This window comes from Mesoplodon densirostris, chromosome 2 (assembly GCF_025265405.1).
Source record: "Mesoplodon densirostris isolate mMesDen1 chromosome 2, mMesDen1 primary haplotype, whole genome shotgun sequence".
In the NCBI taxonomy this organism is placed as follows: Eukaryota; Metazoa; Chordata; class Mammalia; order Artiodactyla; family Ziphiidae; genus Mesoplodon; species Mesoplodon densirostris.
Window position 1 is genome coordinate 20,408,000 of NC_082662.1, and position 70,551 is coordinate 20,478,550.

At 54.9% G+C, this 70,551-nt stretch overlaps 1 protein-coding gene across 1 annotated transcript; it reads right to left on the reverse strand.

Annotated features, from left to right (window-relative positions):
* Nucleotides 1–3,465: 3,465 nt before the first annotated feature.
* On the reverse strand, nt 3,466–34,136 carry RUNX3 (RUNX family transcription factor 3). Its single transcript, XM_060080955.1, has 5 exons — nt 33,781–34,136; nt 31,741–31,897; nt 23,604–23,708; nt 11,579–11,737; nt 3,466–6,576 (listed from the first exon to the last, which is right to left on the reverse strand). Exons 1-5 carry the CDS (start codon nt 34,066–34,068, stop codon nt 6,032–6,034), a joined length of 1,254 nt encoding a protein of 417 aa, XP_059936938.1. The 5' UTR covers nt 34,069–34,136; the 3' UTR covers nt 3,466–6,031.
* Nucleotides 34,137–70,551: the final 36,415 nt, after the last annotated feature.

Consider the following 70,551-nt stretch of genomic DNA (forward strand, 5'->3'; position numbering starts at 1 on the left):
GGAACACTTAGCTCCTCCTCTGACCATTTTGCACAGGCTTCACCCTCCTTTGCCTGGACTATTGCAGTAGCCTGTGAGCAGGTCTTTTCTCTGCACCCCTATGCAGTTCATATTCCAGGCTGCCATGGCGACTCCCCCCCAACAGAGGCACAACCATCTGAACCTGCCCCCATTCCACAGTGCCTGCAGGACCAAATCCAAGCTTGACCTTCAGCCCCTGTGACCCCCTGGCCTGCTTGTCTCCCATATCCCCTTGCCATTCCTCCACCTTCCCCACTGTCCTCCCAGCTTAGACACACTCCTGTGCTCCAGGCCTCTGCACGTGTGGTTCCCTCCACCTAGAGGCCCTCCTGCTGCTTCTCTGAGTAGAAGTTCTGCTGGTGAACTTCTACTCATCGTTCCATCTTGTCTCATCCGCACTGTGTATCCCACGGGTTAGCCCTCCTGTCTTCCTGTCTGTCCTGTGAGCTCCCCGGGAGCACAGTGTGTCTTATTGGTCTTTTTTCTTGCTGTCTGGCACATGAGGGTGGATCGAGGCCTGGGTCTGTTTGGTGAATGAGTGAATGAACTCTGTCCAAGGCCTCGCAGACACCAGGCCCAAAGAGCAGAGTGGGGTATGTGGCCCAAACAGCTGCCACCCATTAGAACAACAACGAGGTCACAACTGTTTCCAGCAGTTGGCATGGGTACAAAGGAAGGGTGGCTCCAGAAGGCCAGCTCTGGGGCTGCTCCTCTCCCCTTCGCTCAAGGGCTTCCTCCGGGCTGGCTCAGGGCAGCCTCCCTCTGCGGGTGAGTATAAATATATAAAACAAACAGCGTGCCGTTAACTGCAAAACTAAAAATAGGAAGCCTGGAATCCGGCTCCCCGGGCTCCTCTAGCTGCTGGACCACATCGGTGTGGATGTGGGTGTTGGGGGGATGCGGCCCCTCACCCCCTCCCAGCTCCCCAGCCCTCGTGGGGAGGAACGGGGGGCACCCTGAGTTTCCACAAGGAACAGTTCATTCTTTCACTCTGGTGCCCCCCTGCCCCTGTCCTTTGGACAGCTGATTTCATTTACGGCCCCAGAATGAACCGACCCACTGAGGTGCATTCCCCTGTGGCCAAGCTGCGTGTCTGGTGCAGCTGAGGGCTGCCCCCAGGGCCATGCTGGGGGGTGCTGGCTGGCTGTGTTTGTGGGGTGCAGTCTGGGGAAAGGGGGGAGTAAGGCAGAGCTTCCCCAGAGCACCGGTGCTGGCCCTGCACCAGGCAGCCCCTCACCGCAGCCTCCTCCGGCCCTCACAGCTCTTCCCTTGGGCACACATCATCACCTGGGGCCCGTAGACCCCTGCTGGGACATCCACCTCTCACTACAAAAGCCAAAGCCATTCCCATGGCCAGAAGCCCAGCACTTTCAAGGCTGTCTGGGACCACTTTACCCCTCAGGAGGTGCCAAGATCAGTCCAGTGCCCAGGGAGACCACCCCTGGGAGTCCCAAGGCCTGGACCACCTCTCTCAGCCTCTGGCCAGGCCGGACACAGGCTGTGGCCTGACACGGCTGGTGAACCCGTAGGCACTGCTCAAACTGGACCAGCTCCTTGAGCCTCAAAATGGAATTCTAGAGTCCAGGGGCTCCCAGACTCTGGAACAAAATGGCCCCTTTACCCTTGACGGGAGGTGCAGGAGGTGGGGGGCTCGGGCCTGGGCTCCAGCAGGCTGGGGATGCTGGGCCAGGGATGTCAACCTTTCCTTCAAGCCGAGTAAACCCCTGTCCCAAAGCAGGGCCTTTGGGGATCATGGGACTTGATACTACCTACCTGGCATATGATACTTCTACTACATACCTGGCATACAGTAGGTGCTCGTGTAATATCTGAATAAAAAGGGAAGCTCAGAGAGGGACAGGGACCTCCCACAGGCACATAGCTAAAGAAGGAAAGAAAACCCTTCCTCCATATCAAGATATTTTCCAGGCCCTTCTGGGATGAACCTCCTGAGGTTAGGAATTTCTTTCCAACACCTAACCTGAATTCTGGCCATAACTAAGGCAAGTCCCTTTTCCCCCTTCTCTGGAGGGGCATGTTCACTCTCCCCACCTGCTGCCACCTGCAGGCTGATATGGTTACTGCAGCTCTTTCCCCAGCAGCCTGTGTGACCTCAGGCAAGTCCTGGACTTCTCTGGGCCTCAGTTTCCCTTTGGGAACCTGGGTGTGCTGGTCTGTGCTTGCTAGGGTTAAGGTGATGGAGCTTTGAGTCAGAGGCTCTGGAGGCCACACCTCCTCTTGTATTAGCTGTGGCACCAAAGTGTGGCCAGCAGGGAGGAGCTTAAACTGTGGCTCCCTCATAACCTCCATCATTCCCTACAAAGGGCCCCCAAATAAACACATATTATGGAAGCAGAGTGTTGACTTATAGATGCTGCTTCAGGATTATTCCTGCTCATCCGGGCAGATGGCACTCAGAGCACACCCACAGAGCAGTTCTGCAGCTCTGGCTGGGATTCTGCTCAGAGAAGACTCTGCTGGCCCTGGGGCAGAAGCCGTGCTTCAGCGCAGAGGGGTGGGGAGGGCAGGGTTTAGGCTGGGAAAAGGGGAACTTCCTGTCGGGTGTTGGGTTTCAGGCAGACCAACCTAACTGAACAGGGCAAAGTCTTGGGATTAGCTTTTGAAGTATTTTCACTCAAAAATAAGGTGTTTTATGAAATTTCCCCTCCGCAAGCCCCAGCTGGACAGGCACGGTGGGCCAGGCCTCCTTGCTAGCAGGCTTGGGGAGGCTGTCAAGCCGGGGGCCCACACCCTTACACCCGCCACCCTCACCATCAGCCACAAACTCCTCTGCGGAGCTGTGGGGCCAGGTGACACCCCCTCTTTGCACCTTAGTCGCCTCATCTGCAAAATGGGGGAGCTGACGTGGCTGATTGCTTTGCAGTTCTGATTGCTGCTAATTTATCAGTTTTGCAGCGAACAGTTCCCAGAGATGGGCTCTCACCAAGGCTGCTTCACGGTCCACCTGCCTATGCCCCCTTCCCAACTCAGAGCCTGGGGGATGAGCTGGAACAGGTGTTCTGCCTGTTCTGTTGACTTGTGAAAAGTCATGGGCCATGCGCGAAGGGACAAGGGATGGTGGCACCTTGAAGACCTGATATTGCTCTGGGGTTCCAGCCACACATGGGAGAGCCCTCGCCAGCTGCACTTACCCAGGGTGGTCTCTGTGGCCCTCCCAGATGGAGCCGGATGCAGGGAGGCCAAGGCGCTGGGGATCTCCAAAGCAGTGCGGTCAGTCCTGCTCCTGTCCCCAGGCCCTGCCCCATTCCTCCCTGGCCATGGTGGAAGGACTCCCATCCTCTCCCATCCCCATGCATACAGCTCTAGAAGTCTGGCATTGAGATCCTTCAACACATCTCAGAGTTATATTATTGTAACAAATCAGTCAAAATTCCATTTTACTGTTAAATAGTATAGAAGACAGTTTACTGTACACGGAAGTTGTGCATTAAAAACAAACACACTAAGCAAATTATAGTGCAAAGCAGTTTCCAACCCTCCCCACCTTCTTCCCAGCCCTGGGTCGGTTTTAGGGAAGATATGAGTATAGCAGGTATTAACTCCTCAGCATGACAATATGTCACAACGAACCCGTACCCACCACCAAGAGGCTTACAGTAATATGGTGCCCAAACCCTTTCATTTCCTTGTACTTTCTAAATCAGTGTGTTTGCCTAGTACAACTTCAAAGCAGCCTTGTAAATAAGGACCCATTTTTACCAGCCCAAGCTGTCTGTACCCACTATGGGCCTTAAAAAAGACTCAGCACGGCTGCCATCACTTTGAGTCAGGGAGTTGCGGGGAGGGGGTCAATTTATTTCCTGTCCCTGCCCCCACCGGGGCTTGGATGTCAGGAAGGGGTAGTAATCTGGGGAGGGGCTACAAAGTGCTGGGCACTGGGAACCCAAGGGTGCCTCCCACTGGGGCCTGGGGCCAGTCTACAACCAAAGAGAATAGGAGAGGAGGAGACACGAGGGCAATGGATTTGTAGCTGCTTCCTGAGAAGGGGTGGAGATATCCCCGCGCCCCTCCCCCCGCTGAAGGGAGTCAGCAGGATCCCCCCAGCAGCTATTGTGAACAGATAAAAGCAGGGGACTGCTTTTTCCAGTGAGGGCAGGACAAGAGAAGCTGTAGCAAGAGGGGTGTGAATAAGATCACCAGAAGGACCTCCTGACCTGTCTGAGTGTGCATCCCATGGGCTTATCTGGCAGTTGTTACAGGGTGCGGTGGCAGGCAGGTCACGTGCTATTACAGAGACAACCGCTAAGGAGCATTTTGTAGGGGAGATTTCCACATCCACAGAGGATGGGGCTGAAACAGTGGCTAAAAGCCACAGGCTGCCCAATGCTTTTAAGAGTTTTGTCTTTTTCCACTTACGCCTTTCGAGAACTAAAAAATTCAGACATGGGTTTTTTATGCCTTTCTAGAATGAAAAAAACTTGGACATGATTAAACACTTGGGCAAGGCCTGCTTTCCCATTTGTAGACTGTAATACTTCCCCTGTGAGCACAGCACCGGCTGAGCTGAGGCTGCCAAGCCCCTCACAGCTCTTGTGTTCTGCCATCATGCAGCCACCGTACTCCCTCACACCCCTCCCACCTCTACCGGGACACCCACACGTCCTCTCGGACAAATGCCCGAGAGCCACAGACTTGAGATTCCAGCATCTCACCAGTGCTCCCTTTGTTCTGCACCAGGCTGGCCTTTGGTGCAAGCTGGTGGGCTGCTGCTGAAGGACTGTGACCTCTTGAGGAGGTTTTGGGATCCTAACAATTCCACACTCTCAGAGGGGGAGGGATATCGTTAACTATCATGGGGGCTTTTCCTGTAAGAGATCGTGTGTCTGAAAATGTTTGACAAGCTTCTTTCTCTAAAATCAGCTTTAAAAACTGTTTTGTTTTTTTTTTTTCAAGACTGCTTTGGGAGCAGACTGGTTAAAGACGGAGAGTTGTGTGTCAGAGACTGGAAGGTTTGGCTGGGCCTTCCCACGAGGCTGCGGGTCCGGGGCACAGCTTGGCTGTGCACAGCTTGGCTGGACCTAGGTGGGCCAGGGATGCTGACATCTGACCCCATGACCCCTTACCCCAAGGGTTTCTGGTAGGACCTGTCTGGTCCTGGTGCTCTCTCCAAAAATGGCAATTTTGAGACCAGCCTAGCGGGAAAGGGACCCTTCCCAGCCCCCACTGAGAGAACAGAGGACGAATGCCTTGGACTGGTAAAGTGCATGGAAGACCTGTCCGCAGGTGTCTTCCCCAGTTTTAGGGGCCTGCTGCTGCAGGCCGGTCTGCTCTGGGGCCTGGGACCCACAGACGGCTGGGATGGGGTCGGGGCCCTTAGCTGCCCCCAGGAGTTGTAGGGAAACAGAGCTCGGGCCTGGGGGTATCCTCATTCCATCTCTGCTAGTGATTCCCTGGGGCCTCTGGAGGGGTTCCTTCCCCATCCAAACCACAAGTGAGCCCCTCTCAGGGCTGGGGGACCTTCCAGTTGTGACTCAATTTGTGTAGATGCAGAGGGAGGGCTGGGCCCACAGGGTGCGGGGTCTCTGAGGAAGGTAAGGGTGGGGAGGTCTTTCTAGGGTCCCGAGGATAAGAGGCCAAACCACGTGGGCAAATGCCGCCTCGCTCTAGAACAGAGATGGTCTCTGTCCCAGGAGGCCTGGGCCTTGTGACAGCAGTGGGCATAGCTGGGGACAGCCAGGTCATTCCAGAGGAGGTGGCAGGAGGAGGCTACTTCTCCCACAGAGACGTGGGATGAGATGAGTAGGATCTGGGCTGGGGGCGGGGTCCTGGGGGAGGTCCCGACCCCTCTGTACAAAGACGTGGCTGGACCAGATGCTCTCAGAGCCAGCTACCAGCTCTGGGCCCCAGGACCATGGACCCTGGGCCCACAGCTGCCGTGAAGCGTTAAGTCCCATGAGTGCCCTGAGCCTTGGAGCTGGGCCCGCCACTTGTCTGGAAGGTTCTTGGGGTCCCCGCCACCGGCGGGAGCAGTCCACTTGGACCCGGGCGGTCAGTAGGGCCGCCACACGGCCTCGTCCATGCGGCCGGGCGTGCTCAGGGCGGTAGGCGAGTTGCTGTGGCTGCCATCGGCCTCCACGCCGTCGCTCTGGCCACCCAGGCTGGGGTTCATGAGGTTGCCGGTGGCGACAGAGGCGGCGCTGCTGGGGCAGGAGGCCAGCATGCGGGTGGGCGAGCGGTCGCCAGCGCTGCTGCTGCCGGCCACCATGGAGAACTGGTAGGAGCTGGAGGATGCACCGTAGTATAGGTGGTAGGGGGAAGGGCTGGCCTGGAAGGGCCCGCTCTGGTTCTGCGGGGCCCCCGGGTAGGGCGGTGGGAGGTAGGTGTGGTGGAAGCGGCCGGTGGCCGGCATGCTGGCCACGCTGAGGCTGCTGATGCTCGTGCCCGAGGGTGTGGCGCTGTAGGGGAAGGCGGCCGACATGGCCCCTGGGTAATGCATCCGGGGGTCGGGGAAGCGGCTCTCCGGGAGGGTCGGCAGCGCTGCGAAGGAGCGGTCAAACTGGCGGGGGTCGGAGAAAGGGTTCAGGTCGGAGGTGCCTGGGGGACAGCAAGAAGGGTGGTCAGTCACTGCCCGACACCACCCCGGCAGCCTTTCTTCAAGAATGACCTCGGCTATGCGGCTGCTTCCCACTAACGAGGGAGGGAGACGCAAGAGGGAAGAGATATGGGAACATATGTATATGTATAACTGATTCACTTTGTTATAAAGCAGAAACTAACACACCATTGTAAAGCAATTATACTCCAATAAAGATGTATAAATAAATAAATGAATGAATGAATGAATGAATGAATGAATGAATAAAATAAAAAGAGAAAAACGAATGACCTCGGGCTCTGGTTTACAGGCCCATCCAGGGGGATCCCTGGTCCTACATGTGGCTCTGCTCCCACCGCCCTGAGCTGCTCGGGGGGCTGGAGCCTGTTGATTCCCAATCCGGCCCCACCTGGGAAGAAGGTGAGAGCAGGGGTCTGGGCTGTGGGTGGCCCCGGGCGCTGCCGGGGCAGGCAGAGGAGGGGGAGGGCTTTGCTCTCCTCCCGGCATCCTCTTCCCAGCCTAGCTGTGCAGAGGCCTGTCGAGGGGGCAGGTGGGCTCCCCGCTGGGCTGTGGGTTTGTGGGGAGCCAAGGGCGGGGCCAGCACAGGCCGCCCGGCAGGTTCGCCCTGTCTCTCTCGCTCTCCATAAAGAGGGTCCCCAACGGTCCCGTGAGGTTGAGGGTCAGGCCCTGCTCTCCCAGAGGAGGGACCAGGCAGAGAGAGAAAGATGGCTTCTCCTGAAGCTGCACAGAAAGGACTGGAACTCATCACGAGGCCTCTGCTTTCTGCTCCGGCTGGGGTGGACGTGTGCGTGCGCCTGCACCTCTCCTGCCCAGGTGGGGCTCAGTTAGGTTACGGGAGCTTCCGCCTGTGCTGTGGGAGCTGGGTCCACGGCAGCTCTGTCCATCCCCCCCCCACCCCCGCCTCAGCCTGAGCCTGTGTCTCCAGGGCTGCCCTGCAGGCTGGAGCTGACTGGTGGCCAGAGAAGGATCAGATGCCACCCTCACCTGCCTCCACAGCAAAGTGAGACAGATGGCAGCCAGAGGGGCTTGGTGGCCTGGACCCTGCCCTTGTCACAGAGAGACCCAGTGTCCAGCCCAGGCCCCACCCTGGCTCCCCCAGGAGTTGGCTCCAAGACAAAAGTATCCCAGCCTCTGCCCCGTACTTTTGTAATCATAGACCCCCCCAAACCTCAACACTCAAAGGGGCTTCAGGATTGAGTCTAAACCCCTTGGTAGGAAGACTGAGACTCAGAGAGGGTGGGGCACTTGCCTAAATGTCACACAGCACACTGGACCTACACAGAACCCTAGGACTCTCAGTCCTGAGTTCTGACACGTGCCTGAAGGGTAACTGTCCCATCTTTGAGGCAGCACAGACTGAAGGTGAACTGTGTGGTCTCTGAGGTTGGATACTTATCTTAGTTCTGACACTTACTAGCTGTGTGTCCTTGGGCAAGTCACTAAACCTCTCTGTGCATCAAGTTGTCCCACATGAAAAATGGAGACAATAACAGTTCCTAGAGATTAAATTAGTTAATACATGTAAAGTGCCTACACTGGGCACAGAGCAGGGGCCTGATGACGGCTTGTGCTGCCACTGCAGCTGTGACACCTCCTGTTCTGGGCACTCAGGAGAACCGGCTCATTCAGGGCCCTGCAAAGATGAGCCCCTGACCCTGGGCCTTCCTTGTACCCTGGCCAAAGGGGTGACTCTGGGCAGCAGTGGGGAGGTGGATGAGCCCCCAGCAGCAGTCTAAAGTCTGTCTGTCCCCAAGCCCTCTTTCCACCAAAGACTAGGGGCCAGAGAGGGCTCAGGAGGAGGCCAGCCTCTGCCCCTGGCCAGCTCCAGGTGTGCACTGCCTGCCGTGCCTGAGGTGTGGCTGAGGCTAGAGCTGCAGATGCCCTCAGGCCTCACTTCCCCAGATCTGCTTGAGGTGCTGTGTGACCTCAGATAAGACTTGTAACTTCTCTGGACTTTGGGGTCTTCCCAGCTCAGCTGGGGAGGTGTTTCCTCAGCAGCAGGCTCTGGTCCCGGATGCGGATGATACGGGATGAGGCTCCAGGCTCCAGGTGGGGAGATGTGGGGGCTAGGGGCTGGGAGACGGGGGCCTTCTGGCACATCTGGACCCTCCCTAACAGATCCCTTGGCTGGTCAGTGCGGCCCTGAAGCCTAGGGGGTCAGAGGACCCTGGCTCCTGCCCTCATCTCTGAACCCCAGGGGAGGAGCCTTGTTGGCAGTGCCTGGCACCCCAAGCACAGCCAAGCATGAGGCTAACACCTTGCTCTGAGCCCAGGGAAGCGAGCGCCGCCGCCTGACAGGAACCCCTTTTGCAAAACAAAGGGATCCCAAACAGGGAGCCCAGGATGCGATGGCAGGGCTGTAGCCCGGGGAAACAAGGCCATGCCAGGTGGGCCTGGGTGCGTGTGGCCCTCGGGGTCATGTGGGCTGCGGGCAGGCCTGCCCGGCCCTGCCACCGTCCTCACCTGCCTCCCTCCTGGGGTGGGGGCAGCGTCTGCCCCCAGCCCTGCCCCCTCCAGCCCAGTAGCCCAAAGAAACCCGAGCTGGCCAGGCCGCTGTCGAGCAGCCAATCCCAACACTGGAAGGAAATGTTTATTTTCTTCTCCAAATTGCCCCAGCTGCTGTATGGTGGCTGAATGAGGCCTTTGAGCTGTGAGAAGCCCCCATTGTGGGCAGTCACAGCCAGGGGGCGGGGGGCTGGGGGCTGGGGTACGGAGGGGTTGGGGCCTCGGCACTGCTTGCCAGTCACCAAAGCTGGGGGGTCAAAGCTATTAACAGGAACCAAGAGAAGTGGTGGTGGGGTATCCTTAGGGGGACCCCCAGGATGGAGTCTGAAAGTAGAGGCTTGTCCCACCAGGAGGGGAGGGCCAGTGAGAGGGACTCCCCAAGCCTGGCCCTGCCAACAGCCCTGTGACAGGTACCTCCTTCTTCCCACTTTACAGATGAGAAAACTGAGGCTCAGAGAGGTGAAGCGACTTGCCTAAGATCACACAGCCAGTGCCTGGCAGAGCCCGAATTCCTAGCCAGGTCCACCTGACTGCAAAGTTCATGTTCCTCCCTTGGTCTTGGTTGTCAAAGGCCCTTCCTCCCACTCCAAAGGGGACAGGCCTGAGGACGGGGAGGCCTGGCTGGTGTGAAGGGCCACAGAGGCTGCCTGAAGTTCAGTGCTGTGGGTGGCTAGCGAGGACCCTGCCTCAGGATACAGCAGAAGGGGAAGGACTGGGTCAGCCACTATCCCACACAGGCCCGACCTCCTCTCCTCCCAGTCTCGGGGGAGGCAGGGGCTCTGTCTGCTGCTGGGCTAGGCCTGGCCCTCTGGACAGAGGGTGGGTAGGCCGGCCTCAGGCTCCAGCAGGGGCTGATTCCCAAGCCATGTCCACACAAGTGGAAAGAGAGGTGGGTTCTCCTTCCACGGGAGCTGCTGGACAGGACGCCACTGTTAGCCCCCACCTGCTGGGTTCCAGGGCCCCCTGGCTGGGCCCCAGCACTGCCCATGTCAGGGAAAGGCCTGGAGTGTTAGACCACTGTACCTGCACAAAGGCTGGCCTGCCGGGAACGGGAGCGCGGACAGCTTCTGGGCAGGGGTGGGCATGGCCCAGAGGACCTCTTACTGCCTCTTGAGCTCAGACCCCTCCACCCTGCAGCCCCCCTGGCTCAAGAGTTGCTGAGTGTCTCAAACTTGACAGCTCGTGGCTAAGAGCCTGGACCTGGGGCCTCTCCCTACCTTGGGGGCTCAGCAGGGCCAAGGCCCAGCTTCCCAAGCCAGAAGGGAGGTACTGTCTCTTCACACCAGGGGGCTGCATCAAGTCCCCCTGTTATGGCATTGTGCCTGGCACACATGGCCAGGGCTGGGGGCAGGGCCTCCCTTAATGGAGAGACCCAGTAGGGACTCCCTTGCTTGTGCCCTCAGAAGTACAGGAAGTTCCTGGGGGCAGGTGCTGTGGACACTTTGAACCTGGTCATTGATGCGCTGTGTGACCCAAGAGTGGCCCTTAACCTCTTAAGCCTCAATTCACTCATCTGCCAAATGGGTTCTAACCAGGGCCTGGAGGACCAAGAAAGAACAGACACCCACGGTGCATGACAGCAGCAGCCAGCCCTCCCGGCCGCGTCCAGCACTGGTGACAAGCACTCTCCGTCCCTGCCTGGCCTGAGGGTCAGCTGTGCACTCAGCCTCCTGCATCCCAACCCACTGGCCAAGAGAACCCAGAGAGCAGGGTAGATATTCACCATCTGACCACCTACTGAGCACCTGCTACGTGCCAGGCCCTGTACACCTGGACGGCCTGCCCGAGACTTAGGCTCACACGTGCCTGCCGTGTCCCTCTGGCCAAGGGGTAAAGACTCCATCCTGGGCCCCTGCCCGGAGGCCTCCCTCCTCCCTCCTGTTTGGGAAGAGTCTCCGGGCAGGTGGGGACCTTTCTCAGGAGAGGCTCTGTCTCTCTCCAGGGACAAATTCACTTCACAGTTTACAAAGTTTGAGTGCAGTGATGTCATTTGAATGTCACCCGAGGCCCAGGCAGAGGCATCCACCACCACCCCGCTTTCAGATGAGAAAGCTGAGGCCTGGGGGGCTGTGGTGTCCTTGGCAGACATGTGTCTGTCTCAGGCTCCTTGGGCGAGGCCTGCCCAACTTTAACGGGTGCACTGGGGGACTCATACCCATTTCCCGCAGGGGACGGGGAGCTCCTGGAGGGTGGGGACTGTGCCTGTCTATTCATCCCTGGGGCCAGGCACCACGGCGGCACAGGGTGAGTGGCAATAAATGTTTGCTGAATGAATGAAGGAAGGGCTGAGCCCAGGACCGGGCGGAGCGGGCCCTCAGAGCAGGCCGCGTGTAGGAGCACTGGTGCTCCTTTATAACAAACACCAGGGTGGTGCAGCCAGCGACCCTGGGATGAGCTTTTGGTCTGGAGCAGAGAGACCACTTCCAGGCCCCCGTCCCCTTCTCCCACCGCAGCCCCCACCTCCCGGTGCCGTACCTTGGATGGGGGTCTGGGCCTGGCTGCTGAAGTGGCTGGTGGTGCTGAGCGAGCCTCGGGGGCTGGGCGTGCTCGGCGTCACCCGCATGCGCAGGCGCTCCAGGTCCCCGAAGCGGTCGGGGAACGCCTTGGTCTGGTCCTCCAGCTTCTGTCGATGCCCTGCAGAGCATGAGAGCCCGTGAGAAGCTGGTCCCCGAGAGTCTCTGGGGGGCAGAAATGCCTTGCTCTGCTGGGAAGTTCTCCCTGAGGTCTAAACTTACACCTCTGCAGGGAGAACCCACAGGCCACCACCGATGTCTCTTCTGAGACATGCTGCCCTGGGGCTGCCACCATCGCACTCCAACCTTCTTATGCCATAGGTGAAGCTCAAAGAGGTTCCAGGCCACAGAGCCAGTAAGTTGTGGAGTCAAGATTTGAACTCAGGGTTCAAATCAAAGCCTGCGACCTACACCTCTACGTTACGCTTTTTGGCAGAAGGGGAATCTGAGGCAACAGGCACGGGAAAGGGACTTAAGCAGGCTCCCATGGGAGGCAGGGAGAGAACCCAGGGATGCTGCCGCTGTCTGTCCCCCAGCATCCATCCTGCCTGCTATTTGCATCTGCAAGAGGAATGGGAGATGGCCCCGGAATGGGAATGCTGGCTCCTCCAGCCCAGAGCTACCCTGGGACCCCCAGCACATGCCTTCTCCCCTCTGGGGCTCAGACAGGAGGGGAAATTCACCACGATGCTGGGAAGTGGAGTGGGGCGCTGTGTGAGGGGCTGGACTCCCATCTCTGTCCTGAAGCTGGGGACAGGGGACCAGTGCACCTGGCTTGGCATCACACTTGGAGAAACTGCCAGCATTTCCCAGTATCCCTCTGCCAGGGTCCACACAGGAAGGACGCCAGCCTTGTCTCCGAGACCCTGGAGGAGCTGGCAAAGTCAAGATGGCCATGCCCCTGCCTTTAAGCAGCCAGCCGAGGCCACCCTCAAGGCTTCTTGAATGACATCAGGCTTGCAGGGACCACCACCTCTCTCTCTCTCTCTCTCTCTCTCACACACACACACACACACACACACCACTTTTTCAATGACTCATTTTACATTTCACAAGCAAAATATGAATAGCTACAAAAATAAAAGCATTACAGGTAAGGCTAATGGCCCCTCTGACCCACCCTAAATCCCTGCCCAGAAATCCCCACGTGATCCATTTGGAGGTCTTTCTTTCCAGCCTTTTTTTGGTTTCACGTGCATGCAAAACACAGAGCAAGTTTCTCACAGAACTTTCTTGAATGGTCTCAGCCTGGCTGTATCATTCTCTAACTTGCTCTTTCAGTAGCACACCTGGGGGGCCACCTCAGTTTCCTTATCTGATAGATGGAGAGAGTAACCCAGCCCCAGAGAAACAACAGCGTTCCCGCAAAACCTCGGGAGCCCACCCTGGGGTGCAGTGAGGGACAACAGGTGGGGGCAGGGCGGCCTCACTAAGCCTGTGGATGTCCCTCGTTCCAGCTCGTCACATCCCCTGGAGGCTGCAGTCCCCTCAGCTGTTCCTCTCAGATGGACACTTAGCTCGCTTCCAAATGATCCCCCTGCACGCAGGACTCCCAGGAATATCTCTGTTCACACACCTCCTTGTGTCGGGGGGTTTCTCCAGGGCAGACACTCTGTTATAACAGACTCCTCACAGAGAGGACCGGACATTCCTGATCAGCCTGTCAGCCGAGGTTGGCCCATTCGGCTCCACCTGACCCTGAGGGAGGAGGCCAGGCAGACAGGTGGGCCTGGTCCTCTTTTTACAGACAAGAGAACTGCACAGTTCAGAGAGGTAAAGAGGCTTGCCCGAGGTCACACAGCGAGGAAAGAGGGAGGATGTCTTAGACTTGGGATCCTTGGAAAAGAAGTGTGGCGGGGGAGAGGGTGGTGGCTAAGGGAGAGGGGAAGGCTTGCCTGAGTCCTGGGGTCTTCAGTGACACGAGGAATTTTCTAGATTGACAGAGAAAGAAGAAGGAGAGAGAGGTAGTGGGAGGTAAAACAAAACTCCCCACCATGCTTGCTGAGGCTTGGAAAATGGCGTCCTAGGGGCCTGGAAGGTGTGAGATGACTCTTCACTGCCACTGGGAGTGAGCGGACAGAGGTGGAGGCTTCAGAATGGGCCTGATTTTCAAAAGGGGGATGCAATGGATTCTGGTACCCACAGGCCCCTAGTCTCGCTACACACCCCTGTCACAAGCTCAAATAGGCATCTGAGAGCCCTTAGAAATGGAACAGGTTGTCCTGGGAGCCTCAATGGGCTCAGCAAGTCACCAAGAACCAGGGACCCACTTTCTCCTCCGAGAGGCCCCAGGCCCGAGCCCATGGGGCACTCAGCAGCCAAAATGAGACCACCTGGCTCCCAGCCGGGCCCCCCACTGCTGCCTCCCAGGACCCTTGGCAACAGGAAAAACGTGGGCTGGGGTTAGTTTGGCTGGAGCTGGGGCCACTAAGTTAGATGACTATGGGGGCTGGGCAAATCACATAAATGAGGCACATGGGATGGGTAGGGCCTGGGGCAGACTGGAGAGGGTGGGCCTTGTAGAAGGGGCAGTTGCCATCCAGTCCAGCTGACTGGTGCCCTGATGGGGGTGGACCCAGTGTTGCCAGAGCTCCAGTTTACCAGAAGCCATAAACCTGCTTTTATGTGAAACCTCCCATATTTTATGTGGTGGCAATTAATTCAAATACTGAAAACAACAACAAAATAACTCAACCACTTTGTAGAACATGTCCTGTTCAGGGGCTGCCAGTTTGCATCCTCCAAGTTTGGGATTTCATTTGCTGGTTGGTTGTCTAACCTTAGCCTTCAAGGACTGGCTAATGGATACCCCTCAGGACGTGGTCTCTAGGGAAGTGCCGGACGGCTTGGCCTCAGTCCTGATTGGCCTTGGAGGAAATGCTGTTGCCCTTGCTGCTGAGGCCACTGAAAATGGCAAGGTAATGTGGATGAGCTGGGGCATGAATGAAGTCAGAACAATCTCAACAGGCAGGAAGCCGGCTGGATAGATCTGGAGACCGCAGACTGACCTGACAGCAGCTCGGGTGCAAAGGATCATGTCTTAGTCAACCACAAGCTTGAAGTGAGCCAGTGGGGTTACACGAAAGCTGGTGCAAAACCTCAGGCCTTGTTGTTATCGCCACTGGCTAATAAAGTCCCGTTTCTGCGTCACACTGTGCACTAAGTGTCTAGAGCTACTCCTGTGGGCCAGTGGAAGGAGGGAGGGGTTTGCAGCCAGCCTGGGTCCGAGGATGGGCTCTGCCGCCTGGTAGCCTCAACCCCTTTCCCCCACCCACCCCAAGCCACGGTGTCTGCATCGTGGTGCCCTCGCAGGTCGTGGTGCTGGCCAAACAAGGTAACCGGATGCTCTCCACCCATCTGGGTCCCCACCACCTGCACGGTCACTTCTACCCCAGCCCGTGCCAAGAGACGCAGGATTATCATCCCCACATAGAGACCAGGACACGGAGGCCAGGATGGTAAGTCCTGTCCGGGACACAAAGCCAGGACAGCGGAGCTGGCGTCGGCACCCAGACCCCGACTCCAAGTCCAGTGCTCTTTCTCCTGACACTTCCCTTTTGGTCCCATTGTACAGATGGGGCCACTGAGGCTTCAAGGTGAGCCCTACACTAAGCGGTTGGTCTGGGATATAAATCAGGTAATGTGGTCCCAGAGCCCACACTCCCACCACATGCTGCTCTGCCTTCACGTAGGGCAGACTTCCTGGAGGAGGAGTTTTAACAGCACTTGGGGAACTGCTTCCTTGTTGCTGTGGAATGCCGGAGCCACGGCCCAAGAGGGGCAAAGGGGAGCTGAGGTGGCTCCACGTGGCCAGGGCGCCAGAGAGTCTCAGAGCCACGGGGCCTGGGCCTTCACACTGGGAACAGAACGGAACTCCCTGTGCCTGAGGAAAGAAGATGTGCCTTCAGAATAGACCTCTTTCATTCAGCTGCCCACAGTGAGAGCTGGGTGGGGAGCCCTGGCCCAGCTCACTAGGTCACCAGGGGCCCAGCCCTTTCACGCTGGGACTCAGTTTCCCATCTGCACACACTGCTCACTGAGGCCCCTCTAGCTTTGAAAGTCCCTGACTTAAGACTGCAAGACTCAGCCACTGGCCAGGATGAGGCCCCCAGAAGGAAGGGAGGCAGGGTTGCTTGCTCCCAGGGCCCCCCATCACCGCCTCCTGCTGCGGCTGCTGCTCCCAGGGTTTCTCTAGTATTTATTCTCTGCCTCTTCCAGGAAGCCCCCTTCTCCCAGCGCCTCTGCAGGCTAAGAGCAGTAGCTAGCAGGAACGGCAAGAAAAACAGCGGCTGACACTTAGTGCTTCCCCCACTCCCCTGTCTAATCAGTTGACACGCTCTGCCTTGTTTCACCTGCATTATCCCCATGAGGGGGTCTACCACTGTCCCTAGTTCACAGGTGAGAAAACTGAGGCTCAGTGAAGGTCAGGGACATGCTCGAGGTCACAAAGAGGCACCTGGCCACCTTGTCTTCCCAGAGCCCATCTTGCAGGAAAGGAGCCTGGGTTTGGAAAGTCAGGGGTTCCAAACAATGGGTGTTAGGGCCCAGCCCAGGCCCAGGGCCCAGAGCAGATGCAGGAGGACAGGCCTGGAAAGAGGAAGATGAGAGGGTCTCAGTGGACTCCACCAGGAGCCCTGCCCTGCTCGGAAGCTCAGCGCTGAGCGTCCAACCCTCTAATCACACCTGCTCTAACCCACCAAGTCCCCCTGCTCCTCTGGGCCTCAGTTTCCACAGCTGTCAAGTGGTTATCATAGTGTCTAACCCCTGAGTTGAGGATGAGCTGGAGGACAGGCCCCAAGTGTCTCAAGGTACAGCACTTTGTGCAGAGGAGGGGGACTGCCTGGGACGGCCCCACTTTGGCCCTCTGGATCTCGCTTGGGCTGCCTGTCCGCCTGCAGCACCTGGGCTCAACTCACTGACAGCCCGTCCGACGTCACCTTGATGAGTGCTCTGACCCTCATTTATGACCCTCCAGGGCCCAGTGGCCCAGGCCTGTCCCAGGCAGCTCTTACCCACTGGGCCACGGTTGTGTCACCTGTGAAGGAGAGCTGACACTCTAACTCCTGATGGTGTGGACAGGCCAGGAGAATTAAACAGCCCGCCTGGCCTTGGCGCTCAAGGAAGGCACTCTGGGTTCACAACCCCTCCTCAAGGGATCTGGACAGTGGGAGGGCCCAGCCTTGCAGGTGTGTGAGAAGGATCAAAGTTGGGGGAGGAACACTGGGGCCCAGCCAGGCGGGTGACTCACCCAGGGTCCAGCGGCAGGAGGCTGAGGATGAGGGCTGGATTCCAGGGGGGGCTCCCTTCCTTCCATTCCCGGGGCATCTCTCAGCACTGGGCCAGCACCGGGTCCCCACACCTGCCAGGTACCTGGTGCTTCAGGGGGAAACCCAGGGGCCATCAGGGCCATGCCCTTGCCTTCACACTGGCCCGACACAAGCCCCCGTGATGAGAGTGGCAACCGCTTGAGCAGACATTTACGACTTGCCAAGTACTGTGCCAGGCAGGCCACGCGTGTCGTCTACAAGGGCCACGATCCTCTGAGAGGCCGCTATCATCACAACCATTGTACAGATGGGAAAGTGGAGGCACGTGGTCAAGGTCAAACCTGGACTGGTCAGCATGTTGCATGGAGCTCAGCTGCTAAGGTCTTGACGTCCCAAGACCTCCAAGAGAGCAGAGCTGGCTCCAGAGCTGGCAGTGAGGCCCGACTGGCAGGAGGCCAGCTCAGTGTCCTGCCACAGTGGGGTGAGGGGGGCAGGAGGCCAACGGGAGCAGGGAGCGGGGAGAAGCAGAGCTGGGCGGGGCCCCAGGAGCAGCGTGGTCTGCAGGCAACAATGTGGGCCCCAGCCATGGGGCCCTTCTCCCATCTGAAGCCACTCGGCCACCTCCTCGGCTGCCCAACCTGGCCCTGGTGCGGCCACATCCCATACACAGCAGCCACTGTCTGTCCAGCCGTGGGGTGGGGCACCCGGGCCCAAGGCCTGCTCTGTGGCCTGTCAGATTTACCCCCGGTTCCTAACAGCCGAGCAGAGTCGCAGGCGGGGGCTGAGCCCCAGGTGGTCTGCTGTGAATCGGCCCCCTGTGAGCAGATGAAAGCCAGTCGGTGGCTGGGCAAGGAACCAGGCGGGTGGGGGGCCAGTGGCTCTCCCAGGGGCACAACTGGGGCTTCCAGTGGCCTGGGGTTGATTAGGGGAACGGGGGAGGTCCAAGGTTAACCCCTTCCCCCCTGCTGGGTGCATTCCCCCTGGGGGCGTGGGGTCCTGGGAGCTAGGGGCCGGGAGCAGTTGCCTCTCCTCACGCCGGGCATCCCCCCAATCCCACCTGGAGCTGAGAACAGAACTGTGGCAACTTTAGGACGGCCACAGTCCTAAAGTTGCAGGCTCAGGGTCACTTTTCCTGCCCACGTCGTCTCCTGCCCCCAGCAGCCCCAGTGGCTGTCTGCTCACCTCCTTCAGGCCTCTGCTCAAATGTCACCTCTTCATGAGGTCTCCCCTGTCCCCCTCCCGCTGTGGGTCCCAGCTCGGCACTCTCCACCACTCCTCCCCACCCCCAGCTTAGATTTTCTTTGCAGGACTTCTCACTACCTGAAATTAAACTAGCTAATCATCTGTTTACCTCGTTTATTCATTCAACAAACATTTACTGAGCACCTACTAAGTGCTCACGTCTGTGTTCCAGGGTCTACATCAGTGTCTGGCAAAGCAAAGAACCCCCACGCCATGGAGCATATATAGTAGTCAGGGGAGATGAAAAATACGTGAAATAAATGAGTGAACTATATAGCATCTTAGGAGGTGATAAGTAAAATGAAAGCCGGGAAGTGTAAGGGCGAGAGGGGGATGCCTGTGTGTTTGATTGAAACAGTGTGGTCAGGGGAGGGCTCACTGAGAAGTGTGAGTAAAGACTTCAAGGTGGGAAGCAGCGAGCCACACATCTAGGGTTGTTGGGGGAGTCGTGCCCCAGGTAGAGGGAACGGCAGTGCAAAGGCCCTGAGGCAGAGGTGTGAAGCTGCCCAGTTTGAAGACTAGTCAGGAGGCCAAGGTGGCCAGAGTTGGGTAAGTGAGGAGAAGGGTGTCAGAGAGGAAGGCGAGGGGTAATGGGCACAGATCAGTTTGGGCCTCGTGGGCCATGGTGACAACAGCACGGTTTACCATGTCTCCCCACCCCTAGTGTGTGAGACCCAAGAGGGCCAGAGCCAATTTGTTGGGTTCACTGCAGTGTCCCTAGCTTCTAGAATAGTGCCTGACACATGGTCGGTACCCCGAAAAATATTTGTTGAAATCATCCCATGTACACTTTGGGGAAGAAAGGGCCCCCATGCAAGATGTCAGAACCGCCCCCAGCCCATGGCCTCAGGCAGCATGGAGAACCTGCGTCCTGCCCTCTCAGCTACAGCACCTGCTAAGCCTGGGAGACAGGGTGAGCAGTTCCCAAACTGCAGTCTACCCCAGGCTTGCCAGGCGCTACACCGCCTGCTGCCCCGTATATTGGATCCTGCTCCACTGCTTCTTTACCAGCCCCCGGTGACTCTGAGGGACACCAGCACCGAGAACCTCAGAAACCAAGGCCACACAAGCAGGAAGCCACCAAGCCAGCCTTCAAACCCAGCCGGCCACCTGGCTGCAGACTGGGCACGCTCTGCAGGGCAGCGGAGGGGAACGACCTGGCCACAGAACCCACAGCCGGGCCTCGGGGATCTGCAGGCGCCCCTCCCTGGCTCCCGGGACCAGCCTCTACTCCCACCCTTCCCCACAGAAGGCTCAGCCCTCACACGGAGTCGGGGGTCACAAAGGAGGAGAAAAGCCCCGAAGGGAGACCCTGTGATAATCCATCAGGGTTGTTGGGTACCTCCTGCAGGCCAGGAAGCTGTAATTCATGTAAAATTCACAACTCCCCGGAGCAGAAGCTAATATCATCTCCATCTTACAGATGAGCACACTGAGCTAGGAAGGCCCTTCTGAGTGGCCCTTGTTGCCCTGAGCCCCAGGCTGGAGTCCCTGGGGTGCACCGAAGCTCACCCTCGGGCAAGTGGCTTGGCCTCCTGGCCTGTCTCCTCCTGGGGCTGTCGAGGATCAATTAAGAGACTCTGGGGGACTTCCCTGGTGGTCCAGTGGTTAAGACTCTGTGCTTCCAATGCAGGGGACGCAGGTTCTATCCCTGGTTGGGGAACTAAGATCCCACATGCCGTGCAGCACAGCCAAAAAAAACAAGAGACCCTGCACAGGGCCTGGCACACAGGGAGTGCTCGTTGACCAGCAGCAGCTGAGCTGCCCTCTGACCACTTATAGGTGGGGAAACGGAAGTTGGGAAAGGAGGAGGATTTGTCCAAGGTTGCAGAGTGAAGGGAAGGTTGGGGCTGGAACCCAGGGTGCAGGTGAGACCTGCCCTGAGGGCCGGGCAGGGGGAAGAGCAGATGGGAGACTGGGAGATGTGCCACCTCCCACATCTGCTCTTTTCTCTAAATGAGCCTCTGCTAAGATTTTGTTTCAAGTCACTCTAACACCACTGATCTGGCCCATACCGCCTTGCTTCTGACTCCAGCTTCTCTCCGCTCCTGATTTCTTTCCCTTCCTCTTGGTGCCTCAACCTATGCCACCCCCTCCCCTACCAGCTCACCCCGAGAAGGGGCTGTCTCATGTCTCGGGGACCTCAGGAGAGACGAGCAGGCAAGGACTTGACTGGGGGCTTCCAAGGGCAGGGCTGAGCCTCCACCCTCATCCAGTGGCCTCGGCTGGGGAGGGTGGGCAGCTGCTCTGGGCTGGGCAGGGCTGAACGTGGAGGGTTCTGAGGGATTCCAGGCATTGGCCGGTCCCTGAGAGCCTTCCCACCAAGCTCCCAGTGCCCTCTGCTCACATGCCTCTACACAGCGGGTGCTCACTGTTTTGTGGAGTGGCTCCTAACAGCTCATCATCACGTTGGGCCCAACCGTGGCTCCCATTCATCCTGATTCTGCCCCTGGAGACTTAGAGTACGATACCACCTCCCTCAACGGAGACTTGATACCTCTATTACTATGGCCTGGGTTTCTCAGCAGCCACCCTGCTGCCCCGTATATTGGATCCTGCTCCACTGCTTCTTTACCAGCCTCCGGTGACTCTGAGGGACACCAGCACCATTTGCTAATGGTGCTAGTGGTGGGAGTACAGAGGGGATGCCAGGTATCAGGGATAAGAGAATACCACAGATAGAGAGACTCACAAGGACCCTCCCTCTGCTACAGCCAGGTGCTATCCACGAGATCACTGATCTCCAGGCCTGCAGGCTGGGTGGTATCATCCCACTTCCTGGAGGAGGCAGCTGAGACCCACAGAGATCAGACCTTGCCCAAGGTCTCCCAGCCAGGCAAGCTGGCTCAGAATCTGCTCTCTGTACCAAGGGCTTATGGCTCACAAGGGCTTCCCAGCCATCACCACCTTGAGACTCTTGGGGTCACTGACCCGGTTCACGGATGACAAAACTGAGGCCAAAAGGGAGCCATGATTGTCCAGAGACACAAAGTCCAAGTCCAGAGGCATGGACCCATCCACATCCAATGCCAGCAGGAAGGACTCAGCAGGAATCTGGCCAGGGCAGGTGCCAGCTGGGAGGTGAGTAACTTAGGCCTGATCACCAGGCTCAGGAACCCGAGGCAGGTTGGAGGAGGTGTGGCTCTGAGAGGCCTACAGGGAAACTCTCCCAGGGCCACCGGGCCCAGCTCCGAGCCTTTCCCAAGTGGCCAGGTACTGGAGTGCGCCCAGGAACTGGACAGATGGGGAGCCAGGCCCGGGTGGCCCTCACTGGCGCTGCCCTGGTACAGCCACACCCATTCTCAGCCTCCTGCCTCAGAACCACTTAGCCCTGGAACTGGAATTGAAGGCTGCTTCTGGGAAGACTGGCGCCTCCCTGCACCTGAGACAGTGTGAGGCTCCAGTCAGGTTCTCAACATCCCCAGGGCTGGATTCTCTCCTCCCTGGAACTAGTGACCCTTTGGTTCAGGATCCCATAAAACAATAAATGTGAGAGGGTTTTCTAAACTGTAAAGGGCCACAGTTACAAAGAGAAGGACACGGCAGCTCTCAATAGACCAGGCATGAGCATGCCATGAGTGGGGCCCAGTCCACACAAGAGCTCTGCTCAGAGCTCAGGAAGCAGCCGGTCCAGCGATGACCAGCTGCTTCTTTGTTTCACTCATTCATTCAGGGAACACAGGCCTCAGGCCCACTGTGGCAGCTGCCCCTCCAGTTTCCCCAGTCTGAATCTGTAAACTCCAGGTCATTCAGCAGGCAGAAGCAATGAAACACAAACTTTCTTTGATGCTAAAGTGCACGGATCAGGGCTCCCTGCACAGAATATGTGCTCAATAAATATTTGCAGAATCAAATTTGCATTCCTGATCTCAAGATGTGGGTCCTGGGGTCAGAGTGTCTGGGCTCTGTGTGACTTAAGTCACATGCTAAGACTCAAAGAACGTTTCCAAGGAGGGGATCTGGCCTTGCAGCCCGAGCAGCCCCTACTTCTGATGGCTCCCTCCCTCCGCCACTGGCAGAGGAAGCCGGGGTGGAGTAGGCAAACCTGGCCCAACCTCTACCCCCAAACACACACACCACACACACACACACACACCACACACACCACACACACCACACATACACACACACACACACCACACACACCACACACACCACACATACACACATACACACACCACACACACCACACATACACATATACACACACCACACACACCACACACATACCACACATACACACACACCACACACACCACACACACAGCACACACACACATACACGCACCACACACACCACACATACACACACACACCACACCACACACACATACCACACACACACACCACACACACCACACACACACATACCACACACCACACACACACCACACACACCACACACATACCACACGTACACACACACCACACACACCACACACACATACCACACACACCACACACATACCACATACCACACATACACGCACCACACACACCACACACACACCACACACACACACACCACACACACCACACACACACACCACACACACACCACACACACACCACACACAACACACATACACACACCACACACACACACACCACACACACCACACACACCACACATACACACACCACACACACCACACACATACCGCACACACCACACAAACCACACACACACCACACACACCACACATACACACCACACACACCACACATACCACACACACCACAACCACACACACATGCACACCACACACACCACACACACACACCACACACACACACCACACACACCACACACACCACACATACACACACCACACACCACACACATACCACACACACCACACAAACCACACACACACCACACACACCACACATACCACACACACCACACACACACACACACACCCCACACACACACATACCACACACACCACACACACCACACACACCACACATACACACACACACACCACACACACACATACCACACACACACACACACACCACACACCACACACATACCACACACACACACACTACACACACATACCACACACACACACCACACACACACCACACACACCACACACATACCACATATACACACACACACCACACACACCACACACACCACACACACACAACACACACCCATCCTTTTCCTTTCCTTAAAGGTTGAGAATCCATACTCCCCCAGCTGGCCCCCAGTGGGCAGTCATCCCTTGGGGTATGGGGAGCCAAGGGTAGGTCAAGTTGATTCAGTCATCTCCTCTTCCCAGCTTGGCTTCCTACAGCCCGGGGCTAAGCACAGGCACACAGTCGGGGCGGAGGTGTGGCGCGGAGGACTGCAGTCCGCCACAGCTCCCAGGATCCAGTGCCATCTGTCTGACTTCGGCGCCTGCCCTTCCCCCGCTGGGCCCTCCTCCCCGACCCAGAGGGCTCAGTGGCTCTGGCACTTACGTCTGGGCTCCCGGGGTCCATCCACGGTCACCTTGATGGCTCGGTGGTAGGTGGCCACTTGCGTGGGGTTGGTGAACACGGTGATGGTCAGTGTGAAACTCTTCCCTGGGGGGAGTGGGGAAGAAAGAAGAGGTTGGCACCTGGAGCTATTCACAACACCCTGAAGCCCTCATCTTCCAGAAGGAGCAGGTCTCTCTACTTTGAACCTGGGCAGAAGATAGGGTTCTGGGTAAAATTCAAGCTGCTGGGGTTGGCATTCAAGGCCCCGGGAGGTCTGGCACCAACTTTATCACATTCCCCTGCCCCACGCTCCGGCCACCCTGGCTTGCTTCCTCCCTGCTTCTTGGCCTTTGTTTGTAATGTTCCTTCTATCTAGAGACCCTTGCGATTTTGGGGTGGGGAGCTCAGATGAGTACATTTTTTTTTTCATGAAAATAATTAGTGATCTTTACAGAAGACTTTGAGAACACAGAACATATAAAAAAAGAAGAAGGGCTTCCCTGGTGGCACAGTGGTTGAGAGTCCGCCTGCCGATGCAGGGACGCGGGTTCGTGCCCCGGTCCGGGAAGATCCCACACGGCTGGGCCTGTGAGCCATGGCCGCTGGGCCTGCGCGTCCGGAGCCTGTGCTCCGCAACGGGAGAGGCCACAACAGTGAGTGGCCCGCATAACGCCAAAAAAAAAAAAAAAAAAAAGAAGAAGAAAAAAAACATCACCCACAGTTCCACTAGCCAGAGATAAACACTATTAACATTTATTTGGGTGTTCTTTCCTGCAACCCTTTTTGGGCGAGTGTGTGTTTTTACATAGTTGCAATGACACTAAAATAAGTATTTCCGTATCCTCTTTTTTGTTCACTTAACATCACGTCATAAGCACTTATGTCATTAAAAATTCTTCATAAACTTCATTTTTAATGGCTGCAAAACATTTCAACTCATGGAAGCCTCATCTTTTACTTATCCACCTCCTTACTCTTGGGTGTTACCTTGCTGCTAATTTCTTATTGGTGTGTGCAGCTGGGGCTGAAAAAGGACTGATTTGGGAACTGCAGACATTTCATTTGTAGACACAACTGTTATTTCCAGAGCTCTGTTCTATTTTTATTTTTATTTTTATTTTTATTTTTTATTTATTTATTTATTTTTGCGGTACGCGGGCCTCTCACTGTTGTAGCCTCTCCTGTTGCAGAGCCCAGGCTCCGGACGCGCAGGCTCAGCGGCCATGGCTCACGGGCCCAGCCGCTCCGCGGCACGTGGGATCCTCCTGGACCAGGGCACGAACCCGTGTCCCCTGCATTGGCAGGCGGACTCTCAACCACTGCGCCACCAGGGAAGCCTTGTTCTATTTTTAGATAGACATTTGGCTCCAAAGTCTCCATTCAAAATTCCTGAGAGGGGAGAAAACTTTTAAAATCATCATTTTTGTTTTACCATTTAAAATAAAACGAAAATGGCCTTCTGTTTATAAAAATCTTCGTCTACATCTCCGCTTATTTCCTTAGAATAGATTCCAAGAAGCGGTGAGTGATTTCATCGCATCAGAGGGTTGGGATGGATTCAGGGACGTTAATCTCTCCGGTGAGATGGCTCTCTGGAGAGGATCATCGTGATTGGTGTAGGCCCGAGTCTACCGCGCGATGCTGTCAGCACCTTCGTGACCTTATCTATCAAGGTGGAAGATCTCTTAAACACTCTTGACTTTGTCGCCTTTGTTCTATTACTAGTGAGACTGAACATTTTTATATGTTTATCATCTGTCCTAATCCAACACAAATCATTGCTTCATGGTCTTTCATACTTTTCTATTAAGGTTTCAATGCCTTAAGGAAAAATCACCCTATCAAGCTTGTTAACACTTTCCTTGTCCTGTTTGTGGCCGTTGGTTTCCCACTTCACTGGCCATTACATTTCGCTTTCTGACACGAAGCTGATTTGCATTTTCAGTTCTACCTCTTGCTCGTGAGTTCTCCTGTCATTTTATGTTTAGAAAGGTTACCTTCAATAAACACCATCCTCTCTACCTTCCACGTTGAATTCTTTGATTCTTCTGGGGGTTTACTGGTTGGGTTTTCCTTCAAAGGGCACCCCAATTTTCCCAGCACCTTTACTGAAGTGAGAGCCCCCTCTCCCACCCTGTTCTCTACCAGCATCAAAGCCTCCATGCGTGTGAGGCTGGGGAGGGGTGTGGGGGGAGCTTCGCTGATCCTCAAGTCAAACTGGCCTCCTCCTGCTCTGCCTCTGAGCTCCCCTATCTCTGGTCCCCAGTTACAGGCCTGGGGACTCCCCGAGGGCAGGGGCTGATGGCCCTGTGCACCTGTGTCCCCCCAAGGCTGTCCTCATCCTCCCAACACCTCTCCAGGGCAGGCAGGCCTGATTCCATATTCCCACTTCACAAGTAGGAGACGAAAGCTTTGGGGGTGGGGTGGGGTGTGAGAAACGATAGCTTAGCATGGCTGCTACTTGGTGATCCGGTGATGGAGGGAAAACTCCAGCCTCAGAAAGAGGACAACCCAGCACAAAAAAAACCCAGCCAGGCTGCCGGGGCCACACCCAAGAACCCAAGGGCTTCTGAGACTGGGGGGAGGTAGGGGGGTAGGGGGACAGAAGGGGTTTAAACTGAGGTGTGACTCGAACTGGGGAAGAGTGGGGCCTCTCCGGAGGGATTTGCCAGAGCTGCCAGCTGGAGGCAGGGGTGGAAATGCAACCCGCTCCCGACCTGGAGCTCTGGGCCAGACACCCACCTGGCCCTCACTCAGACCACAGGGGCGCTTTCCATGCTTTCTGGAAACAGGAAGTGCAGAGGCCTCCCGCTCCAGGGCTCCAGGCCCCACCCCTCCCGGGACCCTCCTTCCCCCCTACTGCTTCCCCTCACTCTGAGGCCTTTTCCCTCCTGGATCCTTCCCCCAACCAGTCAGGCCCTCTCCAGGGGTCCCTGGGCCTCTGACCATTCGGTCACCTCCTTGGTACCGCAGGGTGCCAAGCCGATGGGTAGTGGAGGTTGAGAGCCGGGTGGGCCCCTGTGCCCCACACTTGCCAGCTCCCTGAAGTGCTCTATTTCTCACCTACTTCCTTCAGGTCATCACTGAAAAGTCACCTTTCCAGTGAGGCCCTCTCCAGTCACTTTATCTAAAGGAGGCATTTTTAACTTGGCATCCCTCTTAGAATTGAGCGGGCTCGGAAACTGGGACAGGAAAAGAAAAAAATGACAACTGTATTGTCCCTAGCCTCTAGCTGAAATTTAGCATCTCTCTTAAGTATGAACGTAGACAACAAACCACAGAGGCATTACAGCAGTCCCTGTGACCTTGTCACCAACAGACGTCACAGATATTTACATATCACATTACAGACGTTGCAGATGTCTTTAAATATCTTTCATGCTCGTCACAACTTCAAAGTCACGGTCGTCATCAAACCCGTTGCTAGATCTTGTTATTTAACAAGCTAACAAGGCAGCGCATTTATCACAATTTTTAAAAATGTTTTGCTATGTTTTAATATAATTGGTTTTCATTGCCATCCTTTGTATTTTATTTCATTCTTTAAAAAGCACTATTCTGAGACTGTCAAAGGGGTCCATGGGGTGATGAAAGGTTAAGAAGCTCACTCTGAAGCATCACAGACCTACCCACTCCCACTCAATCTGCTTGACTTTCCTCCTAATGCTCATTACTTCTAATAATCTACCTACTTATTTATTTTATTTTGTCTCCCTTTACTAGATTATAAGCTCCCTGGGGGCCAGAACTTCTGTCTTGTTCACTGCTGTGTCCCCTAGGACAGCATCTGGCATATAATAGGTGCTCAATAAATGTTTGTTAAATGAATTAAGGGCAGAGGTTACTGCTCCCATTTTACAGATGAGAAAACTGAGACTCACAGAGGGGCAATGAGTTGACCAGGTCACACAGTATCCAGGCAGAGCGCCCAGGAAGGTTAGAATGTACTGGAGCCTGCCCCTCCGCACCGACCCTAAGCACCTACTCCTGGGGAGTGAGGAGCCTCCACCCCACCAGGCAGCAAACCACAGGCTAGCCCTGAGGTCACCAGCCCACCTTAACAGCTTCCTCCCAGTTTCCCTGACACCACCCCTCCCAGGTACCCACAGAGACCAGGGAGGGAGGAAGGGAGGGGCTGGCACTTGGGAGCAGGAGTGGGAGGGAGGGGCAGGTGTCAGGTGCCACAAAGGGCAGGGGTCCCACGAACCACAGGTGGGGAAAGCTGTCTCCCTGAGCGCCCATCACCTCTCTCTCCACCTGGCAGCAAACCCATCGCCCACCTCTCCACTCTCTTAGAGCAGGAAGCTGAGAGGACAAAGGAGGTAGACAACTGTGCAGGAACCCCGTGCAAACTCGCAATCAGCAGGGGGCCCAGGAATTGCAAATCAAGGTGCTCCCACCAGCCCTGGTAGGAGGGGGAGAAGTCCTCGTCTGGAAATAGCTGCTCCTTGCGGCTGAGAGTGGCCCTAGGCGTCCCTGCAGGACCTGGGTCCCTGGATGGAGCAGCAGGCACAGCGGGGTCTGGCAGTGCGCCCTTGGGCAAGTCCCTGTCTCTCTTTGCCTGGGTTCCTGTGGGACAAGCCCCACTCACTGGGGCTTCATGGACAGCGGGAGGGGACATCTCTGGGGGCCTCTGGATTTGTTCAGTGTCAACCAGGAAGCCATCCACTCCTCCCCCACCAGTGGTCCCCCGAAGCCTGCACCTACACGTTGGCTCCCAAATCTGTCTCCACACACTACGGTTTCTTTTTCAGCAGGTCATGACAGTTCAGGAAGTCATGTTGTTTTCATCTTCACCTAGGCCAGTGGCCCCCTCCTAGACAGCATTTTGGGGATGTGTGCTCCGTGGTCCTCAAGAGGTGGGATGTGGAAGGCGGGGGGATGCAAATGTCTAGCACTGCACAGGGCAATCAACTATTCACTCTTCCTGTGTGGGAACAACTTGCTTATGTAGATTCTCTGAGCCATGAGCCTAACTCAGTTTTACATAAAACAAGGAAAAAGTTTTTACACTCTTTTGATATCTACTGAATTTTCTGGGAGGGAAGACAATTCTTTTTTTTTTTTAATTTTGCTCAGAATTTTGCCTAGAATTGCTCACAGCTTCAGCAAATCATGTCATTGACGGCAGTGCCACGTTCAGACTTTGAGTTATGTACACCTGGCCTGTCGGGCCGGCCGCAGGGGTCACGGGGCTTCCGCTAGAGGTGCAAACACCCATCCACCTCACAGTGTCTGTCATCTCGCCCCAACATTTACATATTCAAATAGATACATTATTATAAGTTACTTTTCCTTTTTCTCTCCATTATAGCTATGGAATTATATAGATTTTGAAAATGCACATAGGTGGATAGATTAAGTTATCTTGTGCGTTTCAATTGTAGGATGGTAGAGGGCGCGCTGCAAAAATTTGTTGTAAGAAGGGGCACTGCATCCCCACGGCGGGGACCTTGGCCCTAATCACTGCAGGAGAATGACTTGGTTTCCTTCCCTTCCTTCTCTTGGTTTACACCTCCAGGCTTATCATGAGAGCTCTGTGGTGGTATTGTGTGTATGCCTTGTACAGAAAGCTATCTTCTTGCAATTAAGACAGATGCAAGGAATAAAATGCAAGGAAACAAGCAGAAATTTCCATCTGATTTCTTAGTTCTGGCAGAAGTCAGAGAGCCAGGGAAAGGCTCTGAGTCCAAAACCTCAGCCTGTCCTGACTCCTAAGGTGGCCCAAACTGTCTGTGTCAACCACCGATCTGTTCCTCAGAGGGAATTTCCCAGTGGGCAGGAGGGGCACAGCAGATGCAGAGCTGCATGCCACAGGACCCCTGTGTCCTCCTTCCTCACTGCCAGCCGCCTCCACTTCTCCCACTCGACACTTCGCACTTTCTGGGTTTCCCCCACCCCCGCCCAAACCACACCATAATCAGAAAATCAGTGACTGTCACCATTCAAAGGGACTGCAAAGATCTCCTCCAGTCCCAGGCATTTGAAGTAACAAAATCTCTGACCTGTATCCAGCTCTCAGCATGTGCCAACTGATATGCTAGTACCCGTCTCCTTAATGCTCATAAAAATCCCACGAGGTAGGTAACATTATTATCCCCATGTTACAGACGATGAAACGGAGACACAGAGAGGCTAAGCCATTTGCCCAATATCATCCAGCAAGTCACTGGCAGAGCTGGGACTGAAATCCAGGTCGGCTGGTTGTAGAGCCCAGACTGTTGAAGACCATGAGCCTCCAAGATCTGAAAGTCCCGTCGAGTTCCACGGGCATCGGAGCGCCCACTCAGGCCTCTTCTGCCTCCCAGGACCACTGAGGCTGGCAAGAGAATGGCTGTGAGGATGTCTCATAAACCCAGCCTCCTGCATCTCCCAGAGCCATGACCCCAGCCTCGGCCTTGCCTGCTCCAAGAACACGTGGCTACACAATGCTTTGGAAACCTATGTCCCTCCTGGCGGGCCTTGCAGGGTGGGTGCAGGTCTGTGGGTATAAATACCACAAAGAAATCGTTTTCAGCAGCAGAAGGGCCAGGCAAGGTCTCAGTAACACAGAGAATCACCGTGTCTTCGCTTTCTGGAGTTCACCTCCCAGAAGAGGGTGTAGGTGCTTTACTGGGCTCCAAAGACCGACCTCCCCTTCTGCTGCAGCTGTAGGGGGCCTCCCTCGCCACCGCCATCTGGGCCTGCGGACCTGGCCACCACCCCACGGTCCAACTGCATCCAAGCAAGCTACCACCAACCAGTGGCGAGCGACTCTCCACTCGGGGCTGGGGCTGGGATTAAGTTGCAAAAGGCTCGAGAGATTGGGGATGACAAAAGGGGCTTGGAGACTAATTAGGAGCAGCAATGAAAGCTTAATTCATAAAAGCAAACATTTTCCATCCATCAACCTGCAACCAGTTAAGGGCAACGTCTGAAAGAAATCTGGGCGTGGGGAAGGGAGCCAACAGGAACAGGAAATGTTTGAAAGAATGTAAACTATTTCAGTTTCATAAAAAGTAACAAGTAAACAGTTATTACATGCAAATAATGCCCTGGTTTTAATTAATGCTGAAAAGTCAAAATATGTTTGACATTTGTATGTATACACTGAGCGGCTGGAGAGGAAAAAATGGTGCCCAGATGCCCTTTTCCCGAGCAGGACTGGCGGCTCAGAGGGAACTAAAACCTTAAGCAGGTCTTGTTTATTGGTGATGAAAAGTACCATTCTGCCTCAGCCTCTGTCGCAACTGGAAGCAGAGGGAACCTAGCTTACTTTCTTAAGCGGGAGAGGCTGGCTGGTGCTTGGGAAGGACACTCCCCACGTTTCGGCAGGCTGGTCTTAAAGGGCCAGAGAGCCCTCAAGTCTCCATTTCGCCCCCGGCAGGGGTTCTAGAACTTCTCCACCCAGAAGTGATGATGGGTTTCAGGTCCCAGCAGCCTCCCACTCAACAGCCCCTGGCAGCAGCCACAGCGGCCTCTGGTCCTGCCTTCCTTCATACTGCCTGAGGAAGATCAGACAGGCAGGGTGGCCCACCAGCCATGATTCTAGGGTGGGAGACGGCAGCCTTCAAGCTATGCTTTCCAACATTCAGCATCCTGCACTGCATTCGTTTCTTTTCTAAACCACCTTAAGGCTCGAAGAACTGGTGAAACTGTGGCTTCAGGCGACTGCAGCTGGGGAGAGGCAGCCTCAAAATGTGGGGGAGATTCCACCCCAGTGGGGAGAGTGGCTGGGGTGCTGGGGACCTAAAGACCAAGGATTTGTCTAAATCAGCCTCGAAGCATCCTGTCAAAAAAGACTGACGAGGCCCCATTTTGAAGACAGTGATAGTCCACTATCTTCTCCCGGCATCTTTTGTGAGACAAGGGTGCTTAATCGGGAAAGAGGGGGAGGTGTGGAAGACTTCACAAGTTAGTAAACCCCAGAAATGGGAAGAAAATTGTGTCTTTTCCGGCAAAAGACCCTAACTTTCTTCACATCCTCAAAAGGGTCTGTAACACCCTAAGGGGTTCCAAACCGCTGTTTTCTACAGAGCTGGCCCTGAAGACCTGTTTCTGGGGCTGCCACAGGGACCCCAAGGCCTCGCTCTCAGCTTCCTTCTCCCCGCCTTTGCCATTGTCAAAGTTGGGCTGGCGCGGTCTCCCTCCCGCTCACCTCGCCCACTGCGGCCCACGAAGCGGAGGTCGTTGAACCTGGCCACCTGGTTCTTCATGACAGCCGAGGCGTTGCGCAGCTCAGCAGAGTAGTTCTCATCGTTGCCCGCCATCACTGTCACCACCGTTCCATCTGGCACGTCCCCCAGAGCCACCACCTGAGGGCATGGGGGCAGGGGGACAGCTTAGGAAGGTAGGGGAGGCCAAGGACAGAAGGGGAGGGGCTGGGTGGGCAGCTCCCCTAGGTCCCAGGCGCACTGCAGATTTTTCAAATGCGGGTTGGAGAAGAGGTTTAAAAACAATAGCGACCTGCCCCCCAATACAACAAAAATCAAAAGACAAAATCTCTACCTTCCACACCCAAATCCTAGATCAACTGGTTAAGTCACGTCCTGAACAATTTATCCTTTCAATGAAATTTAATCTAAGTGAACGCGGTGAGTGAGCGCAGGCAGTATGTTGTGGGGTGCAGTTCCTCTCTTCCCTTGGGCTTGAGCAAAAGAGGAATCAACACGCTCCTAGCAACCAAGTCTCTAAATGAAAATAATATCATCAATAATAACGGGACTGCTCCCCACATTCAATTAATGCCAGAGCCCTTTGGGGTACAAAATTTGGCCCTGAAATGCAGCCCAGGCCCAGTTTATCTGCCTCTGCAGAGCCTGAATTCGTTATGCAGGGAAAATGCAAAATGCAAAACAAACTAGTGTTTTCAGAGGGGATGTCCAGAAAACCCCTTTAAAGTGAGAGAGGGGCTTTTGACAGCAGGAGGATGCACCTGCTGGGAATTGCAGGATGGGGGTGGAGATGCCCCCCTAATACAGTCTCCCCCATGCCCCCATCCCAAGGAGCATGGGGAGGCAGATGCCTTTTGAAAAGGAATCAGACTGCAAAGGCAGTCACAGCCATTTAAACGTGGCCACCGCGTGCAGGGACTAGGGATCCAGATGGTAAAAATTTCAAGGAGAAAATGTTTGGGGTCTGATTAAAAAGGCCAGATTTCCTGTCAACATCCTGTCTTCTTTTAATTTCAAAGATTCCTTTTAAGCTCCAAGTGACAGTAAAACCTCCGATCTGAGGATTAAAGTCACACGGGCTTCCCCCTCCCCCTTCTCCCCGGGAGATTTTCCCCACTGGTATTTTAAGATGTCACCCGGGAGACCTCAAAGAGCCACTCATCCCTTTTTCCAATTTGGAGTCGTCTTAATGGGACCAAGGACGGCCTCAGCTTCCAGGAGCCGCTGTTTCCAGCCACCTCAGGCACCCGCCACCCCCAGCCGCTGGCCCTTCCTGCCTTGCCCTTTCTCACGGCAGCTGTGAGAGGTTTAGGGGAAAACCAAGGCGTTTTCGTTTCATCTCGCTGCCCCCTTAAAAAAAATGAAAATGAAACAGTCGCCTACTCCCCAGCAAAGAGAAAATGCTCCTCTGAATGACTGGGGGTTGCCAGGGGTGGGAGCGCCCCCAGTCTCTGCCTGACATTCGGGATCCCGGCCGCAACCGTTTAGGGTTCGTTTAGGCCCCCGATCCCGGCCTAGAGCCTCCCGGTGTAAAATTTCAGAAGCCGGGAGTCGACGGTGTGAGCAGGAAGTGTTTCTGAAGCAGTGCAGAAGGAGGGGTGCTGCTCCTCTGAGAGGAGGGTAGGCCCTCTCCACCCTCCGCACCCCGCCTCCGGTGTCCTCGCCCTGGTCCCGGGGCTCCTCTGCCCCGCTGCCCGCCGGGCTGTGTCCGAGGGATCCGGGCTGGGGAAGAGCGAAGCCCCATTCGCCCGTTTTCGCATCAACATCTCTCCGCAGGGCTCCCCAAGGGTGGAGGGGCCAAATCCTCTAAAAGTCATCCGTGTCGGGTGCATCCAAGAAAGAACGCCGAAGTCCCCGGCCGGAGCGCGCAAAGAGACCGAAAGCGCCCGTGGCTCGGCTGCTGGGCTCTCGCCGCGGGGTCGCGGGCACGTCCCCTCCCCTCCCTTTCTGGGGCCCTGGCTCCAGCAGCTGAGACGCCCGAAGGCGCAGGGCCGGTGTCCTCCCGCCCCGGGCCCCGCACTCACCTTGAAGGCGACGGGCAGCGTCTTGTTACAGCGCCAGTGCGAGGGCAGCACGGAGCAGAGGAAGTTGGGGCTGTCGGTGCGCACGAGTTCGCCCGCGTGGTCCGCCAGCACGTCCACCATCGAGCGCACCTCGGGTCGGGCGCGCCCGCCGGGCCCCACGGCCGCCTGCACGCCCAGCGCGCCGCTGTTCTCGCCCATCTTGCCGCCGCCGCCGCCGCCGCCGCAGGGGAAGGCCGTGGAGGGAGGTGTGAAGCGGCGGCTGGTGCTCGGGTCTACAGGAATACGCATAACAGCGGCCGTCAGGGCACCGGGCGGGCGGCGGCGGCGCGGCTCCCCCGGGGGCGGCTGGCGCGGGCGCCTCCTCGGCAGCCGCTGCCGCGAGAATCGGGAAAGCAGAAGCAGCCGGGCCGAGCCCTCAGGGCGCAGGGGGCGGCGCCCGGGGACGCCTCGCCTGGGCCAGCCAGCCGCGAGGCCTCGCTGCCCCGACGGCCGCGCAGCCTGTCCGCTAGTCCCGCATCCTGGGCGAGCGGCCCGCGTGCGGCCGCCCTCGCGGCGATCCCGGTTGCCTTGGCCGCGGCGGGGCCCGCGCGGGCTGTGCAGCCACCGCCGCCGCCTCCCGCCCCCGCAGCCCGCTAGCGGCCTCCCCACCGACTCCGCGGCCACAGCCCCAGAGCAAATCCTCGAGAATCAAGTGGCGGTGCCGAAACCGCCCGCGAGGGGTTAGAACCCCGGGGCCCGCGGGGGCGGGGCCGGCCCGAGCGACGCGTCGTGCAGCCAATCGGAGCCCCCATCGCGGGCACCTCGGCGGCGCTCGCGGGGGAGGAACGGGGACCGCCGAAGGCCGCCCAACGGGGAGGGGCGGAAGGCTCCGCCCCGCTGAGGATGCCCGGGGTTGGGGGCCCCCAGCGCGACCGCCCTGGGCTCCTTGAGAGTTCTGGGGAGCCAGAGCCGAGGCTAAGAATTTGTTTAAAACGTCTAGTCCCTACAGAGGCTCATTTGCCGCCGCCTCCTGACTCGGGGGCTGCAGCTCCTCTTCTGTCGCCCTTCCCGGCCGCCCGCAGCCAGACCTCCCCAGCTGCAGCTGCTTTCGGCCTGTGAAGCTTGCACTCTCAGCTGGGGGCCGTGGGGGCCTCAAGGCCGGTGACATCCAGCGGGGAGCTGCCCCAAAGTGGCTTCTCACTGCCCCTACCTGTCCCGCAAATTATTTTGACCCAAGAGCCTCCAGCGCATAGGAGATTACGCGCGAGCCAGAGGCCTCTGCAGCTCCCAGCTCTGCGCGACTTTCCTCCCGGCCCCGGTGGCCCCGGTGCCAACCTGGGGACAGAGGGAAGGGTGTCCCTTACGCGCCCTCATCGGCTTGGGGGCGAGTAACCCCATTCCTCTCCGCTCTCCCCTCAAAATAACTTTCAGCATCGCGCAGGCCTCGCTGCGTCGTTCTTCGTTGTGGCGGCCTGAGGGTCTTCGAAAAACGCGGTGGGGCCTGAAAAACGCGAGTGTTTACCCCCGCCCCCCGCCGACCCCGCGCGCACGTAAACACTGTCCTGCATCGTGGAAGAGGACGCGAGTCCCTGGTGAGAGGAAAACTGTGCAGAGAACGCAGGAATGGCTGCAAAGCTAAGGGCCCCTTCTTCCAAAGGAGGGAATTTTCATCCACCATGTGGATGCAAACTGGCCCCCGCGGGTCCACGCCCACCTCCTCCCGGGCGGTGCGCTTGGGCCGCGCGGGCAGGGACCAAAGACAGCTCTGCCGAGGCACTGCTCGCCAGCCCTGGGTCCTCGCGCCCACTCCCGGCCGCGTGGCCCAACCATTCCCCGGCGGCAAGCAGGCAAACAATCCCTCTCCTGCCTCCTAGGCCGGGCGAGCGGGCGTAGGGACAGGCTACATCGAGGAGGGGAACTGGAAAGATCAAGCCGCCATTCACACTGGATTATCGCCCCCAGATGCGCTCCCTGGAGTCTGGGGAACGAACGCGTGCAGAGTCTCCCCGCCGTTTTGCAGATCGGGTTGGATATTCGTTGTTTCCGGCACTCGACAGGTGCAAAACGACCGATTCCAAAACTCGGGAGCAAAGAAGCATAGGATCTGAAGGTGGCTGCAAGATCTCGCCCTGGATCTGACCCCGGCCCATCGCGCGCCACTTCGTCATTGCCAAACGAAATCAAGCCCTGCGTCCGCTCCAGGGAGGACCGGCTCTGGCCCAACCTCGACCACCTGGAGAGCTGATCCCCACCCCTGTCGGAGCCTCACGTCAGTCCCTCGGGCCATTTAGAGAGCAGGGACGACGAAGGTCCCTCACTGGACTTTTTATAGAGCCCACACGTCGGAGGTGCAGATCGCCGGGGCTCAGGCCCGCTCGCTCACGTGAGCACTGACACTAGCCGCAGAACTAGAAGAAAGTGAGGAACCGGGACCTTGGCGCATCCAACCTCTGGGAGCTTCCTGCCAGGTAGGGCCCGGGGCCAGGGAGGACGGGCGACGCCGCACTGCCCTGGAGCGGCTTTGGGGCCAGGACCCGCTGCATCTGGGGTTCGTGAATTCGATTTGTCGAGTGGTTTTGGTTTGCAGCCATGCCCTTACTTGTCTCTCCGCCTGATTTCTCCCTCTCATCCTACGGCGGGTTTACAAATGGGTTCCCTGAGAATAGGACTCCTGTGGATCTTGGCACCTGGCACAGGACCCGTCATGGCTCAAGCCCTAAGGAAGGCGCTCGCTGCCAGTGGGCGCCAGAACCAGGGAACCTGGGTTGTAGACGTAGGAGGTCGCCGGGGCCGCCGGGGGAGGAGCAGTTCCGAGATCCACCGCTAGTTGACGCCTGCACTCTGCCAGCCGTGGAGGTGCCCCGACAGGCTCTGCGCACAGATGTGCGCCAGCTGCGGTCCCGCGTTCAGGCGCCGCCGGCTGCCTCCTGCAAGTTGCCCCTTCTGGACAGACCTCCCGCCCGATTCCTCACCATCTGTGCGGCTACGTATCGGACAAACCAATGGCCTTGTGGTAGACCAGAGGCTGCCCTCTCCGCCCGCTATGGACAAGGACGCTCTCTGCCTTCGCATCTCGGACACCGGAGGGCTCCTGCGCCCTCCGACCCGCTGCAGAACGTTCCCTCTGGCAGAAATGCACAGTACCTTCCTGTCCTGTTCCGGAGCACCGGGGTCGAGGAGCGTTCACAGAGGAAGAGACCAGCTCTTTCCCAATTTCAACCTAAGGCAAACCTACTTTGTCCCCACCCCAGACTGACAGACCTAGGGTCACACCTCTCTCTCTCCTTCTCTTCCCACCCCCTCTCTCCCCATTTTTCGAAGGGCAGTTACAGTTGGAAAGCTCCCAGTCCCCAAGCTGGGACACCCAGTTACCCTGTCCCTTCCCCATCTTATGTGGACAGTCATCTCCTCTCCTTCTTCTCTGGGACCGATGGACAAACAGCCCACCTAAGGGAACGCCAAGTTGTCCGCAGCAGGGCGAGGAAGCCAGGAGGTCTGGACCTACCTTGGCCCAGAGCTGGGTAAACAGGGACACAACCTGGAGCCTGCAGAGTCTGGGTTGTGGGAGCCACTCCTCCCGCCAGTGTCCTCCACACCTGGAAGGGGATCCATGGGGTCAGAATGACCCTGTGTCGGGCACCCTCCTCCTGCTGCAGGAGAATGTCTAAGAGTGCGCTCCTAGTGCACTCCGGTAGTGAGGTGCCTGCACGTCTCTCCCCTCCCACCAGAGAGAGCGCTTCTGAGGGCAGGTCTGATTCCTAGGGAGTCCCAGTGCTTGGGGAGGGGTGAGGACCCCCCAGCTGTGCCAGATAGTGGACGTATATGCTCTGGAAAATCTTCTAAGAGGTCCATTGGCTGTGGAAGGAGCTTTGGTCTGCGGTTCCACTGCCTGAGTTCTTCCACCACCTACCGTGATCTAGGGAAAATTGCTTAAAACCTTTCTGAGCCTCATCTGTTTTGTCTGTATAGTGGGGGTAATAACAGTGGCCTCCTCATAGAACTGTGTGTAAAGTGCTTAGCACAGGCCTGGCACATAGGTGGTGCTCCATGCATTCGAGCTGGCACTGTTGTTTAGACTAAAATATAAGTCCTGATCACCCCTTGTCCGGGGCCTTTGGCAAGTCCCTTCCCCTCTCTGGGCCTCACATTTCCCATTTGTGAAATACCCAGTTCCCAAATTCAAAGCTTCCCCAGACTTGGAACCTAGTCCTTGGCAATCCTGTCCCCCTTGGTTCTCCTGGGGGTGGCCTGGGGGAACTAAGGAATGTCCAGGCAGAGACAGCTTGCAGGAGGGTTTTCCAGCAACCATCATAGGGCTGCCGGTGCCTGGATCTTGAGGACTCACCTTCCCCAGGGCTCTCAGACCCTCACTCTGGAAACCCACTCGCCTCACCCCCTACCTCCCCACAGACACTTTCCCAAGTAGAAACTGGCCTCAGCTAGCACTGTCAGCCCTCACGCCCTCCCCAGGAGGCGGCTGTTCCCTTTATCCTGAGTCTCATGGGAGCCCTAGTCCAGTGAATAGACAGAGGACAGTCATCCAGAAGCTAATGGTTTCTCCCAGCCCGACCTCCACACCCACTCCAGAGAGACCCATGGTGAAACCTGTTTCTTTCCTAGTGCCCTGGAACCCAAGGTGGAACATTCCTGTCCCTCACTGAGCCTCAGTTTCCTCTTCTGTGAATGGAGGTCATTCTAATTGCTCCATTTCACAATCTGGAGGGGAGGGGCATTGTGTTTCACCATATCAAAAATACCATCAATTGTTCCATGTGAAAGAAAAAGAAAGAGAATGCTGCTAATTAAACTAGGATTTGTCTGTATCCTTATTTCAGATACGTATTTATACATATGTAAGTTTTATTATATATGCTACCTATATATCATATATTAAAATATACATATATAATTAGTGAGAAAGGGTCATGAAAAACAGTAATACGGTTGAGGGGTTGCTGCCTTCGGAGTTGGGAGCCTTCACCCCCAAGAATCCATCTCTGAGGCCGTCCCTCCTGGGCAGCCTCTCAGGAAGGCTCCTGCTGATGGGGCTGGAGGAGGAGGACAAGTGGCTTCTCAAATTGCAGGATTTTTTTTTTTTTCTCTTTTGGAAAGGACCAGACTCTGAGGGGCGGGAAAGGGAGCTGGGGAGAGCATGGTGAATAGGACACAGCTACAACCTCTGCCGTTAACTGGCTGTAACTTTTGCCCAGGGTCTGCACCTCTCTGAGCCTTGGTCCCCTGGACAATAAAGTAGGAAGAGCAGTAACAGCCATGTTGGCTGAGGTGTTATCATGTCCAGGCACTGTGTTTGGGCTTTAAGTGCGTCTTTCAATCCTCATGTGTACGTGGTAGGTGTTACACCCATTTAAATGAAAAGAAACATTGCTCAGGGTTTTCTGGGCCAAGGAGGACAAGCACCAGATTAAAAGCTCAATCTGACTCAAAATTCGGGGAGGAGGCACCTCAAATGGTTGTATACGTTCCTCCCCCCTCCCCCCACCAGTGGTTAAATGAAGAAATGGAAGAGCCCAGTGTACAGATATTGAAAGAGCTCAGCACGGTTAGCTGTGATGATGGTAGGGGAGCTAGAGGCAATAAAATTTGTTAAACAGTGGTGGACTTGGAAATCAGCAGACCCTTCAGACTCCAGGAAGCGGATGCAGGGGTTGTCCGCTCCCACAGCCTGCTCTCTCTTCACCTTGGAACCGACTCTCCTGTGAGGAGGCTGACTCAGCTGTAGTCCCCAGTTTACAGATAGGAACACTGAGGTCCAGAACGCGGAGAGACTTGACCTGAGTCACCAAGGAAGAAGGGAGACTTGGACGGAGCTCCTGCAAGTCCAGGGGGCAGCACCACAGCCGGGCGGCCTGACCTCCGCCCACCCTGCTGGAGCCCGCAGATGGAGCCGCGAGCCAGGGCTACAGGGCGTCCCTCCAGCGCCCCCTCCCGGCCAGGTGCGACCCATCGCTCCAGGGGAAGTGCCCCGTCTCGCTGCAGGCCTCACTTTCACCAGCCTTCTAGGCTTTGGGCCTGCTCCCCGCAGTACCCCAGATGATTTTCACTGTGACCCCAGGTTGGAGCCTCAGGAGATGCCGGCTCCCCACTTGTCCCTGCAGCCGCGGAGCCCCCCACTCCCACTCCCACCCTGCTGTAGCTCCCCTGGGAGAGGGTGCCCAGCTTTGGGAATGCGAGAGGGAGGATGGAGGGCAGAGGGGTGGTCTCAGCACAAGCCTGGCCAGGGGAGAGGAGGTGGCCCCATCAGTAGCCAGGGAAGTGGATTCTGGCTTTGGCTCCCACCACTGGGTCTGGCCTTCCTACCACCCTCCCTGTTCCTCACTTTGGTCATCTATAAAACGGAAATAATTCTGGCAGAGCGCTGTGGTCTATGACTAACCGTTGCCCTAATTTATTGGACTCCTGCTGTGTGCTGGGAGTGACCCCAATTATCACTAACCCTTATGAGGCTTCCACAGGGTAGAGATTTTGTTTTCTCCACTTTACAGGTGGGAAAATTGAGGCTCAGAGAGTAAAGAGCTTCTTCCCTTTGGGCCTTAGAACCTGAGAGGTTCAAACAAGAGTCTCGAGGGCTCTTCTTCTTCTTCTTTTTTATTTGCAGGATCGTAATTCCCCCACCAGGGATTGAACCTGGGGCCACAGCTGAGTCCTAATCACTGGACCACCAGGGAAGTCCCTCGAGGGCCCTTCTTTTAACATGACTCCTCGCTACAGAGCAGGGCTCTGTCTCTGCTCTGCTGGCTGGTCACAGGGCCTCCATCCACAGCACTGGATGGGTGCCAAGCTCCTTGCTGGCAGAGCCATCAAATCAGAGGACTCTTCTGTTGGGGGGCAGGGAAGAGCAGGAGAATGGTGAGAGGGGCCTGGATATCTTGGAGCCCAAGGGGGCTTCAGGGAAGGGTGTGGCCTTTCCCCAGGCCCAGGATGGAGGTTCCGCTCTGGCAGTTAAGGAAAGGGCTCTTCTGAGTGGCTGTTGCCTCTTGCATCCCCTATAGTAGAGGAAACACAGGAGGGCTTTCAGGTTCGAAATGCCTCCAAACCTTAATCAGGTGGCAAGAATAGGAGTCCAAGAAATTGGTAGTCCAAAAACCAATTTTTCGAATAGGATTGGAACCACAGGGTTAGAATGCTGAGCTTTATTAATCATTACTGACAACAGTTAAACCTCATCTAGCCTCACAATACTTTTATGGGGGAGGTACAGTTATCACCCCCATTTTACAGGTGAGAAAACTGAAGACAGAGAGGTTAAGTAATTTGCCCAAGGACACACAGCTGGGAAACTGTGGAGCTAGGATTCTAACCAGGCAGCGTGGCCCCAGAGCCCACGTTCCTAACCACCACGCTCTTGTTCTCATGGACCAGAATCAGTTGCTTGAAGTTACAGTCATGGAATAGAATTAGAATTCTGGCATGAGAACTGTGGGTAGGATTCAGAATTTTATAATGTCAGACTCCACAGGGCTCTGAGGTATCATATCCAAATCTCCTATTTATCAAATGGTGGAACCAAGGCCTAGGGAGGGGAAGGGTCTCACTCAAGGTCGCAGCTTTGGCCAGGAGCAGAGTCTGGAGCCCCCTCTCACCGCCTCCCACTGACTGTGCTCCAGGGTGCCTTTCTCTCCATGCCACCTCCCCCCATGTCTGCCCACCCAGTGCCTCCCGGGCCCAGCCAGTCCCATTAGGGATTTTCCATCGCCCCAAAAAGGTCCTAATGACTATCAGTCCTTGTGAAGCCTTAATTAATCTCAGAGGCCGATGGCTCTGAGGAGACTGGGGGCTTTGGCCTTACGCAGATGAAGATTACGGCTGCATTTCATGTGGTGGTGGAGGAACGCCTCAGACATTCCTGCCAGCAATAAAAGCCACATGGCTTTCCAGCGTCGCCCTTGGAAAAGAAAAAAAGCGCAGCCCTTTGCGGAAAGAAATCAACTATGTGCTGTATGCATGGCATGAGATAAAAACGGGGCAGGATGAGGTGGGGAACAGTTGGTCTTTTATGTGGGCTCCGATGGCCACCGAGAGTGGCAGGGCCCAGCGGTCGTGATCCCAGCTGCAACCCCGGGGGAGAGGGGTAGCCCTCCGCGAGGTGGTAGAAGCCACAGTGGCAGGGCCTCAGCCCCTCAACCTGAACTGAGTTTGAGCCGCCCCAGATGTCCCACAGGCAGGGCCAGCTTCCTGGGCCCGTGACCCATGCAGTCGCACAAAAGGGCCTTGCAATTGGATTCATGCTCTGCCGTCACTGCCTTGACATTCTTAATACTTTTTGAACAAGGGGCCTGCATTTTCATTTTACACTAGGCCCCTCAAATGATATGACTGGTCCTGCCCACAGGTCACCCCATCAGCCCATTGCCTCATGTCTCCTGGCCCCTTCCATGGGCCCAGGCCTGGGGAGAGTGTTTTTTGAGCACCTATATTGTCTGAGGTGAACTTTAAAGCAACCTCGTGAATTGGGCAGATGTGGAAACTGAGGCTCAAAGAGGCTTCCATGCGGCAAGGAAGCCTAGATTTGGAGTCAGGTCCCTCTGACTCCAAAGCAAGTGTCTGAACCACTCCCCATTCTGCAGTCTTTCATGTTCATCATGCCCAGTGGGATTGGTGATGCACATGGTCAGGCTTTTTTATTCCCAAATAACAGAAGGGATAATTGAGGCCTGACAAGTGAAGGTACTCATGGTCATACCCAGTCAGTGGGGAATGGGTCCCTCGGTCCTGGACTGGGCAACAGTGGACCTGGGCCCGGACCCATAGGGCTGAGGGGGAGGGGTGTCCCAGTTTTATAGTTGTTTGTTGCACTTGTAAACTTTTAGCTCTTCTGTGTGGGTCATTGCCTTGAGTCTGGCCTTGGATGTAGTGGGAGTCCTGGCCCCCCTCCCCAGCTCTCCATCCTAAACATCTAGAAGTCCTTCTTTGTGACTTCCTCCGCTCTTTCATGCTCCAGTTTTCCTCTGCTACCCTCATTGGTTGGGGAAGCAATTGTGCCTTATACCTTGATAAACTCAAAGGGCTTCCAATCCTCTATGAATCATAGAAAGTTGGGGCTGAATGGAGCCTAAAGGTGGTCATGACTTATGACCTGGCTGCTGGCCCCAGGGGAGCCATCCCCTTATTCCTTGCTGGGTAACCTCAGGCAAGCCCCTTCCCTCTCTGGGCCTCAGACACCCCATCAGGGAGAGAAATGTATTAGCCCACACTTGATCCTCAGGAGGACTGTCCATCTTCAATGTTCTAGAATTCCATGTTAATCTATGACCGGGGAAACTGAGGCCCAGGCAAGGTCATAGACTTGCTCAAGGTCACACAGGATGCTCACTGGCAGCCGGACCCAACTCTGAGGCTCCTGCCTGATAACCTAGCTTTTCTCTGCGCAAACCTTTGAAGGGACCAACTCTGGTCTTGTCCTCCTTCCCCTGCTCCACAGGCCACCATGGCCTGTCAGGCACCTTAAGTGCCCAGGTCTGGAAGCCTCAGCTAAGGGTCCTCTTTAGGAAAAAACGTGCCTGGTGATGGTAATGTCCTTTTTTTCCCACTCACATTTAGGTTGTGTCATTGTTTCCATAATAAAGACCTCTATTCCAGGTGTTATAATTTGGCTAGAAAATGGGGAGGAAGGGTCAAACTCTAGGACCCAAGGGGCAGGTGAGGAATAGAGCTCTGGAAAGCCAGGAGAAGAAAGATCTTACTGGACCCAAGGCACACAGGGTACGTGTGTGCACACACACACACACACACCTCTTCTCATGGGCACACTCACAGCACACATGCTCAGGGGCACACTCTCACACACACTCACTGGCAGCTCACACTCACACATCTATGTGGACAAGTCCTCATGGAGGCCAACACTGCTAGGTCACAGCCACACATGTAAACAGTTAAGTGTATGTGTGTGCAAAGACGCTCACAAGAAGACACATCTGTCTGTGTCAACACTCACAGACCCATTAGTGTAGACGCAGATAGGCCTCCATAGGCACACGTCAAGTGCATGTAGACACAGACCATGCTGTGGACAGAGCTACATGCAAACTTTGAGGCAGGTGTAGAGTAAGGGCTCAGAGCTTGAATTTGTTCTCTAGCTCAGCTCTGGGAGGAGTTGAACCCTGGCTGTGGAAGTTTCTGCTTCTTCTTAGTTCAGGGGCATTGACTCTCTAGGTGGTTTGTGAGCCCAGGGCTTTCACTTCCCCAGTACCTAACTGTTAACTCCTTCCTTCCCAAATGTTCCATGGAGGTGAGGGGAGCCTGCCCTCTTGGTCCAGAAAAAGGTAGCTGTTATATGAGGGTTGCAGGGAGGGTCCCTGAGGCAGCCTGGGCTGGAGGGCAGAGCATGAGCCTGGGGCCCCAAAGCCCTGGGGTCAGGTTCAGGTTGAGAGGCCCTGGACATGACACATCACCTTCCTGAGCTTCAGCCACTTCACCTGTAAAACGGGGCAATTACTGCTGCTCAAAGCGGGTCGTGAAGGGGCTTCTGGCTCACATGCAAACTCAGAAACAGCAGCTGCCACAGCCTGACCACCCCTGGAGGGTGAGTCACCCTGAGCCCCCTCTTTTAGGGCCTAGGTGACACCCCCAGGGACCTCAGCATGGGGAAGAGTATTGAAGCCATGTCATTTGATGAACTGTTAAAGCAACTGGGAACTTTGTCCTGGGGAAGAGCAGGCCTGGGGCTGAGAACTCTGCTTTCAGATCTCTGAAGAGCCCATGCGTGGCAGGGGACCATGCGAATGCTGGGGATGGAACTATGGCCAGTGGCTGTTGGGCTCCATATGAGGAAAAGAAGCAGAGACAGAATGAGACATTCCTCTAGAGGTAGAGAGCTCCCCGTCATGGGAGGTATTCAAGTTGAGGCCCGGATATTGTAGAGGGAATTTAAATATTGGATGGGGCTGGAGGCTGGACCAGGTACCAGTGTCTAGCCTAGGTTTGGCTTGCAGTAAACATTTATTGAACAAATGATAGAGTGAAACCAAAGTTCCATCTGTGACCTGACAGTCTGTGATGCAGGGTCTACCAGCTCTGAGTTCTCACCCTGGCATCTTTACCTGCTAGTGTGTGACCTTGGGCCTCCTCAAGCCTCAGTCTCCTCATCTGTAAAATGGGGAGAATTGACCACCTTCCATGCTCTTCCCTCCAAGTAAACTTTAGTAGTTCAATAGCTCACATCTTTTATTGCTGCCTTTCAGTTCATTCCAAAATGACTGCTCTTATAAATAGAAAATGACACTGAAAGCAGAAAGCATACAGACAAGCAAGATGATGGTTAACACAAAGACCAGGAGAGTGGTTCCCCTGCCCTGCCGTGGCAGGGAGAGGGAGAAGGAGGGATGTGATTGGGAAGGGGACACTGGTGGGAGCCCTAAGGTCCACTTAGTGGGTTTTTGGTTTTTTTTAACATCTTTATTGGAGTATAACTGCTTCACAGTGTTGTGTTAGTTTCTGCAGTGCAACAAAGCGAATCAGCCATATGCATACATATATCCCCATATCCCCTCCCTCTTGTGTCTCCCTCCCACCCTCCTTATCCCACCCCTCTAGGTGGTTGCAATGCAGCTGCTTCCCACTAGCTATCTGTTTTACATTTGGCAGTGTATATATGTCAATGCTATCTTCTCACTTCGTCCCAGCTTACCCTTCCCCCTCCCTGTGTCCTCAGGTCCATTCTCTACATCTGTGTCTTTATTCCTGTCCTGCCCCTAGGTTCATCAGAACCATTTTTTTTAGATTCCATATATATGTGTTAGCATACGGTATTTGTTTTTCTCTATCTGGCTTACTTCACTCTGTATAACAGACTCTAGGTCCATCCACCTCACTTAGTGGGGTTTTTTAAAAGCTAGGTGGTGGGTTTATGGATGTCTGTTTTATTATTATCATTTAAACAATATTTATATACACTCCCTGTTACTATATTTTACAATAAAGTATTTTAGGAGAAAAGCAAAAGGTAAAAAAGCCCTCCCTCCCCGAAAAAGCCATCCCTCCCCGAAACCTCTGAAAAAATGATTGACAAAAATGCTGAAATTTGCATAGAGTTGCAAAACTGCCCATGGTGCATCAAAGTTGGAGAGTGGGTATTCTTGGCCAAATCACTGTTTCGACCAGATTGTCCCGTCCACCAGCTCACTCAGCTGAATCACCTGGTGGCCTTGAAGCCATCCTCATCATGGCAGCCCCCCCAATGTGGAGCATTTTGGGGTACCCAGCCCCTACTGAGCATGCTCCCTACTGAGCTCCTTAAATCTTACCAACAGCTTTCTAGGTACATGTCATCGGGCCTGCTTTACAGGCGAGGGACTGAAGTTCATTGAGTAAGTCTCCTGGACCCAGCTAGGAAGGGACAGAGCTGGGATTTGAATCAAGATCTATTGATGCTGAAATTGTGCCCTGTTGTACGCAGCAGCCTCACCCCAGGGGCCAGGCCCTTCAATATAATAACTAATGATATCCACACTTCACGTGTATTACTTCATTTATCCTCACAGCCACCTTATGTGTTAAGTACCCTTATTATTACTTCCAATATAGCACTAGGAAAACTGAGGCACAGAAAGCTTAATAAGTTGCCCCGGTTCACACCTCGGGTGAATGTCAGAGGTGAGCTTTGAACCTAGGCAGCCTGTGCTGCCCTGCCAGGCCCATGGGGAGTACAGACATCATGGACACAAGACAGAGCTGTGGCCCGGGGTCTACAGATGACCCCCAGGAACCAAAGGCCAGCAGGAATGGATGGCTGGGGTTGGGGCACGCAGTAGGGAGATCTGCTCCCAGAGTGACACCAGCCCTATGCAATGAGCTGTGCCTGTCCCTCTTCGCCTAACAGGCCTGTGGCCCTTGGGGAGGTGCTGAGAATGTGGGCAGAGACAAACAAAGGCCAGAGCAAGCTCATAAATCCCTGCCTGGCGTGTCTGGGCCACAGGCTCAGACACCAGGCACTCTTTGTCATTTGCTGCTGGCATGAGTTTGTCCCTGGCAAGAATGTGATGTTCATCACCTGTGCATCTCTGGGTGCCCCTGAGTGACTTCTGGAATGGGATCATAAAATGTGCTCAGACCCTGGGTGGGGGCTGCACCCTCTTACTGCCCCATCTCTGAACCTCAGTCAAATCAGGGGTGGGCTTGATGCTCTGAAAGTCCTTAGCTCACAGAGGCCTGGTCCCATCCTAGAAGCGCAGGGGGAAATGTTCCCAGTCCTATCCTCGGGGAGCCCTGCACTTGATGGGGGAAGAGCTGGGATGGAAAGGAAAAGGAGAAATAAGCAAAGGAAGGAGGAGGCTCTAGCTAGATTCATTCAGTCAACAAACATTTTTTGAGCACCTACTATGTGCCAGGGGTTATTTTAGGTGCTGAGGATACAGCAATGGACACGATAGCTTTGACTCCAGCAGGGAAGGCACAAGATAAACAAGGAGGCAAATACATAAACATGAAGATAGACAGTGGGTGGACACTCATTCCTTAGACAGGCGGGTCAGTGAAGGTCTCTCGGAGGAGGTGACATCGCGCCGAGACCTGAAGGTTGAGGAGATTCAGGTGGAGGAAGGGAGAGGGGAGATGGTGGGAGGGCCCACAGCACGGCAGGAAGCAGCTTCTCCCACCTGCCTTCTCCCACCTCCTCTGCACCGGGCATGTCCATGAATCTAAAACTTGTTTCCCCTTTTATCCCTTTTTGCTTCTCCCACAATAGCCCTGAGAACCAGATGGGGCGAATTGAAGTAGCCTGACCTAGAGATGAGGACACTGAGGCTGGAGATGAGAGGGGCTTGTACTGCATTCCTTTGTGCCCCAATGCCAGGACCCCACCAGGCCCCATACCCGGCCTGGTGCTCCTCAGGCCGGCCCCACTGTCCAGCATGTTCTTCAACCTCCAAGTCCAGGCAGGCGGCAGCCAGAGTGGAGTCAGGCCATGGGCACCGCTCCTCAGGGGTCACGGGGCTAGAAACGTGGGCCGCTGGGCAGGGCCTGGGAGGGACGGCGCTGGGGGCTGTGCGCCCGGCCCTGATTGGAACAAGGTGGCGGGCCTGGGAGCCCAGCCGGGCTTCACTGATCTTGCCTGGTGTTCTAGCCACCGGGCGGGGCCAGCACCGGGCAGGCTGCCGGTTTTCCCAGGTGTGGGAACACCCTGGGGGAATGGCCTTTCATGTGGCTGTGGGGTAAGCATGCCACCCAGCACGTGGGGGAGGCCAGGGCATCGGGGGCACGCTGGCAGTGTAGGGGCCTTCCGGAGACTTGGAACCCCACAGCCGGCCAATGTCAGGCTCCCGGAGACAGGGTCACAGACTCCAGGCTCTGAGACACTGCGAGAATGGTGGAATCTTTGTCATCGGAGCTCACATTTACTGAGTGTTCACTGTGTGCCAGGCACAGTGCTGAGCACGTTATACGGTTTAACTCCATGCATCCTGGGTTCTATGATCCCCCCACTTACAGGTGGGGAGACTGAGTCTCATCAGAGTTAAGTAACCTACCTAAGGTCACACAGTTATGAGGCTTTTGTCCTAGAATATAAGATCCCTAGAATCAGAGGGTCTTGGAGTGTGGAAATCACAGCTGGTTGATATTGGGAAGACCTTGAAGATCCTTGAGTCCAACTCCCTTGAATCCCTTTTCCTTCTCATCTTGCAATACTTCTGAGGGGAGTTTGGCCTTTGATGTGCGTGGGTGTCAGCTTAGCAGAACAGGATGGTACTGGGGGCAGGGGTTGAGGGCAGTTGAGGGCCAGGAGTAGGAAGGGGCATCACTGATTCTCCCCTTCCAATCAGCCCTATGGGGTTCTGTACGACGGCCCCCCACTCTTCCGTCTGTCCTCATCTCTTTCCACTCGTTCCTTCCCTCATCCCACTCCAGCCACACTGGCCTCCTCGCTGGTCCTCAAACACACAGTTATACCCCCACCACAGTGCCTTTGCACATGCTGTTCCCTCTGCCTGGAAAGTCTTTACATTCAGTCTGCATGGCTCAACTCCCCACCTCAGTCAGGTCCCTGACACCCCTGTGAGAGGCCCTCTTGGAGCCCCAACAATAGGCAGAGTAATGGCTCCCAAAATGCCCACATCCCAACCACTGAAACTGAATATGTCACCTCACATGGCAAAAGGGACTTTGCAGATATGATGAAGGTTAAGGACTTTGAGATGGGGAGATTACTCTGGATTACCTGGGTGGACCTAATACATCACAAGGGTCCTTACAAGTGGTAGAGGGAGGCAGAAGAGGACAGTCAGAGGGAGACGTGAGATGGAAAACTGATTGGGGAGCCAGAGAGATGGCAGCATGAGAAGGACTTGGCCCAGTGTTGCTGGTTGTGAAGACAGAGGAAGGGGCCCCTAACCGAGGAAAGCAGATGGCCTTTAGAAGCCGGACAAGACAAGGAAATGGATTCTCCAGTAGCCTCCAGAAAGAAACACAGCCCTGCCAGCACCTTGCTCTTAGTGAGACTCACGTAGGCCTTCTGACCCCCCAGATCTGTAAGATAATAAATGTATGTTGCTTTAAGCTACTGCATTTGTGGTGATTTGTTACAGCGGCAATAGGAAACTAATACATCCTTCTTCCCTGATTTATACTTATTTAGCACAGTTATCATTGCCTGATAAATTACACTTTCACTTACGATTTGTCTTTTCCCTCCCCCAGCACCAGAATGCCAACTCCAGGAGGGAAGGGTATTTTTTTTTTCATTTGGTTTCACAGTCCCAGTTAGAGTTGCCATATTTAGCAAATAAAAATACAGAACACCAAGTTAAAGTGAATTTCAGATAAACAACAAATACTGTTTTAGTGTAAAGTTGTCCCAACGATTGCAGTCATTCATTGTTTATCTGAAATTCAACTAATTTGGGTGTCCTGTATTTTGTCTGGCAACTCTATTCCCAGTGCCTAAAAAAGTGCTTGGGATCATACTAGGATCTCAATAAATATCTGTTGAATGAATGAAATAAATAAATGAATGAATGAACATTAAATTCTAGCTTAAAAATCCTTTTGGCTTCCAGAATTCCTACAGGATAAATAACAGCAAAAAATGAAAGCAAACAGTTTCATGGCCCTTCCTATATACCAGGTACCATTCTGAGTGCATTACAATTACTAACTTACTCAGTTCTTGCAGTAACCGAATGGGGTCATTAACCCACTTTACAGATGAGGAAACTGAGGCCCAGACGAGGAAACTGAGGCCCACGAGTGGCAGAGCCAGGCAGTGCAGGGCCCTCGAAGACCCTGGCTCACAGAACATTCTAGCTTTATCTCCTAATTCACTTCCCTACACATAGTGGATTCTTTCTCTCTAATAGACCATGGTGCCTCTCTGAGGGGTGGCTTCCCCCTTTTCTCTGACTGCAAAACTCCTGCTCATACATCAAAGCCATGTCCTAATTCCCCTTCATTGTGAGACTGTCTCTGATGCTCCCAGGAGGACTTGGCCCCTTGTCTGAATGCACTGTATGTAAGGACTGGTTGTTTTGTCCTTTACTCCCCCAGACTGTGACCTCCCTGACGACAGAACTGAGTCATTTTCAGCTCTTTGGCCGAGGAACTTAGAACTGAGCATGGCTCTAAGGGGCTTTCCAGAAGCATTTAAGGACCAATGAATGAATGAACGAGGGAATGAACAAACATCTTTCCCACTCTGGGCCTCAGTTTTAGAGTCTATGAAAGGGGAAGAACAATCTCTAATCCCTACCCCCTCATCTCTTGAAACAAAACACATTTTTTGCTGATAATGAGAATAATACGCATTCATTAAAGAAAAATTGGAAAATAATAAAATTATGCAGAAGAAAATTAAAACCACCCATAATCCTGCCACCCAGAACAATTGTTAATATTTTGGTTTTCAGCCTTCTGGTGTTCTTACTATGTATAGATTTTTTTCTTCTCTCCCTCCCCCCTCCCTCTGTCTTTCCTTCTTTTCTTTTCTAACAGTGGGAACCTGTAGTCCATGTTTTGAACCTGCTTTGGAAACTCACCAACATACAGTGTGCATTTCCCCTTGATATTAATCCTCTCCCTGACGGCAGGCGACAAAACTACACTGATCGGGCATGGTGGGGGTAAGTGTGTGGAGAGACCCCCCCAGTTCCAGCTGGACCACCGTGGTATTCCCTCGTGGTGAGTCCTTTGGGGTGTTTCTGGATCTCAGTTATGAAGGCACTGCTAGAACACCCCAGTGTGGACGTCTTAGCCTCGTCCCTGGCTCCTCCCTTGGAACGTGTTCCAGGATGGGGAGCCCCGTGTGGACACTCGGGCTCTCGACACCACCTGCCTGCTGCTCCCCAGTCCCACTCCTACCATTCGCCTTGGCTTTCTGGGCTTGGCAGGAAATTGTGGGAGTTATTTGACCTACTCGGAAGAGAAACCCCCTCTACATCCAAGGCCTCACTGGTTCCATCCAGGCTGAAGATACCCATTTATTTAGCCATTTGTCCACTTTATGGTCTAAGGCTCATGATTTCCACCTCAAACACTTGGTTCCAACTGAAACAGCTTCAGACATCTCTGAGGGTGCTCACGACCTCAGGCCTGCATAGACATCATGTGTGTTAATAATTCAATGACTGAACTTACCTCATACCAGGCCCTGTGCATCTCTGTGCATCCCCACAATCACCCTTGGAAGTAGGGATGACTATCTTCCATCTTACAGATGAGAACACTGAGGGTCTGAGAACGAAGTTGCTTGGCCGAGCTCACAGAGCAGGGAAATAGGACATCTGGGACTCACCCTAGGTTTGCCCGACTCAGTGTAAAGCTGAGTCTTCTGCCCTCCAGGGGCTGCACCTGTGTAGACCACTGATTCTACCCTGAAGAGCTGTGAGCCTTGTAATCTGGGGGTGCAAAGACCTAGCCCCCCTGCCCCTGCTGCCTGCTACCTGACGGGGCAGAGTCCCAGCATCACTGGGAAGTAAGGAGAGAGCTTTGGCCTACAAGCTGGGTGGGCCAGATTCTGTCTGTTGTCCTGATGCTGTGTGTGCCCTCACTCTCTCCATCTGTAAAACGGGAGAGCAGGGACTCAGATGACAGCCTCCTGGGCATGCAGCTTCTCTGAGCACAGCCGTGGTGATACTCACCGCTGAGTCAAAGGAAGAGAGAACTCTTGTCAGACGGGCCACGTCATCAGAGGCAGCCAAGCCTGGGTCTTGCGGGGTTGGAGTGGGCAAGTCTCAGTCCTAGACCTGACAGCCCCAGATGAAGCCTACCCACCACACACCCCCAGCCCCGGCAGATGGGAGGCTATTTTTTAACCAACCCCACAGGAAGAAGAGGCCAGAAATGAGTTCAGGGGGTTAACCCAGGTCCCTGGGGGCCCCTCCTATTTGCATCCTCTTTCCCCAACCAGCCAGGGAGCTGAGTGGACTTCACCTGGAGCTCCCTGGAGCCTTCCAGAACTCCCAGCAGATCAGACTGTTGGAGCTGGAAGGTCCCTGAGTGGTCCCCGTGTGATAGGCAGGGAAACCGAGGCCCAGAGAGGTTGGACCAGGCCTGCCTTCCTCACCGCCCCCTCTGCTGTGTGTTTCCACCTCCTCTGCCTCCACCTTCCTAGGGTGACCCAGGGCAAGCAAGACCCTCCTGTCTCGGCCTCAGTTTTCCCACTTGTCAGATCATGAGTCCCCTCTGGGCATCTCTGAAGCGTCTCCCAGCTGGAGAACCTCCTTCTGAGCTGGGGCCTCCACTGTGTCCCTCAGTCCTGGGTTTCCCGTGAGGCTCAAGAAGCATCAGCCCTGTGGACAGGGGCCAGTGGCAGGTGTCTGGGGGCCCCCCAGGAAGAGGAGGAAATTCCTGGCTGGAGAAGCGGGGACCAGCCTGGGTAGGGGCAAAGCCGCTTCCCTTGTGGCCTCCCTCAGACCACACCACCAGGTGTCCCTGGTCCCCACAGACAGGGGTTCCTGAAAAGTCGGGTGTCTGCCACAGTGGGTGTGGCCGCTGATGTGTGTTTGCCTCTGTGAGTGTATGTGTGTTCACACGAACATGGTGGGGGTGGGAGGAACATGGGGGCCAGTGGGCACCCGGGCCTGGGGGGACCAGACTTTGGTTGCTGAACAGGGGCAGCTTGTGTCAGGCCCTACCACAACCACAGGTCCCACCCAGAACCCCTTTGCTGGGGCTGGTCTAACCTGAAGGTGGAATGCACGTGGGGGAGGGGTGCATGCAGGGCAGGCGTACGGGGGGGAGGGGCACATGTGACGAGGGGGTATATGTGGGGGAGGTTTGCATGTGGGGGAGGGGATCATGTGGTGGGGGGCACGCTGGGCCCAGCGCCCCGATACTGTCGGGGCCTCCAGGAGCTGGGACCCCAGTGAAGGCCTGACGGGAGCTGACTCTGACTTGCCTCCTTTTTATTTAGTCTGTTTAAAACAACACTGTTAATAAATAACATTAATTGAGGGTCTCACATAACACACCCCTGGCCCAGTGATACAAGTAGAATAAGCACAATGAAAACACTTGTACAAATACAGAAAAACACCTAAAAAATGTTGAAGCCTGAAACCTTAGAGCCAGAGTGAATACCATGCATCTTTGAGGAGGAAGGTGTCTCTAGAGCCTCTTGATATAAATCATCTTAATTCTCACACCCTGAGCATTTCACTGGGGCCGGGGGTGGAGCTAAGCGCTTGAAATACTGTCTTAGTTAATTGTCTGAACTGTTGTTCTCTCCCTTGTACAGATGAGGAAACTGAGGGAAAGGGAGCTTAAATATGACCCTCGGGGAGTAAGTGGTGGAGCTAAGATTCGAACCCAGGTCTGGCTAATTTGCAAGTGCAGATCCTCCCGGGGTCCAGGGCTCAGCTCCCCCGGGAAAACTGTGTTAATTCATTCATTCCTCCAGCGGTATTTTCTGAGCACTCCGAGGAATCAGATCTAGCTCAGCACTGGGGACTTGGCCTTGAACAAGACAGACAGGCCCTGATCGGAGCCCCCAAATGGTCACAGACTGAGCCCCAACCCTGACCACAGCTTGACCCCCTACGAGCTGTAGTCCCGCCTCCCCCAGTCAGCAGGGGCCTTTACAAGCTTTTCATGGGCCACGATGTGTTCAAAAGCCAAGGCGGGTGCCTGCCTCACCAGTCCATTGTCTGCTTGGGCAAGGAGGCCATCAGGAGCCCACTCACCACCCCAGGTCCACCACACTAGGCCAAGCCTCCTTGGGGCAGGGGGCTGTGTGCTGGCCTGGGGCCTGCCCGGGCAGTGGGCAGAGAAGCCCAGCTCCCCTCTTGCCTTGGCCAAAGGGCAAGCCTCCACTCAGAGCATGGGGCCACCCCGGAGTCTGAGCTGGTGTGCACCCCGCTGCAGCCCCTTTTTAGCCAAAGATAAAGGTATTAAGAATGTTGAGAGGCAACCGCAGAGCATTAAACGCAAGTGTGGGGACCTTCTGAGCTTGGAGCCCTGCAGCACCCCATGGGTTACAGCTCACGAAGCTGGCCCTGCCTGAGGGAGGGACCCAGCTCAGATGGGAGGGTCAGTCACCCAACTTCCACCCCAGCAACAAAGCCCCTGACATGCAGGGGTGCAGGGGGAGTGTGGGTGTGTGTGTGCCCAGCATGTGTACTCAGGAGCTGCCTTTTGTGCACTAGGCTGTGCCCATGGGGGACACCGTGGCAGTGTTGAGCAGAGCCTGGGATTGAACCCCAGCTCCATCACCTACAAACTTTGGGAACTTAGGCAAGTGACTTCACCTCTCTGGGCCTCACTTTCCTCCTCTGCAAAATGGGGACAAAAGTACCAACTGCTTGGGTTTGTCAGAGTTAGTAGTGATTATATTAAGTGCTGAGCCCAGTACTGGCACAAGTCAATTTCATAGGTGACCCAGGGCAGAGGAATATACCCCCCGGTAAGCAGGGGTGTCCAGGAATAGGGGCAGAGGCATGTCTGTGTGTGCCCCTCACTCCTGGAGGACCCAAGAGGGGAATTCCAGAGGACTGCTGCAGGATGCCCAGGCAGTAGGCTTGGGGCATGGTGCTGGATCACACAGAACCTACACTAGGTGGGAGGGACCCCTGGGAAAGCTGGGCGTCCCAGGGAGAGGAGCCCAGAGGGAGAGGTCCCCACCAAAGTGCTCAAAGTGCTGTTATGAGAGAGATAGCAGGGGACCCTCCCTGCCAAATGAGGAAGGAGCCCTTTGCTTGTGCCATGCGTGGACTGGGCCAACTATGGGATTTGGGCTTAGTTCCTTGGAGTACTCTCTGAGCTCAACTTTGGCTCAACTTCCCCCCCCCCCACCATGCCCCTCCCCGTTCCCACTGCTCCATGCCTCAGTTTCCCCAACTGTGCACTGAGGAAGGAGAGGACCACCATACATCAAGTGCTTTCTAAGTAGACCGTGCACTGTGTTTTACAAACCTCCCTCTCTTGGTCTTCAAATGATTACTGGCCCATTTCTCAGAGGAGGAAACTGAAGCCCAGAAATGACAATGACTCACCCAGCAAGAAAGCAGCAGAGCTGATCCTGATTGGGCAGGCTCGTGGAAGTGCCACCAGCCCTTCCCAGGAAGGAGGCCAGTGGAAGCCAAGGGATGTTCCTTTATCTGGGAAAACCTCAATTAACTCAGAGCTAATGTGCTGCGGTGAGCTGCACAGGCTCCGGATGCAGGTTTGAACCTCAGGTGGGTGATCCTGGGCAGGTGGTTTAACCTCTCTGGGCTTTAGTTTTCTCATGGATAAAGCAGGCTTAATAATAGCACTTATTTTGTAGGGTTGTGAGGATCGAGTGAGCAAAGATCTGTAAAGCACTTAGTGCCTGGCATACAGTAAGAGCCATGTAAGTGTTGACTGCCAATGTGACTATTTAAGAGTTGAATTGTCATAATTTATATTTTCTAGATAATTATGCATTTATTAGTTCCAATTTTGTACTTTTCCTTTTGCATTTAGGATCTAGCAAATTTCCCTTTCAAGTTTCATACAATTTCTGCTCCCCCAGGCCTGCAGCTATGGTGGATTTAATAGCTTTCCCTAGAGTAGATTTTCCCAAAGTGGGCTCTCAACACACCAGCTCCTTCAAGAAGCCAGTGTTCGTTAGCATATCAAAGGCTCTGAAAAGTCCTGCAGTAAAACCCTCTGTGGAACACTGCTTGATACAGTCATTCCTGACCTTATTTGGTCACAAAGCCCCCTTTATTTCTTTTTTTCAAATTAATTTTTATTGGAGTATAGCTACTTTACAGTGTTGTGTTAGTTTCTGCTGTGCAGCAAAGTGAATCAGTTATACATATACATATATCCACTGTTTTTTAGGTTCCCTTCCCATTTAGGTCACACCACAGAGCACTGAGTAGAGTTCTCTGTGCTATACAGTAGATTCTCATTAGTTATCCATTTTATATATAGTAGTGTGTATATGTCAATCCCAATCTCCCAATTCATTCCACTTTCCCTTCCCCGCTTGGTAACCATAAGTTTGTTTTCTACATCTGTGACTCTATTTCTGCTTTGCAAATAAGTTCATCTGTTCCATTTTTCTAGATTCCACATATAAGTGATATTATACGATATTTGTCTCTCTCTCTTTCTGACTACTTCACTCTATATGACAATCTCTAGGTCTATCCGTGTCGCTGCAAATGGCATTATTTCATTCTTTTTTATGAGCCCCCTTTATCTCTGCTCAACACCTGATAACATCTGCTGAACACACGTTGGGAGATGCCCCACTCATTTCCTGGTTTCTAGGAAATGACAGAGCTGTGAGCAGTGCCCCTCACAGAGACAAGTGGCTCCACCTCTACAGAAATCATCTCCAGTAACTTGCTTCCATTGCTCAGCTGGTTCCCTGCGTTCTCATTATCACTGTCTGATTCAGTCCCCACAGCATCCTGGTGAGGTCAGTAGCGTCAATATCCCCATCTCACAGGTGAGGAAACTGAGGTCACGAGGTTAAGTGGCCACACAGCCAGTAAGTGGCAGATAAAGGAGGCAAACCCACAACTTCTGATTCTAAACCCCACATTCTTTCTTCTGTACGTTGATAAGAACAATAAAAATAGATCTCATTCTGCCAGGATCAATCTTCCCTGGTTGATATGCTTTTAAATATCTAAAGCCTTTTTTCCCCCTATAGCATGGAATATATTACAAACTTAAATCTTCAGCAGCTTTCTTCTGCTTACAAAAGCAATCCATGATGGTTGGGTATAAAACTTTTCGAACATTTTGAGTTGGAAGATGAAAAACTCCATAACCTCACCTCAAGAGATAACCTGGGTTAACAGTGGGACATACACTCTTCTAGATCTGGATGGTCCAACATGTGCTATTTAAATTAAAATAATTAAAATAAAATAATATTAAAAATTCAGTCTCTCAGTCACACTCGTTGTGGACCTGGGTGGGCACATTTCAAGTACTCAGTGTTCACACGCAGTGAGTGGCTACAGTATCGGGCAGTAGAGACGGAACATTTTCATTGTCACAGAAAGTTCTATTGGACAACATTGCTCCAGACGCTCCCAAGACATATCCCGACATATATGCATAATGATTGTTAATATTTTTGGTGAAGTTCCTGGATATATCATAAGTCTCCGTATGGCCTCACCCATAAAGGGAAGAGACCCTCTAGAGGCAAAAACCAGACACAGGGAAAAACAGTCTAGACAGAAATACACTGAATGTTAGTGGTTTTCTCTGGGTGTTGAGATTACAGAGTTTATTTTTAAATTTCCTAGGTCCTTCAGGTGATCTACAACCTAAAATGCCGGTGGGGTGGGGATGTCGGGTGGATTTATGTTTTCCCTAATGTTCTTGCTGGTTCTAAAAGCTTCAAGTTATGCTCTTGCCCAAGGCTTAATTTATTATCATTGTTTTTAAAATTGTGGACTCATGAAGAATGGAGACCTGCACAAGTCAAAGGAATGAAGCACAAAAGAAGGAAAGGCAGACAGAGGTTCATTTTCAGGCCAGGGCCCCTCCAGCCTAGGGCTGTTTTAGGCAGGGCTGGCTTCACGGGCCTGCAGGCCAAGCAGTCACACAGGCTCCCTTGCTTAGAAGAGTCCCACGCTTGGTTTCATGCTCCGCAGTTGCCATCTTGAAATTCTTAATGATTTTTGACCAAGGGGCTCTGCATTTTCCTTTTGCACCGTGCCCTGCAAATTGTGTCGCTGGCACTAGTCCCGGGTTCTCCCGGGGATGGGTCTCGTTTTGGCTGCTCTGACTTGTTCTCGTCAGACCACAGACGATCCCATCCATGGTGCACTCTCTGTGCCTGAGAAAAAGTTTGCTTTCGTTGCTGAGGTGTGTGTCTAGAGAGTGATAAAAATAGGGCTCGCAAGCAGGTGCGGGGGGGCCCCTGTGGTCTGTGTTCACACACTTACGTGCACTCAAGGCGCACATCTACACTGGCCTATTTCAGAGAGCGGCCTGGTGCATCACAGGATTCTCTGCCCACATCACTGCTCAGCTTGGATCCTGCCTGGACCCCCACTGCCTGAAGGCCATGACCAACCTCTAGGCCTGGCTCAACTTCCTTCCAGTCTCTTCTCCCTCAACGTCACCACAGGACCCACAGGCCCTCCCATTTCTAAGCAATCCTCTCTACGTGGTCCTTCTTCCATACCTTTGTCCATGCTATTAATTCTGCTTGGACTCCCCAGTGTTCCTTCCTTCCCAGATCTACCTGTCTCAGATTCTACACTTTCTGGGAGGCCTTCTGGAATTATTTGAGAAGGGCCTGAAGGTACTCTAATTGCATAGAAGAAAATATGAATCACCTTGACTGGAGGAATCAGGGAGGGCTCCAAGGAGGTGGTGAGCCTGGGCCTTTAAGAAGAGATGTCTGCCAGGTAGAAAAAGGAGAGTTTTGTCAGGCTGGCTTTGATATCAGACAGATTCTGACATGAATTTGGGCTTCACCAGTTACTAGCTACATGACATTGGGTGAGTTACTTCCTTTGTTGAGCCTCAGTTTCCTCATCTGTAAAATGGGGATACTATTGATAACACCTACTACATGGATTAGAGATTAACTGATTAACTGAAATTAGAACCACCACAGTGCCTGGCACACAGCAAGTCATCAACAAACATGATTCCCCTCTCCCTTCCTCAGTGTCTTCCTTCTGTGAAATGTTAGTGTCCATCGCCCATAGCTCTGGGTTTGTCTGTTTATTCATCTCTGCAATGGAGGTAGTGGTGTCCAGCACACGGAGCTGTGATGAGGGTTCTATGGGGTAATGGGAAGTTACAGAAGTCCCAGGAGCCTGAGGTTCTACATCGATAGGAAGGGCATAAGCCAAAGGGTTGCTGGCCTTTCTCCCTGGGGCATTTAACTGAGGCAAGCTTTCCGCACATCACGAGGATGTCAGCTCCAGGAGGTCAGGCACCTTTGTCTGTCTTGTCTGCTCCTGAATCCTCAGTGCCCAGGACAGTGTTTGGCATGCAGGTGATGCTCAATAAATGTCCATTGAATGATCAGCAGCACCAGTTGGCCCACATCACACCCCAAGTCATGGGCACTGGGAATGGGAGAATCCAGGAAAACCAGCCCTTTCCAGGGAAAACTGTCTTCAGGTTGGGACCACAACACAGGCCACAAGCATTTCCCAAGCACCTGCTGTATGCACAGCTCTGCCCAGCCCAGGGCAGACCCTTGCTCCACAGCCAGATAGGGAGCGCCGGGGAGGAAGATGACTGACACAGCAATTTGGGAAGAGGAAGAGAGACGAGGGGCGGCCGGTGGGGCCCTGGCTGGGCAGGAGCAGGCTGACCCCTTGCTGATGGGAGGCCCAGCTCACCTGCTCCTGGGAGTGTGGGGCTGCCTCTTCCTCTTCCTTGTTTTGAAAAAAAAGTTTCCCCTAAATTTACATGTAATACATGTTCAGTGTTTAGCAGTTTGGAAAACCTACAAAAATCACCAAGAGAATTAGAAATAAAGGCTCCCCACCATCACTGCTTCATGTAGCACTAACTACAACATTTTTGTGTTGTCCTTCCAGTCTTTTTTCTAAGGTGGCCTTGTTCCCAGAGGCAGCTTCCTCTGCCTGCCCGGAAAGGGATATGCCTGCTGTACAGGGGAGAGCCAGGACCCATGCCATGAGCCCCTCCCACCCCTAACATGGGGCTCCAACCATGCTGGCCCTGATGCATCTTCCTAAGAGATGAGGGAGCCCAGAGCTGTGGATGAGGCCTCAGCAGGGCTTCCTCCATGGGGGGTAACGGGGGGGGGCAGAACTCGGGTTCAGTGAGGGAGGACGGCATGGAAGTCCTCAAGGTGGGGGCCCTTCTTGGGGCCATGCAGTGTTGGCCTTTAGCCACTGGGCACCCGGGCGAGTTGAGTCTGGGGCAGGGGCATGACCAAAATGGACCTCCCTTCTCCTCCCCATGCTCTTTCTTTTCAGCCCCTTTCATTTGAGCACCCCAAGTTTTCCTTCCCTTAACACCTTCTACGTGCTGTATACCCAGCCGCTGTTCTCTTAACAAAGGTGAGCAGATCAGTGAATCACTGGCACTGGACCCTGCGTTCTAAAAAAAAGCCCAGCCGGCAATGCTTCACCCCAGAGGGGCCGAGTGCCATGGTGGAATTTAAGTCCACCAGTGTCCACTTTCAGTGTCACACAGTGAAGGATGTTCTGGGGGGCTGACTTCGGTTACCCCTGTGAATCGTAAGTTATGGCATCCGCCCTTTCCGCCCACACGTAAGTCTGAACCTTTTGCCAAAAACACTTTTCCCAGACGCGAAAGAAAACCCCAAAGAGGAACCTAACCCTTCACACGGCTGCAGCAATTGGATGTGAGAGCTCAGGCACCCACCAGCAAGCGTTTCAAAGAACGAGCCAGACGGCAAAGGGGAAGTGAGGGGAGAGGCTGGAAGCCTCCCTGGAGGTCAGTGTTGGTCCATCTATTCATTGGTCCTCTCACCCTCTGTCTCCTCCCTCCTCTTAGCAAGAAGCTGCTGAGCCTGACCTGCTCCCAGGAGCACCCCACCCGACAGGAGGGGGTGGGGGGAGTGAGGTGGGGGCAGGGCTCTCCCGAGGCCTGAAGGGGAGAAGGGGGGAACCCAGGAAGGCTCCCCAGAAGGGGCGGCCTTTAGGCTGGATTTTTTTTTTTTTTAACATCTTTACTGGAGTATAATTGCTTTACAATGGTGTGTTAGTTTCTGCTTTATAACAAAGTGAATCAGTTATACATATACATATATCCCCATATCTCTTCCCTCTTGAGTTTCCCTCCCTCCCTCACACCCTCCCTATCCCACCCCTCTAGGTGGTCACAAAGCACCAAGCTGATCTCCCTGTGCTATGCAGCTGCTTCCCACTAGCTATTTTGCCTTTGGTAGTGTATATATGTCCATGCCACTCTCTCACTTTGTCCTAGCTTACCCTTCCCCCACTCCCCATATCCTCAAGTCCATTCTCTAGCAGGTCTGCGTCTTTATTCCCGTCCTGCCCTTAGGTTCTTCATGATCATTTTTTTGTTTGTTTTTTATATTCCATATATATGTGTTAGCATACGGTATTTGTTTTTCTCTTCTTACTTCACTCTGTATGACAGACTCTAGGTCCATCCACCTCACTACAAATAACTCAATTTCGTTTCTTTTTATGGCTGAGTAATATTCCATTGTATATATGTTAGGCTGGGTCTTGAGAGGAGAGAGGCAGGTTTCTCACCTTCCCCATCCTGTTCAGAGTCAGACTCTTTTGCCCAGGAGGAGCGGGAACATGAAACAGTCATAATTTCCATAATTATGGAGGTCTTCCCTCTGCACCAAGCCCTATATTAAGTATGTAATATACACGATCTCATTAACCCACCCAACACATCTTGAGATGGCTACCGTTTGTTCTCCCGATTGTACAGATGAGAAAACTGAGTTCAGAGAGGCGAGGCACTTTGTCCGAGGCCACAGAGTGAGGAAATGACGGGGCCTGGCTGCAGCCTGGGCTTGTAACTAACTGCATTTCATGTGGCCTCTTCCCCAGAGGATGCCCTCTTCTCCATCTCCATCTCTGGGAGCCATTGACAAGGGGCCTGACAGTCCCGCTACAGTCTCCCCCATGCTTACCTCTCTCCAGCACTGAGAACCCCAGGCGGTTCGTGCTGGAGATGGAGCAATGGGGTGATACGTGGGAACATCTGCCGGGTGACAAGTGAACAAATGTGGGGAGGCGGTGGGGCCAAGGGGCTCAAAGAGGTGGCCATGCTGAGTGAGCACTTGCTATAGACCAGGGCCGTGCGCAGGGCTTCAGGGCAGGGTCACATTCTCCCTTGCAACCACTTTAGTCCCATCTTACAGAGGAGGAAAGAGATTCAAAGAGGTGAATTAACATGTTGGGTCACCCAGCTACCTAACAGCTTAAACCTGGCTTGACTCTTAAACTGTATGCGAGCCTGGTCCCTGAGTAGCTGAGAAAAGTTGGTGTTCCTGCTACGGAATTCGACTTCACACAAGACCACACAACTCTTTGGACCTCAGTTTCCCCATCTATAAACCGAGGCGGAGGCCCTCTGCCTGCCAGCTCCAACATTCTCCTGGATTCACTCACTGTTCCTGCTTCTTGGAGAGTCTCCAGGTGTGACGAGTCTCGCTCCTAGCCTCAGAGCCACAATTCCCAGCCCAGCTGTGCCCCTCCGGGAAGTGCTGTTTCAAGGTGGGTGATGGAGGGCTCATGTTCCAAATCCACTGAGGGATAAAGCCCTCCCTTCCTACCTCCCTCCGTCCCCTTCCAGCACGTAAAGCAGGCTACTGGGCACCAAGGCGGGAGTGACTGGCTGATCCCCCAGGTCGGCCTGGGCCCGGAAGCTCCCAGGAGGCCAAGGCTCCCTGGTGGTCACAAGTAGTCCCAGGGAAGACCCCTGGCAGAGGGATGTTTGAGCTCAGTCTTGAAGATTGGGTGAGACTCCTCAACTGCCAGCTGGGTACCCCCCGGCTTGGTGGATTTGAGGAAGGGTCTGCAGATGAGGCATCCCCAGGAGACGGAAGTAGGAGCTGGTGTTGCGGCCGCCCCACCGAAGCCTGAGCCCAGAGCCCAGGTTCCCCGCCTTTGGAGGAGTCTGGACTGGCTCAGAGGCGAGGCTGGGGTCAGGGGGTGCTTCTGCCTGCCTTCCCTAGGAGGCTTCTCGAAGGTCAGGTTTGCAGGCCCTGTTGCTCAGGGGCATCTGACTCCTGGCCCCTCTCCCCTACTCGAGCTCCTCCACCCTCTCAGGTAGCCGAGCGGGCCTCAGCTTTGATACAGCCACCTCAAGACTGAGGCGTCAATGGGCTCTCTATGTGACCAGTGGGGCCGCTGGGGGCCGCCGGCCGCCGTCGTGGGCACGGGTGAGGCCTGGACACACAGTCCCACTGTGTGGGGCCGGCTCATGCCCACCCAGACCCTGTGGCCAGTGCGGGACTCCCAGGAATGCCCTTCCCGCCTGGGGGGCACTGTGGACTGGCAGGGTGGTCTGGGGAGATGGGCGTGTGCAGGGCGGCCTCAGGAGCCGCCGTCAAAGGGCCCCGGCAGAGGTGGCGCCAGGCAAGCCCCAGAGTGGCTGTGGGTGGCTGGCGGTCAGCCCCTTCATCTCCCAGGGTCACGGGGGAGGGGAGGCGGCCAAGGGCGCTCTACCCAGGGTGACCAACCATCCTGGGGTGCCCGGGACTCGGGAGAGTCCCCTGTTGTTTAGCCACTGCCCAGAGCTGAGCACAGGACACGGTGAGTGACCTCTCTGGTCGCGGCAGCTGTCCCACCATCCAGTGACTTCTGAGTCAGACTCTCCCCACTAGACCTGCCCAGGGCCATTCTGTGAGGCCTGCCTCACACCTGAGAGGCCGTTTGCCATTCCTTCCAGGTGTCTTCAGCCGTGCAGCTGCCCACCGCTGCTCAGAGAACTCTGGCCAGACAGGCCCGTCCCGGTCCCCTTCCAGCACCTCACCGCGCATGGTACCCCCAGCCATCCCAGGAGGTGCCCACAGTCATCTCATCCTCTCCTGCCTCTGCATCTTTGCCCACCCAGGCCATTCCCTCTGCCTGGGACATCCTTTCCCCGTCTGTCACCCCCTCACCCTGCAAGGCCCAGCTCCAGGAGGACTGTCCTCTCCTCCCCCAGGCTGACCAGTGCCCCCCCTCTGATCCCCCAGCCCCCTGTTCTTTGTGCCTGTAAATTTATCACACCCCAGTGCAATTTTCAGTTTATCCGTCTCTTTCCACACCAGACTGTGACCTCTTCAAGGGTGGAGAGCCTGACCTAGTCACCCTTGTACCTGAGCTCCCAGCACAAGGCCAGGCTCCTGATAATTTTAAAAATGAAGGCATTTATTGAGCCCTTACTCTATGCCAGGCACCCTGCTCATTTAATTCTCTCCAGAGCCCATGAACTTGGTGTAATCATCATTCCCATTTTACAGATGGGGAAACAGACGCACAGAGAGGTGAAGTGGCTCGCCCCGGGCTACAAAGTTAGTGAAAGGCAGGGTCAGGACTTGAGCCTGGAGAGTCTGATTCCAGAGCCCAGCTTGAATCTCAGTATCTACTCCTTGATAAGCTTTTGTGGAATTACTGAATAAAGGAAAATCTTTATCTCCCTGAGTCTCCCAATTCCTTGCACGTGGCAGCTTAGACCCATTTCCTCCAGTTCCCTCCCTGGAGGGGTGCCCTCCCTCAGTGTCCTGGGGAGAGTGCTTTTGCCCATGGGGATGCAGTTTGAGGGTGCTGTGAGAGGGACCTGCTGCAAGGGGGACGCCCCCAGGGGGCTCAGAGAAGGGCCTTGTGAGGCAGATCCAGAATAAAGGAGCTGGCCCTCCATGGGTTGCGGACGGGCCCTTGGGCAGCATCAAGGCCGTTGCCCACATTTGTCAGGTGGGGAAACTGAGGCCCAGAGACCGGAAGGGACTCGCCCATAGTCACACAGTGTACCATTAGGCCTCAGCTTCCGCATTTGTCAAAGAGAATATTCATACCCCTTCTCCTACCTGGGAGAGTCCCGGAGAAGAGATGGGAGAAGGTGGTGAATTGCTCAGGGCACAGGGCACCCCAGGAGCCCCCTTTGCCCTCTCAGTGCCTGGAATTCTGCCATCAGCCTGCCAGCTCTGTGGGGTAAGCATCGCCCTCTTCGTGTCTCTTCCTCACCCTCTACTTCGTGTGGGGATCAAACGCCTCTTCACGCTCTCCCCAGACCTCTCTGTCACAGGGAACTGAGAGCAGTTCTGGAATCAGGAACCCAACCTTAAAAGCTCTCGAGGGGCAGTGATGTCGTGAGACCCGCTGGCTCCACTGCCTCCGGCTGAGGAGCTGGGACCGTAGGCCTGCATTCAGGGGGGTCCATGAACTTAGGCGGGAAACACGTGACAGCTTTCCTTTCACTGACCTCTAACTAAAATTTAGCATCTTTTGCCACAGTGATTTTGTCACCCATGGAAATCACAGATACCCTCCAGTCTCATCAGGGCTGTCACGGATTCTCTTGAAATACCATGTATGCCCATTCCTGCTGCATTATGGCCATTACGATCTCCACTGAGAGGCCCATGGTCACAGAGTCACAGACTTGCTTTTTTATAGTTGGATAACTATTTCCATAGATTTGGGGTTTCTTCATAGTTCTTTGTATTTTGTTTTATGCGTTTAAAAATTCGATTCTGAGGAGTCTGTAGGCTTCCTGAGACTCCAGAAAGGTCTGTGGTTCAGGGCAGGTTAAGGACCCTACATGGGACAGCATGTAGCCGAGCACTGCAGGACCCAGAGGCTGGATCGCTTTGGGGACAGAATTGGCAGCTGCAGCCCTGTGAGCCTCCAGAGACAGAATTTGGTAGACAGATCCCCTGAAGTGAGCAGAATGTGGGGGACAGAACTGGGCAGGAGAGAGGGGGCCAGACAATGGGGACAGAACACAGAGCTGCAGGGAAAGCCTCAGACCCCAGACCCTGAGGCCTCCCCTGAGGCTTACAAGACACATCTGCATCCCTGCCCACCAGGGATCAGCCCGCCCTGTGCACAGCCGGCCCAAAGCCACCAGCTCTCCTTTTCTTCTCCCTCTGTGTCACCATTTACCACCTCTCAGGCCCCATGGCATCAGGAGCCCACCCTAGGTGGGTGGCCCTTTAGTCCTGTCTCCCAAGTTTCCTTTGTTTTAAACTCGACATTTCTCCATCTTGCTCACGGAGGGAGAGATACAGATTACAAAGACCCAGCAAATGGTTTTTATAAACTCTTATTTTCTTGCCACAGAACTGCCTTTAATTAGCTCTGAGGACTACAAAGGGAACAGCGTTATAATAGGAGCCGCTTGAAGGAAGGAGCCCATGGCGCTCGGCTCCCAGACCTCGGGCTGTTGCTGGCCACCAGCCACAAGCAGGTCTGACGGGAGCGCCCCTGCCTCTCCCCACTCAGCCCCCACGTGCGGCCACACAGCCTGCCTCAGCTTCTCTCCAGGGAGGAGGAATGGGTCCAGCCCTCAGACAAGCCCTCGCAGAAACCTCTGGACAATAATCACCCAATTGTGCCTCAGTCCCTGCCCAGAGCTGGCTGCCCAAGGACTGGCTCAGAGTCACTCTGTTAGCCCACAGCAGGACAGGCAGATGGGCAGAAGGGCAGATGGACAGTCAGACCGACTTCTGTGTCTCAGCCGATCACCTCAGCTGAGAAAAGGCAGCGCCAGGCCCCCAGACCCTGGAGCTCTGGATGCCACTCAGTCCTTCTATCCTGGAGGAGAACTCATCCCCGTGTATAACCCAGAGGCACTGCCCTCATACACAGTCCGTTCCCAGCCTCAGGCAATCAGAATGTCACAGCCAGAGGGGCCTCCATGTGGGGCACAGAGAGGTTAAGTAACTTGTCTAAGGCCGCTCAGCAAGGTTGCCACTGAGCTGGGACTCAGACTCAGGGCCTCTTGACCTCCAGTTTCAGGTGCCACAGCCCCCTCTGGGCTCCTGCTAGTGGGGAGGAAGGCAGCAGGGGGGCCAGACAGAGGCAGGAACAGTCTCCCCCCGAGTTCTAGCCTCAATCAGAGGTTTCAAGTGGGGAATCCCGGGACCCTATCCTTTTTGAGGTACATTACTCTGACCTCTAGGTTCCTCCAGGCAACGAATAGAGGCGGAAGCCACCCAGAAACATTTATTTCTACCCAGGACCAAGTCCATAAGCCTTCCCGAGGCCTGTCCCTCAACTCCGATCCAGTTTCGAGGCCACGCAGAGCTGCACGAGTTCCAGCAAAAGCCTGTAGCCCCTTCCTCCTTCTGCTTCCCTCACCCCAGGGATTACTCGGAAAATGCAATGCAGGAGAAGTCCTCGGGAAGGTCTCTAGATCCTAAGGTGTAGACTTGCCCCCTGCCTGCTCCACAGCTCTGGTCAGAAGCTGGCTGGGCTCTGGGGGATCGGAGTATCTGAGCGTCTGCTTAAGCACAGGTGGAGGGTCTGAGCTCTCTGGGTGGGCCAGGGGCTGGGACAACTGGGCTCAGGGGCCCTGATGGTGAGGCAGGAAGCCTCGGGTCACAGGGACACCCCCATGTCCTCTCCACCCCACGACCCTCCGAGGTCTGGCCTTTGAGGTCTTGAGGTCTTGTGGTATCCATTGCGCCCACCACAAACAGTCCCACCAGCTGAGGATGAAAGTCCACAAGGATGCTCCACTCCAGGAGACCACGGAGGCCACCAAGCCCTCTTCCCACCTCAGGCTTTCAGAAGCCAGCGGATTTAGGTAGTCAGCCCGGGCACTTGAAAGCAGCCAGGGCTGGCGGTGGAGGGTCGCGGTCCGGGACCTGGCCACAGCTCCCCACCCAAAAGGGGGATCATTACTCACCGCGGATGAAGGTCGGCGAGTAGGTCGGGAAGGAATCGAAGATGCTGTTCGATGCCATGCCCCGCTCTGAGGAAGGCGAGGTTTCAGCCCTTCAGGGGGTTGGGTTGGGATGGACTTGGGTGGCTGTTGTTTTATTTTTTCCTAGCTACTTTTGAAAATAAGCGGGGGGGTGGGGGTGGAGGGCTGCTGCTTTTTGTTTGTTTTTTTCGTTTTGTCCCTTTTTTCCCCCTAGTGCTATGAAAAAGAAAAAAGCAAAGAACGCGAGAGTGTGTGTGTGAGCGAGAGAGAAAAAAAATCCCCAAGGAAAGTAAGTTTCTGTTTGTACCCAAGAATTTGGATTCCAGGTCCCACAGGAATGTCTCGCCACAAATTTTCAACAGAAGCGTATGCAGAGTGTATCATTAGATGGCGGGAAGGGGCCTTCGGCAGCCAGGGCAGGAGTCGCAGGGCAGTGAGAGCAGAGCCAGCCCAGTATCAAGCGCCACGGGAATGAATGAATGAGGCTCGCCCCCGGCAGAGCTCAGCTCAGTGGGTGCGAGGGCGGCCCGGGGGTGGGAGGACCGGGAGCCAACCAGCTCCGGCTCAGGGCCCTGAAGGCGGCTGAGGGCCTGGCCTTGTGGTTCTGTGGTTGAGGGACCAGGCCTTCACGGTGTCAACCCGACCTCAGCTCACAGGATGCAAGAAGTCAGCTCGCGGCCTTGGCCCATTGGCTGGGCGGCGGTCACCTGGGCCGTGATGTCACAGCCTCTTAGAAGATCCTGTGGCTGCCTCTCTCTCTTTTTAGAAAAAAAAAAGCAGAAGAAGAAAGAAAGAGAAAGAGAGAACAAAAAGGGATGGCTTTTATTTGTGGAGCTGGCCTCAGCACGCGGCCCAGAAGCAGAACTGGAAGCGGCTGGAGAGGGAGTGGCGTGGTGTGGGGGGGTGGCGGTTTGGATCCTGTGGGAGACCCCTTTTTAATTAAGGCCAGTGTTGGCCCGGGCAGCCCGGATCCCCTCCAGGCCCCCCACCCTGGGCTGCGTGTGGCTCTCACGCTGTCATCGTCCACCACTGCAGCTGGGGAGAGGCGTCTACATGTGTGGCTGGGTAGCACTTCAGGGGGATTTGAGGGGAGTTGGGATTAAGTACAAAGGGAAACACATGGAGGGGTGCCACTGGCGCTCACGCCGAGGCCTGTCTGCCTTCAGAAAGGCCCTCCTAGGGAAAGCTGGTGGCATGGCCTTGCCAAGGGGCCCTGTGCAGAGCTCGGCTTCTGAGGCCTGCGCCAGTCATTCAAGGCCCTTTGGTCATTTTGCCCACCTGTGCATCTCCGTAGGGTTCTCTGTTCCAGCCTAATGTGCCTGGGCTTTCCTGCTCTGGGTCTTTCCTCTTGCTCTCCCGCTCCCTGCTCCCCCATGCCCGGCTCCCAGTGCCCTGTGTCAGCCCCTTTTTGAATGCTTCCATTCCCAGGGAGACTCCAAAGTAGGAAAGACATGGAGGATGATTCAACGCCACACTTCCGTGTTCCCAGAAACCAGGTCAGACGTTGTGGGGGAGGGTGGCGGTTTTACCATATCCCTCCTAAGTTCTACTCTCCCATTTCATGGGCCAGACCACTGAGGCCCAGAATACTGAAGTCAACTTGTGCAAGGCCACACAGTATTCTGAGTGGAATTAGAATGTCAGCCTCTGGCTCAGCAGCCTGGGCCTCAGCCATGACACCACAGTGCTCTGAAGCAGCCTCTAAGCTAAATCCCAAGGTTTCCAAGAGTCCTCTGCAGACTGGGCACCACCACCTGGCCTCTCCCAGGGAGCCCAAGCTTGGGGCCAGGCCCTGGCACCAGCCTCAGACTCACGGTCGTCTCTGTAAGCTAACACGGAGCAGAAGGGGCACCCGGGGGACGAGGGGCTCGTCCAAGGTCCCAGGTAGACTTGCTTCTGCCCCCAGCCTCACTGGGTCACCTGGGAGCGGGATGCCCTAGGAAATTTGTTGTCTGTGCCTCATCTGGATCCTCATGAAGGCTCAGTCTCCTCTTCCTGACTGGCAGGTTGGTGGGGGCAGGGGATGGGGGTGGAGGTTCTAATTTGTCCAGAGAGGAAGCAGGTTTACAATGAAAGCCACAGGGCTCTGGAGTCAGATTCAAGTTCCAGTCCAGCTCTACTGGATCCCAGCTGCAAGACTATGGGCCAAGTCACTTGCCTTCTCTGGGCCTCAGTTTCCTTTACTGTAGAACTTCAGATTCAAGTACCAGTCCAGCTCTGCTGGATCCCAGCTGTAAGACTATGGGCCAAGTCACTTGCCTTCTCTGGGCCTCAGTTTCCTTTCCTGTAGAATGGGGACAACACATTTCTCGAAGAGACAGGCAACTGGGTGAGGGCACCATGAAGGTTGGTTTCCTTGTCTGAGGCTCGGTGATGTAATTTGGGCTCTGTTATGAGTAAGTGCAGGAAAAGAACCATCACAGTCACATAGGAGGATAGACTGCCCCTGCTGGAAACTCATCAGCTGGCCTGGCCTGAGTAGGGCCGGGGCGGGGGGGTGGGGGGGGGGAAGGAGGGGCGGTCAGCGACACAAGTAGAGCCTGCCAAGGGGCCTTGGCCTCCTGACTAAATTTGGAGCGTTTTGGAGTCTGCCACGTTATGAAATAGATCAGAGATGAACACAACTGGAAAGACCCCCTTTAATAGAAGTGGAAACTGAGGCCCCCAGAGGGGCAGAGACTCACCCTACCTCACCCGTGAGTCAGTGGAACCCGGGCCCCTGCTTCCCAGCCCAGGAGTTGTTTCCACTCTGCTGACACCACCTCTAGTTTCTAACGTACCACCCTACGCACTCGGCTGTTTTTTCCACACTTAAGAGTGGGCCCCCCATAACACCTATAATTTGGTCACTCTGAGGGACTCCCCCTCCCTGGGAAGCTGAGTTCAGGCCCAGGAAGGGGGCCCAGGGGCACTTCTGTGCAGCAGGTGGTTTACTGCTTTCCTGGGACCGTGTGGCAAATGCTTACTGGGTGACAAGTTTGGTTTTTCCCTCAAGAGGCTTATAATCTTCATGTGTCTCTTCAGAGGCATGTGCCAGACTTTGCTCGAACT

Bases quoted from the DNA above. Each gene is read 5' to 3' on its own strand.
- RUNX3 (XM_060080955.1), bottom strand. From the start codon at position 34,068: ATGCGTATTCCTGTAGACCCGAGCACCAGCCGCCGCTTCACACCTCCC. The intron at 23,709-31,740 runs GTGAGCGGGAGG...CACTCCCCCCAG, and splicing joins CGTGGGCCGCAGTGGGCGAG to GGAAGAGTTTCACACTGACC. The intron at 11,738-23,603 runs GTAAGTGCCAGA...CATGCTCTGCAG, and splicing joins TGGACCCCGGGAGCCCAGAC to GGCATCGACAGAAGCTGGAG.